General features: G+C 37.8%; 1 long non-coding RNA gene across 1 annotated transcript; it reads right to left on the reverse strand.

The window, feature by feature from the left end:
- Nucleotides 1–7,415: 7,415 nt before the first annotated feature.
- Nucleotides 7,416–29,831, reverse strand: LOC122804104. Its single transcript, XR_006365180.1, has 2 exons — nt 29,762–29,831; nt 7,416–7,836 (listed from the first exon to the last, which is right to left on the reverse strand). It is a non-coding gene; the product is annotated as an uncharacterized LOC122804104 (long non-coding RNA).
- Nucleotides 29,832–72,089: the final 42,258 nt, after the last annotated feature.

Consider the following 72,089-nt stretch of genomic DNA (forward strand, 5'->3'; position numbering starts at 1 on the left):
GTACTTCCTCATTCCACCACCATGTCTCTTTGTCGTCCTTCCTCTGTCCAGATGTTATACCAAGCACCTTTCTAGCCATCTCCCTTACTAGTTCTGCTGTAGTTACCCAGCTATTTGGTAACTCTTCACTGCCACCCAGTGCCTGCCTTAACTCATCCCTGAACTCCACCTCACAATTACCCTTTTTCAATTTCCACCATTTGATCCCTGGTGCTGCCCTGACACTCCTCCTCCTCTTCTTGATCACCAACGTCATCCTACAAACTACCATCCTATGCTGCCTAACTACACTTTCCCCGGTAACCACTTTACAGTCTCCAATTTCCTTCAGATTGGCCCTTCTACATAAGATATAATCCACCTATGTGCATCTTCCTACACTCTTGTATGTCACCCTATGCTCCTCCCTCTTATTAAAATACGTATTCACCACAGCCATGTCCATCCTTTTCGCAAAATCCACTACCATCTGACCTTCTGCAGTCCTTTGTTTAACACCATACCTACCCATCACTTCCTCATCCCCTCTGTTCCTTTCATCAACATGCCCATTGAAATCTGCTCCAATCACCACTCTCTCACCCTTGGGTACAGTCATCACCACTTCATCCAACTCACTCCAAAATTTTTCGTTCTCATCCATCACACACCCAACTTGTGGAGCATATGCACTAACAACATTCATGATTACACCATCAACTTCCAGCTTCATAAACATCACTCTATCCGACACTCTTTTCACCTCCAAAACACCCTTAGCATGCTGTTCCTTCAGGAAAACTCCTATGCTATTTCTCCACCCATCCACACCATGATAAAACAATTTGAACCCACCTCTGATACACCTAGCCTTACTCCCCTTCCATCTGGTCTCTTGCACACACAATATACCAACCTTCCTTCTGTCCATCATATCGGCTAGCTCTCTCCCTATACCAGTCATACTGCAAACATTCAAAGTTCTGACCCTCACTACCACAGTCCTAGCCTTTCTCCTCTCTTCCTGCCTTCGGCCATGCCTTCCACCTCTTCTCCTCCTTCGGCCAACAGTAGCCCAATTTCCGCCAGCACCCTGTTGGCTAGCAGTACTGGTGGTGGTCGTTGTTAACCCAGGCTTAGACCGATCCAGTATGTAAATATTTACTGGTGTCCGTATGAATTATTTGGCGAAGGCACCCTGAAACACACATTTTAAAAATGCAATTCACTACCCATTTTCCAGAAAGTTTGTGTGTGTGTGTGTGTGTGTGTGTGTGTGTGTGTGTGTGTGTGTGTGTATATATATATATATATATATATATATATATATATATACACACACACACACATGCACACATGCACATATATTATATATATGAAATAATTATAAATTTGTATAGCTATCTATCTATTCTAGACATACATACATACACACACACACACACACACACACACACACACACACACACACACACACACACACACACACACACACACACACACACACACAAACATCTGTATCTATATATTTTCACCTGCAAGCGCACACTCACACAGGCACATAGAGACAAACACACACACAAATATGTATATTAAACTATCATTCATATAACAAGAGGCACAGGCAGAGTGGGTGCACAGTATTTGTAATATGCACTGTAAATTAGTAAATGTTGTCTGAGCCTATAGCTGCTATGTAATGACTCCATTCATTTATTAGCATTGCTGTTAATGAAAATGAAACTGTTCCACCACTATAAAATACATATCAATAAAGAGTGTCGATATCATATCTCACATGTTAACAGATTTATGTGTCTACTAGTCTTATGGTGCCTGATAGGTTTTAGCATGGACAGCAGTGTCAAAGGCGGGGCAAATGACTGAGCAGTGACAAGTTCCAGAACAGCATTCAGATGGGCATCACTAAGTTAAGATGACTCCATCCATTCACAAACCTTTTTTCCCATTTTTATACATGGGATTAGGGTGTCACTTCAACAGTGATGATCAACTAGAGCCAAGGTTCACACTGCCGGGTGGCTATTTTGACTTATTTATATTCATAACAGAAAACTGCTCTTCACAGATTTAAGTAGTTCCAAACATGCACATAATTCATGCAGCAAAAAAATGCCAACCTGGGATAGCTTGAATCTCTGAAAATATTCAAACGTCAACATCACTAAATTTATCCTTCAATAGAGAATCACACTGCAAATCAAGAATTTCCATCTGGAGCTCCTCTGGTTCCTCATGTTACTTTGTAGAAAATGGGTTTTTAAATATTGCAAAGTGTTTCTCTTCAAGTCAACAAATCTATTAAATTCATGTCAGATTGTGGCAATTTTAATGCTGTACTATTCTATGCATCTACATTACTTAGATGAAACTGCAAGAATCAAAGCAAAAAAACCAGGTTGTTTTCTGCTAGCAGCCTTCTCTATCCTTCAAGCTTAATCTTAAAAGAACAAATACAGTTGTAAAGCTCAGGCACCAGTCTGCTTCATTTGTGTATCTTTCTGTTAAATTCCTTCAGGTGTCCCATAACATCGACCTTAAAAGGGAAATCTTTGAGGAATTCACAGTCCTATCCTGTAACTGTGATACAGGGTTTCCCTTCTTATCTATAAAAGCCTGTATCTAAGTACAAAAATGCATAAAAGTATTTCAATATACTCATAGGTTCATGGATGTGTACTAGGCTAACAATCACAGGGGCCTTTTTAAGCCTAGCTATGCATCCCAAATCTGATAAATTCTGGTACCCTTGATAAGTGTAAGCAGGGCCTTGGGAGATGAAACATTTACAAGCAGGGGCCTAGTCAACCCTCTTTCAATCACATTTCCCAGGAGTCTGGTTTCTGTCATACTTTCTGGAAATATTAACTGTCAGTTCTGCTGTCTTAAAGGGTCCAACACAACTTGTGCTTTGGCTAAGTATGACTTCAGTATGCTAAATAAATTTCGACTTCATTAAGATACACAGTCATGCACCTAGCTTGAGGTTTCAGAACTTTATCTTTGAGCCTTTGAAAGGTGTTAGGTGCTCCATGAAGTCCAAAGGGTACGACAATATAATGAAATGATCCTCAGAGATAGAGTAAGAGACAGCCAAAACCCCTTGGTTAAATCTAGGGTGATCAAAACCCTTACTTTCTCGAGTATCTCTGAGGTTTCCGCTGTGGGCATTGGATAAGTGCCAATTTGGAAAGCTCACTCACTTTATGAAAATCATTACAAAGTGTTATGGAGCTGTCCAGCTCAGCAATCGACACAGCTGGACCGTTTCATTCATTTTGTAACTCCTTAATAACTCTTCGTTTATCCATTGTCTTTATTTCTTCATTTTCTGCCTTTCTGTGGGGCTCTAGTATCCCATACAGTTTTAAGTTTACCTTCTCCCTGTCAGTTTCAGGATAATATATCAAATCTGTTCTTCCAGATAGCTTATTTCTCTATAAAAAAGTCTTCTTACTTCTTGCTTCTGATGTTAAACAAAGTTTAGTCTATTTAAACAGCAGGCATTGAATTCCATGGTATTGTGCTACTAATATTTATGTCACTCACGGTTTTGACACTTTTATTTCTCTTTTTAGATTGCCTTATATTATAGTTCACTTCTTCACTTTTTTCTTCTTCCACAAAGGGTCCTTACCATCCTGCTAGGATTGCATTTTTAACAGAGGGAACTAATACTAACATTTTGTCTCCTATTGTAATCACACATTTTAATATTACACCTTCTGTTTCATTTTTTATGCCCTGTGCTCATTATTGACATAACCATTTTAAACCTATCCTGCAGTTTTGTAAAGTATACTGCCACACATTTAATAGATTTTTCCCTCCTCCAAATCCTGTTGAGGCTTGGAACACTCTTCCTACAACATAAAGGAGATAGAGACATTACTGATCCTAGTTCTTATCATCAAGATTTTTTTCAAAGTGCTTTACTAACACGTCAGTTTTTGACTGGTAAACTGGAGATCTTAACTGTTTCATTTTAAAACACTGGCAACACTTCTGCATTACTCTAGACGTAACTGGGGTTCCTTGTTCCATAAGTATTACATTCGAAATCCTTACCCCTCAATGTATTTTATTACACTAGGACAATAAAATCTACCTAAAATTCTAGCTTTTGTTTTGTTTGTCCTTGGGTACCCTCAAAAAATATGTCTCTGTGTCAGTTTCATGTAATGTCTTCTAAAGGTTTTGGAATGAACAGTTGATTTAAACAGAGGAGGCACAGTGGTGCAGTGGATTGCATTGTTGCCTCACAGCAAGAGGTTCCCTGGTTTTATTCTGAGTTGGGGTGCCTTCTGTATAGAGTCTACATGTCCTCCTTGTGTTTGCATGATTTTCCTCCAAGTTCTCTGGATTCTTCCTATATTCCAAAGACATGCAGTAAATGGACACTCTAAATTGGCCATAGGTGCAAGTGTGTCGTGTGGATGAACTAATGTGGCAGGGCTAACCACCCAGTGGTGTAAACTTTGGCTCTAGATAATTGTCACTGTTGAAGTGGTACCCGGTCCCCATGTACAAAAATGGGAAAAAGAGATTGTGGATGGATGGAGTTGATGCAATATTTAATCTTTAATTTTGTTCATCCTGTACACCATCATTCTTGAGCTAAAAATATGGTTCTACTCTGATATATTCTCACTGTCCCTGTTTAAATTATTATATTTACATTGCGCTTTCTTAAAATTTTCATTGCTTATCTAGAACTCACCAAGTCAGGAATACTTGCATCAGTACATTGATATGAAACAGAGTATATAATTTCTACACCAATGAATACAGATGTAGGTTCTTCTTCTTCTCTACTTCTGCTATCTATAAAAGGTAACTCATGTCATGCCTTTCTTTGGCTTTTGGTTTTGGCAATTCCCTTACCTTTACCACAGTAACTTCAGATATTTATGTACCTGCTTTTGATAGTCTTGTTTCAGACTATTTTAACATTAAATGGAAAAATCTAGGAGTCTGATGTTTGGTCCTTTTCTTGCCTTAATGGGTTTATCATTATGGATCTCATCCTTCCTGACACCCTTCATTATTTTAAAGGCTGGAATCTTCTGGCAAAGCTCCATATAACGTGTTATGGGTTTTGCCTTTTCAGTCTCTGCACTGACATTTTCACAAACTTTACAACTGGGGTTTTCAGATAATACTCAGTAACACATTTCTGATAACACACAGTGCTTCTATCTCATCCAGCCAAAATCCGACTTTAGTTTCTTTTGAAGTTTCCATCTTGATCTTTTTCTGTTTCTCTCCTTCCTCTCCTTATTGTTTTACTCATTTTGGTTATCCCAGTGTCCCCATCCACTGTCAGGGTAACCAGCTCCTTCTTACAACCTGGACTTTTTTGAACAAGCTGGAGCCAGTATGGCTCTTAAGGGAATCCTTGGGGATCATGCCATCAACTGTGTCTGCCAAGGGATGTTGTTTTCTTGACCTGCGCTGATATCCCTGCTCCTTTCCTGTTCTTGTGTACATGCATCTGAGGGCTACTCCCCTCTTTGGACGGCACCTCCCCTCAGGAAGTGCCTTAGACAAGACAAGCACCCCCCCCAGGATGGACATACCCATCCCTCCCTGCTAGCACAATAGAAGACCAAGCTGCTAACCTAACCTGGGTCATCTGGGCTATAGTTAGGGATTTATCCCTCTATGCACTGTGCCTGGCTATCTGTCATTTTATCTTAATCAGGGCTGTTTATTTTTAGCAGTGTGTCAGGCTGCTGTTACCACCTTCATTTTCATTTGGGGTGTAATCATAATGGGATACCTTTAAAAGTGTGTTAGGCTGGTGCCCCTCACTAATTTTACTAGGGTTATATTCTAACTGCAGCATATCTCACTGTATCCCCATCTATAACTTCCACAGTACCTTAAACAGAGTCACATCTTGAACAATTCTGACATTGTATCTTAAATTAGGTACCAAAGCAGCAGGATACAGTGTAACATCGAACTTGTATATGTTACAGAATGCTGTTTCTTGTTTCTGTGAGCACATATTAGTTCTGCCTTCCTCTTGTTATATCTACAGACATGTTTCCTTAATAAATGTGGTCATGTTTCCAGACTCTAGTAGCCCCTTCAGTTTCTTCCCAACCAACAAAACTGCATATTTGCCTTAGTAGTGACACAGTGACAATATGTTGATTCAACTATTCTAGTAGTTGCTTCACTGGTGTATTTCATTGCCATAATGTTGATTAGAAATATCATGTTTATTAGGTACAGCAGCCCTATTAATCATTAAGCAGTTGTAGTGATTTAATCATTAAGCAGTTGTAGTGATTTAATCATTAAGCAGTTGTAGTGATGCTTCTCCTGTTCTCTCATTTGTATCAGACTACTTCAGTTGCTGACAATTTTTTTTGCTCACACACATCTGCATACTTTTAGTTACAGGGTCTGGTTTCACAGTTTTAAACAGTGCTTCATTAATTAAAGCACCTCTGCACCTTTTGGATGTAGCTGCTGCTAAAATGTCTACTCAGCCTGTTCACTTCTGGTTCTAACCTTTAGTTTAAAACACACTTTAAATCAGACATTTTTGCACTTATGATTTACTTGAAATAAATCTTCTATTGCGATATTTCATTACTTGTGTTTCAGGAGACACACCTGCCTTAGCTAACAGTCCCACCCCCCAGTTTTTACAGTCTGTATAATAACTACCTTCCATGTCCATATATGCTTTGAGTGCTTTACCTGTAAGTTGGGAAGACCACATTTTAGGCCAGTCTGATTGAAACCAAGTTTCCTGGGGGGTCATATCTTACAAAGGCAATGAGGTAGCCTTTGGTGTCATTTTTTTAGTCCCCTCAGAATTCAACCTACCAGCTTGGACCCTAGTGTTCCACATCCATGCCAGGTCTAACAGTCATCCACCTACCGCCTCAGACTACTCCAGCATTGCTTGGGCTGGTCATAGATCCTAAGGGCATCCTGGGGGTTTCAAAATCTGTGCTTCTGTCTGGGAGGTTTTCCTTTATATACCTATCCCACTTCCCTTTTCGAAAGACAACTCCCCTCTTTGGATCATGCCTCCCATTAGGCATTATCATCAACAAGTGCCCTCCCTCCCTGATGCTCTATTACTCACCTGAGCTACTCCTTGAATCTGTGTCAGCTGGTCTATACTCTTTTCCTGAAGAGCCAATATATGCTGACCTATATTTGTATCAGTGTGTACCTGAAACAATTTGAGCTTCTCTAGCTTTTAAAAAAAATACAGTATTTCACTCACTAACAATTCTCTCTTTCCAGGTGGGGTAATTAATGCAGAAAGGTGTTAAACTTGCAGACTACAGTGCAGGAAAAGAAAAAAACAATGTAGTTTGGTATGAATGGACTAAACTGTGAGTGCTGAAGCCACTACTGTAGCAAATGACACTTGCTAAAGAGAGTTTCTGTCAGATAGCTGCAGTTTATTTACAGTGAAAAATCCAGGCCAAACTTCAGTTTTAACTTAAAACAGAAACAAGTGCATTTTTGTATTAATATAATTTGGGTTACTACCACTTCCATTCCAGTTTTTAAAGTCTGTCCATGAAATAATTCCAGCCTTGGTCAAACTGCCTTAAATGCATTTGCAGTTTGGCCCTACTCTTTAAATAAATCCACAGATAGGCTGCAGGTACTCCTTGAATAAACTCACAGCTTGGTTCCTGGTACTGCTTAAATAAAGCCATAGTTTTGGCTGCTGGTCCTTTTTAAATAAATCCACTGCACTCCTGAGTGTGTCATCCTTTAGATGAGATGTTAAACCAAGGCCTCATCTGCTTGAATTGGTAATAGCTCTGGTCGATGTGAAATATTTCATGTCACCTATAAAAAGAGTAGGGGGTTCTTTATTAATTAACACAACTTATACACATTATTTACATTCACTACATTATTTACATATTGTGCATTATTGACAATTATTTACATTTTTCATCTACCATGCAATTTTATTTATTTTAATGATTTCCCCCACTCTTTTTTCCACAACCAAAAACACATCTTTTTCAAAATTTCAGGCGATACCCATTTGCTATTAAACATAGTTTTATTCACTCTTTCATTCTATATTGTCCATGAAACATAAAGCAGTTTTTTATCAGTCTTCTTGCTTGCCTCTTTTACTGTTTTGTTGCCATAGCACCCATGTTTTAGCATTTTCATATTTATTTTATTTTTATTTAACATTTGTTTACCAGGAAAGTCCAACTTGAAACAAAGCCAATTTTCAGCGGAGGCCCAGGGACAAATGCTCCAGACGCATGTCTTAGTTGTGTGGGAAGAAACCAGAGTAACCGGAGAAAACCCACACCAATTCCGGAAAGACATGCAGACTCCACACAGAAGGCACTCCAGTTGAGAACTGAACTGGAGACCCTCTTGCTGTGAGGCGACAATGCTACCTCTGCACCACTGAGCCATTTAGATCTTCAACACTTTTAAAAGTCTTTCAATATTTTACTCTCATATTTTTTGTCCATAATTCTTTACTCTTGAACAATTCAGAAAACCGTGCTCCATTGTTTCAATCTCCCACAGTAATTACACACTCTCTGTTTTATTTTTTATAAAGTATGTTGGCTTTAACTGGCAGTTTACCTATTGTCAGTCTCCACATAAAATCATTACATGCATGAATTTACCTGTACCATGCATGTCTTGCCTTAATTGCGTTCTTTCTTCATTTTCTAAATACTTCCATGGGTATATATAAGAGTGTTCATTCGTTATATGACAATACCATTCTTTTCTATATTTCCTAAATTTTTAATATTCAATTTCCATAAAAAAGATATTCTGGTATTCTTTCATGTCTTCATTTACAAAAAATGTCCATCTTTTCCCAGAACTTAATTTTTCCAAATTCTTATACTTGTCTCTCATAATAACATTTATTAAATTCTTATGCTTTTCTTCCATTCCTGCCAAAACTTTATATTCAATGATGTTGCATGTACAATTGGATTAATCAATTCCAGTCCTCCCTCCTCTTTAACATACAAAATCCTTCTTCTGACTGGATTTAGTCTCTATCCCCATGTAAATGAGCATACATTAAACCTTAAAATGCATTCACTCGAGGCACTCCTTAAAATGGAGAACATCGACATCTGTGCAGTGACAGAGACCTGGTTCAAGGCTCCAGAGAGCACCCCTGCATTACCAGGCTATAATTCACGCCACACCTTTTGGCCACCTAACCTGGACCGAAACAGTAAAGGTGGAGGTGTGTCCATATTCATTAAGGATATACACACCTCCAGGCTAGTTGCTCAGCATAATGCATCCGAGATTATCCAAGTGCAACTAACTGTGGGCAAGACCGCAATCCAAATTGTAGCTTGCTACAGATCCCCCACCATGCTCCAGGATTCCCACTCCTCATTTCTTGATACACTGGAAAATATTAGGGTACAACCCTACACCCTAATAATGGGCAATTTCAACTACCCTACAATTAACTGGCAAAACTACTCATGTACCAACTCTTTTGCTCAACGTTTTCTGAAATTCATAAATTCCAATGGCTTGGATCAACTTATCCACACCCCCACCAGGGGCAAATTTATCCTAGACCTGGTCATTACCAACATGGGCGACCGGTGATCCACACCAGAGGTCAATACTTGTTGGTCAGATCTGACCACAAGCTCATCACCCTAGACATACACATCCCGCCCCCACCCCCCATTAGGGAAACCACCGTAAAAAATTTCTCCAAAGCCAACTTCATACTTCTTAAGACAGAAGTGGCAAACTTCATGACACCCATGCAGACAGACAATAGAGGTACGACTGCTGAATCCTACACAAATGCACTTTATAAGCACTTACACGAGTGCATAGATCATGCTATCCCTAATAGAACCAAGATGCTATCCTCAAAAAAAAAGGAAAACAATGTGGTGGTCCCCTGCCATATACAAATTCTACAACAGAAGAAAGAAACTGTTGCAAAAAGAGTAAAATCCCATGATTGGAGGAACTCCCTGGTCAGCCTCAGTAAGAAGCTGAGATCCCTCATAAAATCCTCCAAAGCTAGTTATGAAAACAAAATCACCACTGATTCTAAAGACAAACACAAAGCATTCTATTGCTATGTCAAGAATCTCAATGGCAACATTCAGATCTGCTCTGAGTTACAGCACAATGTCACTAAATATACAGATCCAACTGATATTGCCAACATCCTGGCAGATAGGTTCAGTGCTAACTTTACCCCCCTCTCACCCCCTAAAGGGCCCATCTCTATACCGGAAGAATGCAAAGTTCCTGTAATCATGGCTGCACAGGTAAAAAACACACTCTACAAAGCCAACAACAGAGCATCCATGGGACCTGACAACATGCCAGACTGCATTCTACTTGAACTACAGAATGAACTGGCACCCCACCTAAGTACCATGTTCAATCATAGCCTCACCTCAAGCTTTGTATCCACTGAATGGCGCACAGCGATGATTATCCCACTCCACAAAGAGGAAGCCACCATGGACCTCGGGAACTATGGCCCCATTAGCCTGATGAGCCTGGTCTGCAAGGCCATGGAATGTATCATAATGGAACTTATAAACAAAGACATTGGTAATCTCCAAACTCTGGACCCCACCCCCACGCAACACCATGGAACGTATCATCATGGAACTTATAAACAAAGACATTGGTAATCTCCAAACTCTGGACTAGACCCAGTTTGGGTTTGTAAAAGGCAGATCATGTTTCCTAAATCTGATAGACTTCTTTGAAGCAGTCAACAAAGCCGTAGATGAGGGTAAGGTGGTTCACACAGCCTATCTAGATCTCGCCAAGGCTTTCAACACCATCCTCCACTCTGGAATTATTGATAAACTCACTAAACTAGGTATAAATCCCTATGTCACAAGATGGGTTGCCGATTGGCTCACTGACAGAGCCCACAATGTGAAAGTAGCAGACTCCAAATCTGACTTCAGACCAGTGACAAGTGGAGTATCACAGGATTTAGTCCTGGGTCCTCTCCTGTTTGGTATCTACTTGACTGAAGTACAAGATAACACAGAAGGTCTTTGGCTAATGAAGTTTGCAGATGACTGCAAACTAGGAGCCATAATTGAAACTCCTAATGATGTAGACATCCTACAAAAGGACCTCACTGAGACAGATGCCTGATGTCAAAGCCATGGCCTCAAGCTCAATGCCAAAATGTGCATTGTCATCCCCTTTGGTAAAAACTCTGTACCCATGAACTATCACATAGGCGGTAGTCTACTTAACACCAAAAGTGTGATAAGAGACCTTGGGACACAGGTGGACAGTAGTCTCTCCTTTGATAATCACATTGCCACAGTAGTCAGGCAATCCTTCTACATGGCACACCTCATCACAAAAGCTTTCTCATCCAGGAAGAAAGAGGTCATTATTCCCCCTCTACTCGTTACTCATTAGACCCATTATAGAGTACAACGGCCCTTTTGGTATGTACCTCACAAGACATCTACAACAGGAAAGGCCACAGAAAAACCTCATAAAGAGGATTACTGGCCTCAAACAGATGCCCTACGCAGACTGTCTCAAAAACTCCAGCTTTACTCTGTTGCATATCGCCTACTCAGTGGTGATCTCTGCCTAATATACAAAGCTATGTCAAACCCAGAGCTGTTGGACATGCTCCACTTAAAGAGATCCCAATCCCTCTGAGCTACATATTCTAGGGACCAAAACCTTGTCACCACAATAAACAGAACATGCTAGAGGGATATATTCCTGTCACAGAGACTTCCCATACTCTGGAACAAACTACCTATCTATATCAAACAAAGCTCCTCCTTAGCACTTTTCAAGAAAAATCTTGATGATTGGATGTGAAATAGGAAATTCACCCCGGGGATTACTTCTGTGGTTCTGCTCGACAGGGGCAAAAGCCAGGGTACCTTTTTGGCTAGGCTTATATATGCCCTAGGGACAATAGCCTAGTACCTATCTATGAACCCATGAACCTATTACATAATAATTATTTTTCAAATTTAGATGGAATCATATAAACATCTGCTAAATATGCATTTTTTACCTAAAAGTATCAAATTTATTAAATATACTATTTCCTTATAAGACAGTTTGTATGACTTCGAAAGCACACAAACTTTTCTTAATTTTTGTATTATTTGCTCCCATTGTTTTTTTTCTGTACATTTTTCACAAATTCTGTTCCTAATATATCTATAAACTCATCATTAAACTGAATCTCTTCTATACTATCTGTTGACCTAATACGCTACTTTTGTATTTATGTATACATAGGCTAGCATTTCTAAATACCAATTTAATATTTTCATACCTTCTTTCATCCATTCCTCATTCTTCATAATTATGAGTATATAATTTGCATAAGTAAGAATTATTGGAATTTGAATATCTCCTTTTATGTATTGGAATTTGAATATCTTCTGTTATGTTATATTTTGCCATTTTCAACACTGTCTTCATTTTACTAACAACTATTCTCATAACTAATGCAAATAAAATGCTACTTGCTGGATACCCCTGCCTTATTGCACATTCTATTTTTATTTTTTCACTTCACTACCCATTTAATATCACTCTCACATTATTATTTTCACATACTGACATAAATATTTAAATTATTTTATCATTTATACCATACTCTCTTAATATATCCCACAAGACATCATATTGTATTCTAGCAAATGTTTTATTTATGTCTCTTACCATAACTTTAATTTCCTCCCTTTATTTACAATGTCCTCTATCACCTGTCTCAATATTCATAATACATCTTGACTTTCTTTCCCTTTCTTACCAAAAACCATGTCAAGTAATTTAACTACACTATTCCCTAACACTGTCCCTATTATACTCATAAATATCTTATAATCTGTAATATTCAATATTATTGGTCTATAGTTTCTTATATCCTCTCTTTCTCCTTTTTTCCAAATAAATTTCATAACCCCTGTACATATTTCTTTTTCTGCTTTTCCCTTTTCTAAGCACTCATTTAGCACTTACACTTTTTGCAATTATTCCATATTATAATACATATAATATTCAATGCCATCCATTCCTTTAGCTTAAGGAATATTAAGTTCACAGACACTTACATTATTTTCCATATTCCTATCATCCTCTTTACTTAACTTTTTAACTTTCCATTTCTGCCTCTCTTCTATATCCCTTTTTAAATGTATTTTCTATATACTTTCTTATTTCTTCAAATGTTTGTTGTGTATTTGGTGTTTTGCCTTCCTTATTATTCAATTCCCTTATTATGCTCTCATTTTCTCTTACAATCTTATTTAAATATGGTGCAACTTCTTCTTCTTTTTTCCCTTGCAAAATATATTTGCTTATATCACATATTTAAATCTTCTCCTGAGTCATCTCATATGACTTTTACTCCTTTTCATAGATATGTATCTTCTTTTTTCTATTGCTTCTTTAAACACCCCCTGACTCATTTGCTTATATTTTAATTTCTCCTTCCTCTTTCTCATTATTTGATATTCCAGAAAACATTTCTTATATTTTTCTTTCATAAAAAATTCTCATATCCACATGATCTTTCCATATCTGGTTAATCTCCTTTCTTTCTTCCTCATCTAAGTCTATTTCATTAAGCCTCTGAATGCCTTTACCAAATCTTATATATCCCTCCCTTTCTTGCATTTCTATCCATATAGCTAAATGATCCAAAAATCCTGTTTCTGTTATCCCTGTACTATTTTTAGGCTATTAGATATTACAAATTAATCAATTTCTGTTTTTATCTAATTTCTTTTGTAAGTCCAATTTTTCTCATCCCATATATATAACTTGCCACATTTTATTATTTTATATACCATCCTAACATCAGTTTCTACTTTTCTTCTTTTTCTTAGGTCATAGTTGAAATCTACCACTAATATTATCTCTATATTCACTCTTACATAGTTTAAGATTTTTAAACATTATTTATCTTTCTTTCATCATAGCATACACATAAATTGCAATAATTCTATAGACAACTTTATTCCATCTTCCATCTATAACTATTATTCTACCTAATTCCACTATAGTATACTCTAAAACTCTTATTGTTTGATTACATAATATTGCAATACCTGAACATGCTTCTTTTCCCATGTTCCAAGTAATGTTTCCACCCCATAGTTATTCTGTTTGTGACCTTTCATCTTCTTCTGTTAATATTCTCCTATCTTCTAGCATAATTCTATCCATACTGAGTGGCACACACCATTCTAAAATACTTATTCTTCTTTTAATAATCTTTATACTCTTAACATTTATAGCTAAGATTTTCAGCGTCCTTTTAATACAGTTTGCTACTTCTTTTCACATTTACCTTTTACCTTTTTTATTTCGTTTCACAACAAAACTCTTAAACATTCTTTTTCTGTCTTTCACCCTTTTGCCAATCAAATTCTTTTTACTTCTCACCACTCTCCAATCCACATATTCATCTTCACTTGTTTCTTGTACATGTTCTTGCACGTCATTATTTTCATTTCTTTTTTCATCTATCTCTTTTTATCACTCTGCTCTCCATGTTATTTTTCTACACTCGTGTCTACATTTTCTTGTGTTTGCTCTTGTTCTTTAGCTTGTATATTTTCTACACAATCCATAAACACGTCTCATTTTCCCACATATTTTACATGTCATATCATCCTTTTTAGCTTCATGCCCTGGTTTTCCACAAATAAAACATTTTCTTTTACCAGAGTTACTAATCAAATGGTCATCTTTTCCACAGAAAAACATGCTTTTGGTTGTGCCATATATTAAATACAGCCTCTATCTCCTTCTATGTTTATCACACTTAAAATATGCATGATTTTTTTCATTTTCCATTTTTAAAATTACTCCACAATCCCAGCCCCCTGTCTATAATTCTCTATCATCATAACTTTTTGTAATGTCCATCACTTCTTTGCATACAATCTTTAAATAATCTTTTAACACTTTTCTCTCAAGCTTCAGTTCAAAATTGCACAATAATTCATTTTTTTGTCTTTCTATTAAATGTTTGTACTACATACGCATTTCAAGGACTGCAATATTTTTTATCTTCAAACTTTTTAAGAATTCTTCCATGTACTGTCCTGTGTCAAATAGAATTTCACAATGTGTCTGTTTATTAATATGTATAAAAGCTCTTACCTTTTTGGTGAAACACCAAGAGCTGCAATTACTGTGTCCCAAACCTCATACCTACTGAGTTCTTTTACCACTTTGCAGCTCAGGCTTACCACGCATTTTCTTCTTGCCATCTCTCTCTTTTCTTCCACTTGCTTCTCTCCTTCTTTTGCCTTTTTGAGCATATGATGTATTCTTTATTTCTATCTCTTTCACCTCCTCCTCTTGTAACTTGTCCATATATTCTCCCCATGAATCCACTATTTTGCTCTCCAGTTTACCCTGGCTTAACATAGCTCTTAAGTAGACATCATGCAACCCTCCCAACTGGAGGGTTGTAACAACACATTATTTCCATGGGTTCAATATCACCCTCAAACAGCCTTTCCTGAAATAATTTCTCCTGTGATGGTCTGATAACCTCCCAATCCTCCTTCTCTTTCATCTCTCCCTTCTCCACCAATATGAATGACTTCTCCACTCTTTCTGATATGCTTCCTCCATCAAACTGCCTCTCTCTTACCTGCTCCACTGCTTTCATTCTTACACTCACTTTATCTTTCTCTGCTCCATCTTGTAGCTCTCATTTGTTCACCATACTTCTCAAGATGCCTGTGTGCCCTGAATGGAACCAGGAAGTTAGATGCACTACCAACAATTGCATTCACGTACAATCATGAGTAGGGGTCCTTTATTGATATAAATACATTACATATTATTTACATATTTACACTGTTTACATTTATTTACAAATCTCCATACATTATCAACTTCAGTTTAAACATTCCTTCCCCACTCTTTTATCCCCAACCAAAACATTATTTTCTCCAAAATCTTTGTTAAAGTCCATTTTCCATTGTCTTTAATTTTATTTAGTCTCTTGTTCCATATAGTCCATGAAACATAAAATATTATTCTGTCCATTTTCTTCACTTCTTCCTGTTTTTGTGCACCATAATAACCAAATTCCATTATGTCCATATTTAATCGCTCAAATTTTAAAAAACGTTTCACCCTATTATGTTTACATATTTCTTTCCATAAACTATTAATGCTTTCACATTTCAAAAACACATGCTCAGTAGTCTAGAACTCTCCACATTTATTACAGATTCTATTTTGCTTTTTTGTATGGCATATTTGCCTTAACCAGCAATTTTCTAATAGGCAATCTCCATAAAAAATCAATACATTCTTTAATCTTTTTATAGTTATTATATCTCATCATTATGGCTTTTTTTCTTATCTATTCCTAAATATTTCCATGGATCAATGTAATAAAATGCTTTCATAATACTTAAATACCATTCCTTTCTATTTTCTCACATATATTCTTTTTTTATTTTCGATAACACAATCTTGTTTTGATACACTTTCATTTCTTCATTCACAGTGCTTTTACTTCTTTTTTAACTTCCATTCCTTCCCACAGTTCTTTGTATTTATAATATAGTATCATTTCTATCAAGTTTTTATTTTCCTTCAGAATTCCTTTTAATACCTTATACAAAATTACTGTTGGATGTATTACACCCAAGCCTACTTGCTATTCTTTCATATATAGAATCCTTCTCTTGACTGGATTCAGTCTAGAGTCCCATAGAAAAGAAAATATAATCATCATTAGTTCCTTTTCATACTTAACAGGAATCATATAGATGTGACCAATATAAGCCATTTTTCGTATTACCATGGAGTTCAAGTGTTTTTTTCTATATAAAAAATCTATATGATTTCAAAAAAATAATCATATCTCCTTTACTTCTTTGAATACATTATCCCATTGTTGTTGTCTGTATTCATTCCTTCCAAATATTATTGCCAATATATCTATATATTTTTCATTAAACTCAATACCTCCTTATCATACCTTCAAATCAAAATCCTTTACTTTTCTCTTTATTTATACTTAAACCATTTTTTTTAAAAATGTATACTTAATTTTTCATTTACTTTTCCATTCATACTTTATTTTTTAACAATTAATACAATATCATCCACATAATTATACATTATTGACAATTGTACTTCATTCATCATTTTGTATCCAATCCAATCCATTTGACATTTTATTAATTTCCTTCACTATTACATTCATAACTAAAGAGAAAATTACACTATTAGCTGGAAAGCCCTGCTTTATTCCACATTCAGTTTTAATTTTTCCCCAATCCAGCCATTTACATTTAGTTTCACATAGTTCCTTTCACAGATTTTATTACGTGTAATATATTTTTGCTTACATTATATGCCTGCAAAATTCCCATAATGATTTATACTAAATATTATCATGGGCTTTAATTATATCCCTTATCATAACCTTTGCTTCTACATTTTTATTTATGACTAGACAGGGGTCCAGGGAAGTAAATAGTGTGGGAAGAAATAGCCAGGGAATTGTTATGGCTAGGCTTGTATAGGCCCTAGGGCTGATAGCCTAGTACCAACCTATGAACCTTTGATATCAACTATTTCTCTTATTATACATAATAACTCTTGCCTTCATTTTCCTATTCTTCCGAATACATTTACATCATATATTCTATCCATTTTTTGCAACCTTTTTATTATTCACATAAAAAAATTATAATCCATATTATTCAATTTTATTGGTATCCATTTTTTTTTATCTCCTATTTATTTCCTTTTTTAAATATAACGTTTATCACTTCTATACATCTCTCTTTCTCTTTAATTCCAGCTTCTAACCATTCATTCATAACTTCTATTAACATTATTTCTTGCCACTCTTTCATTTTCTGTACATACCATATTCAATTCCATCCAGTCCTGTTGCATAATTCATGTTAATATCATTTAGAATTTCATTCAGTTCTTTCAATAGTTATTTTTTGTCCTAAATACTCATTATCTTCATTATTTAATTTTTCACCTTTATAAATCTGTTCTGTTTTCTTCTCTTTTAACAAATAATTCCAGTACATATTCTTTAATTATTGTGTATATTCCTTCTTGCTGTCTTATTTACTTACCTTCCTTATTTTTTAATTCTCTTATTATTTTTCCTTCTTTTATCATTTTACTTAAATATGGTGCTACCTCTTCTTTCTTTTCTTATAAACAATGTTTTTGTTTATATAACAAGTTGTTAATTTTAATTTGATTCATTATATATACTTTTTCTTTTTCATAAAAGGAAATTTTCTTCTCTACTAAGTCTCTAAATGTTTCTTGACTTAATATATCTCTCTTTTTCTTTATTATTTTCTACCTTAAACATTCTAAAAACACTTTTTTATATTTCTTTTTAAAATTAAGCTACCTAAGAGTCCAATTCTCATAAAACTCTCTCATATCCATATGATTTTTCTGGGTCCATATTATGTGATTGAAGAATCTCTTCTTCGAACACATAATAATCGACATGTATACAGCGAATGCTGTAAACCGCAAATGGCCACGTCCTCAACTTTTTCCTCAGGAAAAATTTCACATGGCCATAAAATAAAAAACAAACTTTAAAACACTAATTAAGTGGGGGGGGGACTTCGCTCCCCACATCCACCCTAACTAAATATACCAACCCTGAGATCACTCTACATTAAAGAAAAGGGCAATTCCCGATAACAGCCAACTGAATTTTTTCCCAAGGAAAAAATTCGAGGACGTGGCTGTTCGCCATTTACACCATTCACTGTATATGTGTCAATTATTGTGTTCAAAGGCGAGATTCTTCGATCACATAATATAGACCCGATTTTTCCATAATTCCATAAGTTATTTTTTCTCATCTAAATCTAATTCCTTTTCATTAATTCTCTTTATTCCTTTACCTATTCTTATATATTCTTCATTTTCCTGTACTTTAACCCATATAGCCACATGATCTGAAAATCCAGCATATGTAATTCCTTTGTTATAACTTTTAAACTATCAGATATTAAAAAATAATCAATATTGTCATAATTTCATTCTTTTTGTAAGTCCAGTGGTTATTCTCCCATACACTTAACTTTCCACTTCTCATAATTTCTTTAACCATTTTAACATTACAATTGCTCTTATTATTTCTTAAATTACAATTGAAATAATTGACCACCATAATATTCATATTTACACAAACATATTCAAGAATATTTTTAAACATCCTTTATCTCTCTCTCTTTTTGTTACATATGCATATAAAGCTATAATTCTATACACATATTTTTTCCATCTCAAGTCTATTACCTTTATTTGTCCTAGTTCAACTATGGTTACATCTAATATTTTAATGCTTTTTTGACATAATATACATATTCCTGAGCATGTTTCTTTCTCCATGTTCTAAACTACCACACCATTCCAAAGTTTTTCAGTTTGTGTTCTTTCTTCCTCTGTTAATAATCTATCCTCTAAAACAATAATATGTGCATCTACTGCAGCATACCATTTTAATATACCTATTCTCCTCTTCAGATTTTTCATATTGTTCACATTTAAAGCTAATATTTTCAGCTTTTAAGAACAGATAGCATAATAAAATGTTTACCCCTTTCCTTCTTATTTTCTCTAAGCTTTATATTTTTGAATTTTATTTTCCTTTTTTAACACTATTCCCTATCAATTTTTTTGTATTTCTTACTGTATGCCAATCAGCTTCTTCCTCACTTGTCTCCACTGTTTCTTTTTCCTTGCTACTTTCTTTAACTTCATGTATGAGCTCTTTATCATTCACTTTTTTGTACATTTTCTTGTATAACATGTTTTCTATCTCTTTCTCCGGTATAACTTCATTTCATTTTCTTGCACATTTATTTCACATTATAGCTATGAATGACCAGTATTGTCACATTTCTTGCACACTTTAAATCACATTTTTTTGCATTATGCCCTATTTTACCACATAAATAACATCTTTTTATCACATTCATTGATTAAATGATCATTTTTTCCACAAAAATAACAAGTCTGACCCCTGTATTTCACAAAACCCTTATTACCATGAACATTAATAATACTAGGCACATGCATAACATTACTATTACAGTATGATTACTCCACATTCCCATCCTACAGTCCACAGTCCTCTTTCATCATATATTTTTTATTGTCCATTACTTCTTTACACATAGTTAACAAATGTTCTTTCAGGTCTTTTGCTTCAAATTCAGTTCTAAACTGGATCATTATTTTTTTTTGTTTGTCTGTAAAAAGCTTGCACCACATATTTTGACCATGGATAGATATTCTTCTTTATATGCACCTCATAAATTGTTGATGGCCTGCCCAGTCTCAAATATCAAGTCATAAAAAGTCTCTTTATTAATTAAAATAATTTTACCTCTTTTGCTTTGCCACCCAGAAGTGCTATGACAGAGTCCCAAACCTCATACCTGTCCAAACTTTCTTCTTTTTTACTGCTCACACATACTGTATACTTTTTTGTTTCTTTTATTTCTTCTCTCTTCTTTGCTCCTTCTCCAGCAGTTTGTGCATACATTTTTGTCTCTGGAACTTTGTCTGGCATAGTCTCTTCTTCTCCTTTTTCTTCTATTTTTTTCCAAGATGTAGCTCCATGAAATTGCTGCTCCACTTTCTGGCTCACTTTATTTCATCATGTCTTCCAAATAATCATCCCGCAAACCCCCCCCCCCCGATTGGAGGGTTGAAATTATGCATTTTTCAGAGGTAACTGTCTCTCCTTCAAACAATCTCCTCTGAAAGTTTTCTTCTGAATCCATATCAGTTACAGCTACAATCTTCTTTTCCTCCAATGTCACTATTTTTCCTGCACCCACATCATCAGAAAAAAAATTATGGTATTGATTCTACCATTTCAACTACATTTTCAGCGATGTTCACTCCATTTTCAGCAAAAGCTGAAACAGCCATGTTTTCTCCCTGTTCCTCCTGGCTGTCTTCTCACCTGGACAGGAAACAGGAAGTCAGTATGTGTAACACACAAAACTTCCCCTGACTACCAAGAGTAGGGAAAGTTCCCTGATCCCCTGGCCAAATTTCCCCTAGAAGTGTAAATACATCAAATCTTCCTGAAAAGAGGTTATTAGCCTAGTGGGACTAACTAGGTCAACAATGGATAAATAATTAAACAAAATAAAAATTCACAACTTAAAGAAGAATCAGGGCCCAAAATGAAAATGTAAATTCTTATCTGAACCAATACCCAGCAATGTGTTTGTGCTAGTTCAGTAAATGAGATATGTAATTGTACAAAATTATTCCATAACTTGCAGTAAAACACCCAGGCCAAAATACAAATTTAAATTCTTATTTGAACCAATGTCTGGCAATATCTTCAGTAGTGTAGTCCAGTAAGTAAATTATATATTTGTAAAAAATTGCTCCACAACCTGCAGAAGAATACATGAGCTGAAATTAAATTCTTCTTTGAACCAATGTCTGGCATCATTTCTTTGATAATTTAATAAATTTGTAAAATATGTACTTGTACAAAATATGTTCTACAACTTACAGAAGAACACAGAAGCCAAAATGAAAACTCACATTTTTATCTTGAGACAATGACTGGAAGCTACATTGTGCTAATCTAGTAAATTTTGTATATAACTGTATGAATCTGTTAAAACATCTGCAGAACACACAAAATAACATGAGCATTCAAGTTCTTATCTGAATCAGCGTCCAGCAGCTTATCTATAATACTCTAGTATTAAATTATTCCACAGTTTGTGGAAGCTCACACAAGCCAAAATGAAATCCAAATTCTTACTTGTGTCAGAGCCAATCAACTTCTCTGTGCAAGTGAAATGCGTACTTCAAAATATTTATTTCACAGCTTGAAGAAGAATACATAAACTAAAACTAAAAGTTGATTTCTTACCTTTATGCTAGTTTAGTAAATGGGATATGAACTTGTACCAAGCTACTTAACAACTTGAAGAAAAACATGTAAACCAAAGTGAAAAGTCAAAGGGTGGTATTCATAGGGGTCCCCTTCAGTAGATCGAACATATAACAAGTTCGAACCTCATATGGCTGAGACCATATGTTCAAACTTGTAACTGTTCGATCGGACTGAATGGAGATCTCTGTACAGTGCAGAACGGGAAGATTTTCCACAATGTAGTGCGATCTCGGAGTTGGTATATTTAAGTAAGGGGGGTGTGGGGGGTGCAGGTGGGCGTAGCCCCCCTGCTACAGATGTTTAACTTTCTTTTTAGTTGTTTTTTCTTTTTTTACCTCAGTGTTCGAACTATTACAAGTTCGACCATATGGTCTTGGCCATATGTGGTTCGAACTTGTAATATGTTCGATCTACTGACGTAGATCCATTCATAGTCCTGGATTTCACACTTGCATAGTGGTTCTCCATAAAGAGAGACACTACACCTGTATGCAGATATACTAAGTGCAGGTTATTTGATCTGACTAAGGAAATGTGAAGGCAGTTTGATAAACACACCTACTTATGGCAAAAGTGTAAAATACCTGAAAATAAGCATCAAGTATATGCAAAGGATTAAAACCTTAGGCTTTATATGACCTCATATATACTCAGATATTGAGGATGAACGTTGCTATACACTGTTATGCTTAAAGACTTAAGGCAAGTGCTGGACTCTGCAGCTTTTATTACTAATATTTTAAAAAAGAAAAGGTTTTAATATGTTTTATATAGGAATATCCTTATGTGGACATCCTGTTGGTTTCAATAAAGAGTGGAAAGTGGAAGACTGGAAAGATTAATGAGGGAAGATGCAACAGAGGGAAACTCAGAAAAAACACTAAAAGAGGGTTTGCTGGAGGAGGTGGGAGAGGATGTGTGCTGTGTTTTTGTTGGGGGGATAGACCTCCCTATTTTTTTCAATATATTTCATATAAGAGGATAGTTTGGATGGAAAGTAGGTAAAAGGGTACAGGAGTGAGAATAAGAGAAGGAAGGGGATGAACAGGAGTGCAGCCCAACAACATTCCTAGTCCACAAGGCCTGAATTGTTCCTACTTCCAGATGGTGTTACAGTGGAGGACCCTGATGTGTAGGGGTCAGGGGTCTGTGGTGGCATGATGGTCAGTGCCAATTGGGACAGCAAGTCTTCCACTTGCTACAGAGAAGCCTCAATTGGCTGAAGACATCTATCTATGACCTGTTTCACAAGGAACTCAAACAAGTACCAAAGCCCATGTTCAGTGAGGCTTGCTAGGCCCCCATGTGCCATGTGCCAGGATGCTTACAGGACTGGTGCTACTGCCCTGATCCTATGAGGACATCCCCAGATGAGCAAAGTGTGAATATTCCCTAACCTGGGGGATACACAGCTGAGCTGCTTCTGAGGAATTTCAATTTAAAAAAAAATGAATAGAAATGGGAGAAATAAAATAAAGAAGGACAAAGGAATGCATAATTCAAATAAGAAAAATAAAGAAATGGGGGGAAGACAAAGGCGGACACAAAATAAATTTGCACGTAATGTTAGACATCATTCAGTTTATTCTTATCAAGTAATTGTATTCTTATAGGTTCATAGGTTCATAGGTTTATACTAGGCTATCTGCCCTAAGGCATTTATAAGCCTAGCCCAAAGTTTTGTGGCTTACGCCACCCCTTATATGAAAAAATACTGTACCCATTAGTTTGTTGTGCCTCTGTCCAGCAGTGACACAGAGATGATTCCTGGGGTAAACCTACGATCTCCCATCCACAGGTCAAGATTTCTCTTGAACAGAGCCAGTGAAGTGCTCTGCCTCACATGGACCGGGATTTTATTCCACAGCATAGGGAGTCTCTGAGTGATAAATCTATCCCTCCAGCACATCCTATTTATATCCGTGCTAAGGTTTAAGTCGCTTGCTCTAGTGGTTTTGGTGGATTTGGATTTTTTGAGGTGGAGCATGTCCATTAATTCCGGGTTGGACATGGCCTTGTATGTCAGGCACATGTCACCTCTGAGCAGATGGTATGCGACTGAATAGAGCTGGAGTTTCTTCAATCTGGCAGCATATGACAGATTTTGGAGTCCCTTTATCCTTTTGGTGAGGAACCTTTGGGGTCTCTCCAATTGCTGCAGATGTCGGGTGAGATACATCCCGAATGGGGCATTGTACTCGATCATTGGTCTGATAACTGAAGAGTACAGGGGAACAATGACCTCACTAGATCTGTATGTGAATCCCTTCATGATCAGGTGGGCAATGTAGAAGGTCTTTCTAACCACTTTAGCAACGTGAGTGTCAAAAGAAAGGCCACTGTCAACCTGGGTCCCCAGGTCCCTGATAACCTCTTCTGTGCTTAGTGGATTGCCACCTATATGGTAGCTTGGGGTTACCTTGTTTTTCCCGAAGGGTATGACTATACATTTTTTGGCGTTTAACTTCAGGCCATGGCTCTGGCACCAGCTATCTGTTTCCGTGAGTCCCTTCTGAAGGATATCCGTGTCCGATGCACTTTCCACTATGGCGCCCAGTTTGCAGTCGTCTGCAAACTTTGTCAGCCAAAGTCCTCCCATGTTGGCCTGTACTTCTGAGAAGTAGATGCCGAACAATAGGGGGCCAAGGACCGAGCCCTGTGGGACACCACTTGTGACCGGCTTGGAGTCTGACATAGTGCCAGCAACTCTAACCCTGTGGGTTCTGTCCTTAAGCCAGTTTGCAACCCATCTTGTGACATATGGGTTTACATTTAAGCTGGTAAGTTTTTCTACAATACCCGAGTGGAGTATTGTGTCGAAAGCCTTTGCAAGGTCAAGGTAGGCTGTATGGACTGCCTTTCCCTCATCAATGGCCTTGGTGACTGTTTCGAAGAAGTCGACCAAGTTCAAAAGGCATGATCTGCCCTTGACGAAGCCAAACTGGGTCAGGTCCAATGTCTGCAAGTCCCCTATATCTTTGTTTATGAGCTCCATTAGGATCTTCTCCATAGCTTTGCAGACTAGACTTGTTAAGCTTATGGGGCGGTAATTACCAGGGTCCGTAGAGGCACCGCCTTTGTGGAGTGGGACCACAGTTGCCTTACGCCACTCCTTGGGCATGTATCCTGTGGTAAGGCTGAGATTAAACAGCTGCCTTATGTGCGGGTTTAATTCCTCATTTAGCTCGTGTAGCACACAGCCGGGGACACCATCCGGTCCCATTGATGCTGTGTTATTAAATCTTTATTGAGCTAAAACAAAATGTACTGGGTGTGTTTATGCATACATGGGTAGAATGACTGTACTTCTATCAAGTCTTGGTGGCGTTTACATTTGCAGTCTGCTAATAGTAACATAAGAAATGATAATACATTTCATATGTGTGCCCTATATGGATTTGGTTGCAATACTGTACTGAAAGCAGTTTAGTCCTTATATTACCATTCTTTATAAATACTTTTGCAATATATAGTAATGAAATCAGTTAAGGGTAGAATGATGCATTTCTAACTTGACATAGCTTTTAAATTTAGTTGCAATACCGTACTAAAAGCAGATTGGGCCTTCAGTTACCATCCTTTATACATACTCTTGCAGAGGCAGTGGAAGCTGTTGAAGGCTGGGGGGGGGGGTGGAGGGTGAGTGGAGCACTTAGTGATCTAAAAAAGGGCAATTTTTAAAACTATTTACTACCACACCATAGTTCATTTGGAGAACATTTTAAGCTTAGCCAATTTCCCTTTTGGTCTTTGAATTAACATTTCCTGATTGTTTTTACCTATCCCATGGCTGATAATTGTATATTAGCCCTACTGAGAATAACTATGATCATACCACAGATAATTTGAGGGGACCCATGCAAGGGATGCAGGATTTAGGAACTGCCTTTATCCATTAGTGGCACGAGGGGCAATCCTGGAGTGCATTTTCTTTTACCCATCCTTAGATTGAAGTTGCATTTGAATATAGACAGGGATGAGCTTTGTTTTACTTGAATCGATGGCCTATTCTGGAACAGTGGTAGCTTCTGTGATGTATATCCATCTCTCCACAACATTCAGTTTAGATACCTGGACTGAGTATTTCTGATGCCATTTGACTTGCTGATATTCAGTAGGTCCATCTGTATTAGGTTGGAGGATGCCTTGTATGCCAGACATATCACTACGTACTCTGTAGTATACTGAGTATAGTAATAGATCATTGAGGTGGTCCATGCAAGACCTGTTGTTTAGGATTTGTATCCTTTTAGTAAGGTATCTCTGTGGGTGTTCCAATTGTTGCATGGGTTTGGACAGATATATGCCAAAGTGGGCGTTATACGAAATGACTGACCTAATGAGAGCTTTGTAAAGGGGGACAATAACATCTCTAGATCTAGTTACAATAATTTTTTTATAAGCTGTGCAATATAGAAAGACTCTATGACTCTGAGCACATGTTGGTCAAAAGTTAGGTCACTGTACACACAAGTTCCCAAATGCCAAACAACTGGGTCACTTCTCAGGGGGCATTGTCAATTTGGCAGTTCCATGGAGAAGATGATTTCCCACTGGATACGATAATGTATTTTTTGGATTTTAGTTTTAATTCATGATTCTGGCACCAGTTATTGTTTGGGACAAACCTTCCTGCATGATGGTTAAGTCATGTGGGGATTCAATAATTGCTCCTAGCATGCAGTCATCTCAAACTTAGTCGGCCAAAGCCCTTTGGTATTTCCTTTTACTTTTGAGATGCATATGCCAAATAGAAAATGTCTCAGCACCAAACTCTGGGGGACTCCATTGGTGACTAAGTCTCTTCCCCTATTTTGATCTCCTGCATCCTGTGAGCAAGTTGGCAATCCAGGTAGTGATGTAAGTGTTTGCTCCTACATTATTCATCTTTTGTACTACACCTGAGTAGGGGATTGTATCAAAAGGCTTGGCCAGATCAGGGTAATGTGGTGTGAACTGTTTTACCTTCATCCATTGCTTTGGTGACAAGAGTAAAGCTTAAAATTTGCCCATGATTTTGAACCTTTCACACTTTCTCCCGATTCTTGCCCTAAGAGGTTGAGAGATCTGGTTTATATTAGAAGACCGAAAGATTACTTCAGTGAACGTTCACAAGAGTGAAAATGCTGGTAATCAAACTGATTGTGGGGGGCTGTGCCCCCCACTAACTATATATTCCAACTCCGAGATCACACTACAGTGAGGAAAGGGCAAAAATCCCACTCCTCACTGTACCGCGACCCTACAAACACCCTTTCATTTACCAGTGTTTTCGCTCATGTGAGCGTTCGCTGAATTAAACTTTTGGGTTTATAATATAGACTTGAGAGATCAGAGCATATGTTTGACTGTACCTGTTTTTGTGTCATATTTTTGGCCTGTTCCTCATATGTGTGATTTTATGGCAAATATATGAGGATTGCAAAACTTAAATAATGATAGACATTTGAGTTTCAGACAAATAATGAGGCATTTGCTAAACAAACAATACTGCCTCGCAATGAAAACAGACTTAGCATGAGGAGAAAACTTCTCTGCCCTTGAAACTCACATTCATTGAAACAGCATGAATACCCACATTCATTTTGCATCTGGCCAGTGAATGACTAAGCTTACCTCTGGACTGTTTTCAAACCATAGGCTCCTTACACGTTTTTAGGGTCATGCATACATGTATGCATTCTTTGATTCACATTCCTGAGTGTATTAAATTATATTCCTTGTATAATACAGCACCATTTCTTAGAATTTGTTTTAAATTTGTAGTTTTGAACAATCTTCTAGTAAGCAACTAAACAAAATGTATGAACCAGTAATGACAATACTACCCATTTCAGAAAATTTCAACCATAAAAGGCCACTCAAACTTATGTCATTACAATCCACCAGTATCAGTAAATATGCAAATTTTCCGCAGAAGTAAAAGTCATGTAAATAATTCCACATTAAAGGGATCTGTAACTAATGAAGAGGTTACTCCTAGCAAACAACTTAATATTTCATTGTTTTATCTACAAATAAACTGTCTGTTGCCTTTGAAGAATAAATTGCCTATGTTACATTAAAAAAAATGATAAGCTAGTAATATTGCAATAGGGGATTGATGGCAAACTGATAAAAGGTTCATAGTTACTAGGTAACTCCTCCAAAGGAGGTAAAGCACAGGACTGCAGCATCTACTCCCTTTAAAGTACAACACAGTACAGTATCAGTGATCCATCTGCATACTGTGGGAGTAGAACCCACAGCCATCTGCATCTAAAGCAAGTATACTACCTGTTGTTCTTATCAATGCAAACAACTTAGCATAAGCAGCACTAAACTTCTCTTCTCCTGAAGCTCTCATCTCCTTGTAAAATCCACTTGATGCTCAAGTAAATCTATCAACTTTGCAGCACAAGAAATCTGGAAAAAGCCAAAATGTATTTGGGGGGGGCAAAGGCCCAAAACCAGGGACACACTTTAAATATTGCTTATATAATCTTAGAAAGATGCTAAAATAAAGTGTTTTGTGTTACCATGTGTTTCCTGAAAGACAGGAAGACTTAAACTTAAAGGGCTATCATTATTTAGTGAATTCAGTTCTCACTGATTTGCCAGAAAACCACATATTTTAAGAGGGACAGATGAAAAGTATGAGACAAATATGCTGTGGAAATCTGGACAGTTGAGATCTATGGACTCAACCCCTTGAATTGCAAGCAGTGGTATGGGTAGAGAGTTCAGGCTCTTGTTCCTTGTACCTGAGGTATAGGGTTTTGAGCCTGAGTAATACTAACCACCAGGTAGACCTAACTGGGGCATTTTATACACACACACACACACACACACACACACACACACACACACACACACACACACACACACACACACACACACTCCTCCCTCGGGGGCAAACCAGCAGCAGAAAACTCTCCTCTCAGGCAATAAGAGAATCATGAATAAGCAAAAGCAAAGCAAACCTCTCTTTACCGTAAGAAAGCGTAGCATGACTCTGGCAGCAATGATCAACACTTGGGGGGGGGGGGGCAGCATGACTGTTGGGCACAAATGTTGACTCTGGTAGCAATGAATCAGGCAGTCATACACACTTTGGAACATAGTTGAACTTCTGCGTGCTTTTGTGTTCCACATTAGTGTGTGATACAAGCATGGGTCCTCCTTAAAGAAAAACTCCACCATGGAATTTTTGCCTATGTCGCTACATATGTTGCACTTGTAAAAGTGTGGGGGGTAGTGCTCCCTCTCCTTCGCTCTATGGTTCCGGCACCCTTGTACTCTTGCAATATACAGTAATGAAATAAGTTAAATACAGAATAGTGCATTTCTAACTTGACATATTTATTTATTTATTTAAATATTTTAGATTTAGTTGCAGTAGTGTACTGAAAACACTTTAGCCCTTCAATTACCATCATTCATAATCACTCTTAAAGTTTTGATATATATATATATATATATATATATATATGTAAAATGACAAAACTGTAAAAAATAGAAAAATGCTACTTACATTAAAGACAACAAATTGCAATTAAGAACAAACAAGAAAGAAAGCTCAATAACAGCTCAGTGTCTGTGCATTTTTCTTTCAGCTTTAGAAGTGTTTTTGATATATATATAAATATATGTGTGTGTGTGTGTGTGTGTGTGTGTGTGTGTGTGTGTGTGTGTGTGTGTGTGTGTGTGTGTGTATATATATATATATATATATATATATATATATATATATATATATATATATCTATATATATATATATATATATATCTTACTTTAGTCATACTTACCAGCACCTTCAGCTAATCTTTTTACTCTCCAGCTTTGTTGAGTGCAGTTATAAGTTATCTTCACTTCAGCTAGATAAAGAAGACAATAAGACCAGGATTTACCCGTCTCTCACCTTTTTTCATAAAAATCTAGCAACTGAAAGTTTATGCTTCCTTTCAAGTCAATCTTATTTGTTCATTAAACACAATAATACTGTTACAGATGAATGCAGTACATATACTTCAGAACTATAATGTGAGCTTTGATAATTTTCTGGTTAACTGTAAAAGTATAAGGGGATTTTGAAAGTGTATGCAACGGTAATACAACTGGTCATTTCTCAATAAACTATGTTCTGCTCATTCTCTTGACACTGAGACTTCCAATTCCCTCCCTCACCCTCCACTCTAACTAGGGCGTGGTGCCTAACTGAGTTTAGCCATCCTGTACATGCAGTTAAAATTGTGGAAGAAATGATTATCTTTTATAATTATATATTAGTAAATATTTTATTGCCTAGACAAACAAAATTCATTCTTTACAAAAACTGTCTGCATGTACTTCAACTAATAACTAAGGTATGCATAATGTAAATTAAATTATGGGGAATGCAATTTTTTTTTGTGCTTGATTGCATACATTTATATTCATGAAAAAATAGTTGTAAGTGTATACATGCAGAAATGTATCTGTAATTTACAGACATATGTATGCATACTTACATATATTTCCTCATGCCTATACATTTGTATTTACACAGACAATTGTGTTATCACATAAACATTCCATATATTTCTATGCAGATGCAGTTCTGTGTACAGATATGTTTATGCTTTCTTATGCATTATTATAATAACATTATAGATACATATTTGCAGTTACATATACTTCTAATTCAAAACTGATTATAGCTTAGTTTTAAACCTATGTCTAATATAACCCAAAAAATAAAAAAATAAAACTTTCTGTCGAACTCTGGTCATCTTACTGCTACCTGATCAACCCACTCAGACAGCTGATCAGGCCTATGCTTCTGCTGGTCATCGTACTTGTGTCTGCACGGGAGCATTGTATCCCAGCAGAGTGAAGCTGTGGTGAGACCATCACTAGTAGTAGCCAGGCAGTAGCTATTCACTCGACTCCCCCATTTTCATAATTTATGACAAGCTAATTCTTTGTTTTCAGTAAGTACTACTTGATTTGTTTCTAACTTCAGAATATCTAAATACTTCATCTTCAAATTTTCAGCGTCCACTTATTAAAACCTCAAGTGTTTGGCGATGCTCTGTATAGACACAGACAGCTTAAGTGACATTTTTCCTGTAAAAGCACAATTGAAATGTCACCAATACCTAGTTGCGCAGAGGAAAACTAGTTTGCAGTGATAAGCACTGTCCCCAGAGTTGCAAACTGGATACTCCTGACATTGCTTTATATTCTCACTCCAACTGTCTAATCAAAAAAGGGTCTGTTGCCATGGATATGAGGTTTCCAACTATCTCCATTATCAGCTTGGTGGTTATGGGCATCCTGAGGCAATGTAGAAATCACTAATGTTTACTGACATCCAGTTAATTCTCAAACAAACTGATATGCTACATGAGAGATGTATTTACACAAATTGAGGCAAAGCTCTCACATGAAAGTACTCCAAATGTATATAAGGTTGTCAATAGTACACATGCTGCACCCATCACACACAATTCAAAGCAGATATATAGACCCACATAAATGTAACCTTCCTAAACCCCAAAGACCCTGTAGATGAAGTACACATAATAAATACCCTCAGCAGCCCTGAATGCACTCTTTCAAAACATCACCCACATCAACACATACAGTCACATCTCATGGAGCTTCGTCTTCAAAGCCCATAAGGCAAGCCACAACACAATCCAACATTCTGGTCATTGGAGACTCTATTGTGAGACACACCGATGTCCCTCTCACCAGGCTGAATAAGGAGAAAGTCACAGTCAGTTGCTTATCAGGGGCTAGGATCCACCACATTATGCATGCACTCAGGTCATTGGACCACAAGTACCATTATAACTCAAGTCATGGTCCATATGGGTGTAAATGACCTGAGACATACCTCCCTAGACTATATGAAGAGAAACATCATGAAGCTCTCAGAATTTGTGTCCCAGGCTGGCATGAGCCTAGCATTGAGCAGCATTTTACCTTCTCCAATGATGATGCCACAATATGAATAAAAGATAAATAACTTTAATAATTGGCTTAGATTCTGGTGCCCTAAGGGGATGAAATATTTGTCAGCATGGATAGAGATGGTCAACGAACCACGCTGCTTTGCCAGGGATGGTCTCCCCTCTAGGCTTTTGAATATTAGCTAGAACATTGTCTTCCCCCATAGTGCCTTTTTTTAGGTAATGTCAAACTGAAAGTACTTCTGACAGAGCAAATCAAAATCAAGAAATCTGAAGGTATTACTCCTCAATGCTAGGACTCTAAACAAAAAACGCCATTCCTTAGAAACTCTCTTCACCCTACAAAATGCTCACATCTGTGCAGTCACTGAGACATAGTATAAAGCCGCAGAGAGCACACCGACAGTGCAAGATTTTAATGTCTACAACACATTTAGACCAGCTACTACGCAGACAGGGACTAAAGGTGGAAGTGTCTCTATTTATATCAAATATACCTCAATGCTGGTCAAACAGGATAATGCACTTGAGCTACTCCATGTTCCAATTACCATAGGCAAAATTCAATACCACTTCCTTGCAAGCTATAGGTTCCCATCTATGACCCAGGAAACCCATACCATGTATTTAAACTTATTGGAAACACTCACTATCCAACCCAATACCATATTCATGTTTGATTTTAATCACTCTACTCTTAAATGGGTATCCTATATGACACCAAATGTACAGATTCCTCCCTAACCCAACTCAAGTGTAACTTGGACAATTGGATGCGGAACAGGAAATTCATCCCGTTCTCTAATGGACACAGACAACCTGTAAATGGCTCATCTCCCAGGCCCCTGCTTGTAAATGTTGAATCTCATAAGCCCCTGCTTACAGCTGTCAAAGGTACCAGAACTTGTCAGAGATTTGGGATGCATGGCTAGACTTAAAAATGTCTTTGTAGTTGTTAGCCTAGTAAGCACCTATGAAACTGTGGAAACCAGAGTGGATAGTCCATGTCAGGGATGACACTTGGGGTCAGCCAACTCCCACTAGATGTCATTATTTTTCCCAGTCAGACCCTTTAATGCATGCCTGGATCTATGCATATATTAATCACTTAGACGGTACAGCATTGTCTTTTTTTTTTTCTCTCTGACCAGCTTGGTGAAAGGCCTCATGCCATCATAGGTGCTGCCATCATTTGAAGTGATAGTGTCAGAATGAAGTATGAGCACACTGTGGTTCACAGGCTTAGATCCATTTCCTCTGGGGTGTGACAGCACCCTAATCAAACTGGGTTAACCAAGAGGGACATTTCATACCTCTCAACTGTACAGATTTTCGCAGAATGTCCAAATTTTTGCCTCATATTTTTGGTCTGTTTCTCAAAAAATTATGTTTTTCTGGAAAATCATTGGTAAATCATTGAGAGTTGAAGACAGAAAATAATGACAAACTTTTAAGTTTCAGACTTCATCCCCCTCAGAAAATTCATGTTAATGCAAACTCTATTATTCTATCAACTTTCTAAGCTTGTAAGAGCTATATTTAAAAAGAGTCCTTATTTTTAGTCCTTTGTCCCCATTATTTATGGCTTTGTCCAGACTTCTTGCTCTAAGAGGTTGTTGGTATTGTTATTATTGACAAGTTTAATTTGACCAAAAATGCTTTGTCACCTATGTTTTTTTTTTTAAGGAATGCATTCGCATTTCATTTATATGGTAGATGAAAAACATTAATAAAGTCATCATTTTTTAGTGTACTTACAATTGTTACTGTTGTTGTGTATTGTTTTTGCTGCCTTTTTAGAGTATTACATCTGTATGTCACTAATATGTTCCTCATGCAATATAGCAGCAGTATTTTTTTTTTTGCAGGAAAGAATATTCCTCTGTGTGTGTATACCACCCTTTAGTAAATGTTGATTGTTTTGAGGAGATAAGGTGTGCCAGAAGATGTTAGATGGGCAATTACACAAATATATAACTCCAATTTGCGTTTTCTAAACATGGCCAGTGTAAAGAATGAGTGAAATTATTCGCACATTCCTGTGGCATTCTGAGGACTGCTGAGGAGTGCTGAGGACTCCACAGCTATCCCTAGCATGTTCACATGAACCCAAGGCCACATTCACGAGTAGCTGAAACCCAGTTACATGGATAAATTGCCTTACACGTTCATGTATTACTGTGATTCACAGAGATAAGAATGAAATGGCCTAATTTAAATACAAAACCTGTAAGTGACCCTGAATTTATGCAGATTAATTTAACAGCTCCATATTCATTTGCAATTACTCAAGTTAGGAATAAACTGATTAAAGAAATTGCAGACTTTTTAAAGTAAGCAAAAATAGCAGAAATATTGCAAATTAATATTAAATAGTTCAAAATGATATCAGACTATTGAGTTCAGTTCAAGAAATGATTACTCATATAATGGGCATATTAGAATTATACCCCTCAACTGTCCTGATTTTTGCTTCATATTTTTGGTCTAGTCCTCAAAAAATTGTAGTGTTCTGACAAATAACTGGGATGATCTGAGGACTGAAGTTACTAAATAATGACATACATTTGAGTTTCAGACTTCAAATCCATCAAAAAATGTATTTTAACACAAACCCTGTTACTCTAGCAACTTTCTAAGTTTCTAAGAGCAATACTTAAAATCTGTCACTATTTTTGGGCCTTTGTCCCCCCATTTTGTAAGGCCTTGACCAGATTTCTTGTACTAGGAGCTTGAGAGGTGTGATGGCAATGGCTTTAGTGAATAGTATAAAACTGTTTTTTTGTAAATGGAAAATCATTACAGCAGTTGTGGAAATGATTATTGATAACTGAGAAAATAATTTACTTTGGTGTCATTTAGTGATTTAGTTGTGAAGTACTGAACTTGCAAGGCTGTTATACTGGCTCAACATACATTTGTCTTTAATGGGAAATTTCTGAGTGTCACTACTGAATGAAAAATGATAGTATTGTGAATACAAGAAGGTGTTGTGATAGTGCAAACATTGCTTCAGCACAACTATACTTGGCTAGACTGAGACTTTGCATGCGTATATAATTGGGAGGGGTACCTAACTTTTTTTCCCCTTAGGATTGCAGGCATGCTTTCATTTTCATATTGTTTTATTGATAATTACATCAAATGTTCTTTGTGTACAACTGTGGTATATTTCTGTAGGTGCAGTAATGATGCAAAATCAAGGACCAAGACAGAGAAAATTCATCTTCAACCATGAGGACAACCACATGCTTATAACAGCCCTTAGGACCTATAGCAAATGTATTTTGGGGAAAGAGGGGCCCAAACAATCTGAGAGGCAAAGGAGTACAATCAAATTGTTATGGACATTAAGATGGAACTACATATTAACACAGTGGAAAAATGGCAACTGATATGGTAGGATGTGGTAGAGCCAAGGTGAGGCAGAATGCAATTGCATGTACCAGTACTTGGGGCGGATGCTCCATCACTTATCCCTTTAACACCAGATGAGTAATACCTCCTCTCTATTTGTGAAACAAAGTACAGAGGATTAGTCCACATAAAATCACTTTAGCTAACAGAGCTAGGAGACTCTCTCTGATACCCTCACTGTGAAAGAAATAAACACTCTGTTGAAGTTTCAAGTAGTTTATTTAGTTAAGTAGGTTGATGGATGAGTGTTGTTGAACAGGGCATCTTTATTCCTTCCACAAGAAGGGTATCAGAGAGTGAAAGTCTCTTAGCTCTGCTAGCTAAAGTTATTTTTATCTGGGCTAATCCTTTATACTTTGTTTCTTGTTAGTCCTGTCATCCTGTGGGTCACAGGGGGGATACCAGACTTCACTCGAGCTCTCTGGATTACGTCTGTTTCCTCTCTATTTGTGGAGAGAGGATGGAGAGAGGATGAAGCACTGTCCAGACACATAGGGACAGATCCTATGAGACTAAGACTACAAGTGCTTCTCAAGAAAGTATTGTAATTAGTAGGGGGAAGCAAGCACAACAGGATTCATGCAGGCTACATCAGAGTTCATCTACATCAAGTAGAACCTCTCATTCGAGTTCCCAGTCACCGTGCTGCATTGTCAGATCAATGTCTGCAGGATCACCTGCATCAAAAGTTCATGGCTTCATAGTTATATACTAGACTAATGACCACTAGGGGCTTTATAAGATTAACTATGCGGTCTAACCCAATTGTGTCCCTATGTAACATGGCTGTTTACTGGGAGGGGGTGGTCTCCGGAAGTTTCAAGAGGTTATGTTGAAGGAGTATGTTAGTTTGGGCATTACTGTCTGCCTCTGTCTATCAGAGACATAGGGGCCAAACCCAGAGTGAATTTTTGATTGCCCATCCATTGGTCAAGGTTACAGTTAAATAGGTTTAGGGATGGACTGTATTTCACATTGATGGGAGTCTGTTCCAGAGCATGGAGATCCCCTGAGAGACATATCTGTCTTGTCAACTTGTCTTATTTATGTCACAAGAAAAATTTTAATCCTTGGATAAAGTGGTTCTGATGCTGTTCATTTTGTGGATGTGCAAAAGGTCCACAAGAGATGTATCCGAGGGTGCCTTATAAACCAGGCATAGATTGCCTTTCAGTAACCTGTGGGAGACAGACTACAGAGTTACAGCTTTAAGGTGATCCGTATAGGGCAATGTGTTTTTACCTGGATTCTCCTGGTAAGGAACTTTTGTGGTCAGTGTACATGCCAAAAGGGCATTATACACAATGATGGGTCTGATAAGGGCTGAATAAAGTGACACTATGACTTTCTGGGTGCCTAGAGAGGAGTTGTGGTATTGTATGAAGAAGATGGGAGTGGCAGAGAAGTATGTAAGAGTGGTACAGGATATCTGCTAGGGAAGTGTGACAGTGATGATGTCTGCGGTGGGAGTGATGGATGCATTCAAGGTGGAGGTGGGATTACATTAAGGATCAGCTCTGAGCCCTTTCTTATGTGCAATGGTGATGGGCAGGTTGACAGACAAGATTAGACCGGAGTCCCTGTGGACTATGATGTTTGCAAATGACATTGTGATTTGTAGTGAGAGTAAGGAACAGGTTGAGGAAACCCTGGAGAGGTGAAGATATGGTCTAGAGATGAGAGGAATGAAGGTCAGCGGGACTAAGATGGAACAGATGTGTGTGAATGAGGGTGAGTTCAGATGAATGATGAGGGTGGAGGGAGTAGAGTTAGTGAAGATGGATGAGTTTAAATACCATGGAAGAGAGGTGAAGAAGAGAGTGTAGTCAGGGTGGAGTGGGTGGAGAAGAGTGTCAGGAGTGATTTATGGCAGACGGGTACCAGTAAGAGTGAAAGGGAAGGTCTACAAGATGGTAGTGAGACCAGCTACATAATATGGTTGGAGACAGTGGCACTGAAGAAAAGACAGGAGTCAGAGCTAGAGGTGGCAGAGTTAAAGATGTTAAGATTTGCATTGGGTGGGACGAGGATGGACACAATTAGAAATGAGTATATTAGAGGGCCAGCTCAGGTTGGACAGTTTGGAGACAAAGCCAGATAGGTGAGATTCCATTGGTTTGGACATGTGGTGAGGAGGCATGCTGGGTATATTAGGAGAAGGATGCAATAGATGGATCTGCCAGGTAAGAGGAAAAGAGGAAGTCCTAAGATAAGGTTTATGGATGTGATGGGAGAGGACATGCAGGTGTTTGGTGTGACAGAGCAAGATGCAGAGCACAGGAAGAAATGGAAACAGATGATCCGCTGTGGTGACACCTAATGGGAGCAGCTGAAAGAAATAGAAGATGATTTTCTTGGACCTAGATGCCATGCCCTTACTTATATGTTCGGCAACATAGAATGATTTTCTTACTACCTTGGTTACATGTTAGTCAAAGGCCAGATTACTATCTATATATGTTCCCAGATCCATGATGACTGGGTCAACTCTTAGGGGTGTCTTATTATTGGCGTAATTAGCCTGGGTGGTAGTTTTCCCAAAAGGCACTATAATGTATTTTCCGGCATTGAATTTTAGTCCATGACTTTGGCACCAGTGATTTGTCTGTGTTAAACCCTTTGTAAAATGTTTGTGTCATGGGGGAATCTATGATAACTCCCAGTTTGCAGTCATCATTGAACTTGGTCAGCCAAAGGCCCTTGACATTAACCTTTACCTCCAAGAAGTACACTCCAAATAGGAGTGATCGCAGCATAGAGCCATGTGATATACTACTTGTGACCAGTATGTTAGTTGATGTGATATCACCAATCCTTACTTCCTGGGTCCTGTCTGTGAGCCAGATGGGAATTCAGTAAGTTATGTAAGTGTTTATGCCCAGTTCAGTGAGTTTGTCAGCCACACCTGAGTGTGGTCTTGTCTTAGCCAGGTCCAGGTAGGAGGTATGCACAGTTTTCCACTCATCTTTTGCCTTAGTGACCTTCTCAAAGAAAGTCCACCAGGTTTAGTAGGCATGATCTTCCCTTTACAAAGTGAAACTGAGTTGGGTCCGGTGTTTTAAGGTTGCCTTTGTCTTTGTTGATCCTTTCCCTGATAATTAATTCCATGGCTTTGCATATTAGATTAGTCAGACTAATAGGTCTGTAGTTTCCAGAGTTGGTTGATAGTCCACCCTTGTGTAATGGAATAATCATTGCAGTCCTTCATTCTCATAGTACAAAGCCTACTTTGACGCTATAGTTGAAAAGTGACTCAAGTAGTCATGATAGGTCATATTTCTAGCTATTTAGGAGGCATCCCAGGACTGGGTTGGAGCCCATTGAAGGTGTGTTTTTGGGCTTAGTGAGCGCCACCAGAACCTGCTCACTGTTAATTGGGGAGGGGGTTATGCTAGTAGGTATTTCATAGAGGGAGGTGAGAGGAAGTGTGGGATAACATATGAGCTGAATTTGTGAGCCAGCACATTTGCTGTGTTGCCCTGCTCAGCAATGGTGACACCATTGACCACCAGTTTGGCCCACTGATGTGCACTGCCTTTGAAGTTTTGGACATAGCTGTATAAGGCCTTGTGGCTGTCTTCAACCTGTGAGGCTATTTTAATATCATAATTGGCCTTGTTGTTCTTAATTAGTCCTCTTAATTTCTTGTTTAGTTTAATTGAAGAACTCCTATCATTACTGGAGTTGCTCTTCTTGATTTGTTATATACCCTTTTAAGGTCATGATATCACCAGTGTGGTTTATTTTTAGAGTTTATTTTGAGCTTACTTCTAGTAGGAACTGCAGCTATACAGCCACTTACATGGTTGTACAGCGTCTCTTTGAAAAATTCTGCATAGGTTGTTATAAACTCGAGTTTGGGAGGGGCACTGAATTTTGATATTACTTAATAGGCTGTAGTTTGCTTTGGAATAGTTCCAAACTGTTGCAGGTTTGCTGGGGTTACCAAGTTGATTTTATGTTGACGGAAACAGGTTTGTGGTCTGACCTCACCAATGAGGACATGACATGAGGGGAGTGCAGTGCTCTCCCATATTGGTGAGTACCAGGTCCAGTCAGTGATGTAGCTAGAATTTGTGCTGCCCGGGGCTGTCTTTGAGTTTGCCACCCTCTCCCCCTCACAAAATCACGGCCCTCCCCCCTGCAGCCATTCCAGTGTCCCATTACATGGCTATTTTTCTCAATTTACCATAAACACTGTAACATACATGCAGTTTTATGCTTTAATTCTTCAGTGATTATTTGGATTTAATTTAACATTTTTATTTAAAATTTTATACCACAAACACTGATAAACATCTGCTAAACAAAGCAATACAGTTTCACAATGAGAACAGATTTAGCATTAACACTTCTCTGCCCTTGAAACTCACATTAATTGAAACAGCATTGAAACCTATATTCAAAGAAAATGCATTTGGCCAGTGGCAGATAAAGTTTACCTTTGGGCTGTTTTCAAATCATAGGCCCCTTGCACACATATTTAGGACCATGCAAACATGCATGTGTTCTTTGATTCACCTTCCTGATTGTATAAAATTATATTCCTTGTATAATACAGACTTGTTAGAGTATGTTTTAAATTTATTGTTTTGAACATTTTTCCAGTAAGCAATGAAACAAAATTTATGAATCAATAATGACGAAACTGCCAAATTCACAATATTTCCATTAGAAAAGTCTACTCAAACTTCTGTCATTACAATCCACCAATATCAGTAAATATGCACAATCTCTGCAGATTTAAAAGTTATTTAAATAATTCTACATTAAAGAGATCTGTAACTAATGAATTTTATATTTCATTGTTTCATCTACAAATAAAGTGTCTGTAACCCTTGAAGAATAAATTGCCTATGTTACATTAAAAAATGCTAAGCTGGTAATATTGCAATAGGGAGTGGATGGCAAACTGATAACAGGTTCATAGTCACTAGGTATGATTCTCAGGACTGCAGCATCCACCTCCTTTAAAGTACAACAGTACAGTATCATCAATCCATCGAAATACTGTGTGAGTAGAACCCGCAGCCTTCTGCATCAAAAGTAAGTGTATTACCTGGTGTGCTACTAACAATGCTTTTAAATACTTAGCACAATATTATATAATTTGCTAAACAGTTGCATGTTGCAAATAGACTTGGCATAAGCAGCACTAAAACTCTTCCTCTGAAGCTCTTAGCGCCTTGTAAAATGCACTTGACGTCAACTATATCTCTCAGGTTTGCAGTTCAAGAAATATGGAAAAAGAAAAAAATTATGGGGGGGGGGGCAAAGGCCCAAAACCAGGGACACATTTTAAACATTGCTTGTATAATCTTAAAAAATTGCTAGAATAAAATGTTTTGTGTTACTAGGCATTTCTTGAATGATAGGAAGACTGAAACTTAAATGGCTGTCATTATTTAGTGAATTTATTCCTCACTAATTTGCCAGAAAACCACACATTTTAAGAGGAACAGACCAAAGGTATGAGCCAAAAATTCCAGACAGTCTGTGAAAATGTGAACAGTTCAGAGCTATGGACTGAACTTCTTGAAAGCAAAGTGCTGGTAGGGGTAGAGAATTCAGGCTCTTGTACCTAAGGTATAGGGTTTGAGCCTGAGTAACACTAACCGCCTGGTATCCCTAACTGGGGCATTTTACACACACACACACACACACACACACACACACACACACACACACACACACACACACACACACACACACACACACACACACACACACAGTCCCATGAATGTTAACAATAGTCAGCACAGTTCCTTGAATGTTAACAATACTCAGCACAGTTCCTTGAATGTTAACAATATTCAGCACAGTCCTGTGAACATTAACAATATTTTGTACAGTTCCATGAATGTTAACAATATTCAGCATTGTTCCATGAATGTTAATGGAAGGGGATAACACACTTACTATATTCAGCACAGTTGCGTGAGACTAACACACACACAATATTCAGCACAGTTCCGTGGGAATAACACACACAATATTCAGCACGGTTCCATGAACGTTAAAGGAAGAACAGGCTGTCTGAGACATGACGAGAGTTCTTAAAGAAGAATGCCAGTAAATGTGACAGGCAGTCCCTTGGCAAGTGAAGTAAAAAAAGTGCCACCCGGCGGGGGACCGCCCCTCTTGCCCCCCCAGCTATGCCACTGGGTCCATTATGTTTGAACCTCTGGTGGGTGGGTGCATTATCTAGTCAAGGTTATTTGTGTTAATAAAGTCCAGGAATCATTCTGCCTGCGGGAATGAGAGAGTGTATGTTTCTCAGTTTATGGAGGGGTAGTCAAAGTCTCCCATGAATAAGGTATTTGATTTAATGGTGAGTGTCTCCAGTAGGTCTAGGTATGAGCTATGGCATTCTAGGAACATAGAGGGTGACCTATAGATTGCTAGGCTATGGTATGGGGCTTTGTCTATGGTGATTCGCATGTGGATAAATTCCAGGTTATTCATGACATCGGAACAACTCATCATCCAGCTTTCGTGACAGACCCTTTTTAAAATCACTCACACCATCACCTAGCCTATCTTTAGGAGATGTATATGATGCATTTGACCTTAACCTACCGAGATTCAAGTGCAACATTTCTATTACGTACAATTTGACCTTCACACACGCATGTCAGTGTTTAACTTGAAGGAGAATAAGTTATTAAATATAATAGAAAAAAGAAGAGAGAGGACTTAGGATGCTTTTTAACTATATGCGTTTTATTCCGGAAAGGTACTGCTTAAAACTTTGCAGAACTGAAGAAAGAAATCTGTATATCACAACATAATATTGCAGTGATTAACACCATTAATTCTCTATGCATTATTATTGTTACAGCTGGCAGTTACCCAGAGCTTAAAAGTAGTAATACACAAGTATTCAGGGAGAAACTAATAAAAAAAATTTAAAAATGAGTATTGTGTCATGTAAACAAACTCTGCTGCCACTTCACCCTCACCACTGCACAAATGATGATGTTTTTTTCTCTGAGACCACAAATTATTGTATATGACAAAATTAATAATTTGATGTGCAATACTTTAGACAAGATTGTTCAAAATGAGGAAACATTGCATAATATAAAAAATATATCATACATTTTCATTCAATTGCAAGGTATAAACTCATATTAAAGGAAAACTACCTTAGAACTAAAATAATCTATTTTTCTCTTTATGTTTTCTTAGCTATTCTGACACATCAAAATCCCTCTGACTGCTTCTTATAGAATTTGAATATGTATTATTCAAAATGGATGCTAATGGAGCTTTACATATCAACATGATCATGTTTTCCTTCAAGCCTATCTCTTTCCCATAATGTATTTCAAGTCTGCTTTATATGAGTTATGGTAGACATCAGTGGTGGCTGGTGACTTCAAATTAAAGGGGGGTTGCAGGAGATAGCTGAATGGGTGGGGTCATTGGGAAGGGGTGTGGCCAGTTAGAAAGGGGGTGGAGCTATGCTCAAAAACACAACAACTGGAACTTTAATTAAATACGCTGCCCTGGGTGCCAAACCATCATTACGAGAGTCCAATCAAGACAAAATCAAGTGTAGAAGAAAAAATATTTCAATGCATTGGCTACATGACAGCTTACTTAATATCTAGATGGAAGCAAAAAGGTTGTGAGGCATGAAAAAATAAATTACTTTTTAAATACATTACTGGAATACTAGCCAAAATCAAGTATAAAAAAAACAAGCTTCTCCTTGCACTTGTGGAAGGAAGAAAGATGCCCTGTTCAACAACACTCATCCATCAACCTACTTAACGAAATAAACTACTTGAACCTTCAACAGAGTGTTTATTTCTTTCACAGTGAGGGTATCAGAGAGAGTCTCCTAGCTCTGTTAGCTAAAGTGATTTTATGTGGACTAATCCTTTGTACTTTGTTTCACGAATAGAGAGGCGGTATTACTCATCTGGTGTTAAAGGGATAAGTGATGGAGCATCCGCCCCAAGTACTGGTACATGCAATTGCATTCTGCCTCACCTTGGCTCTACCACATCATACCATAGAACAGAGTGTTTATTTCTTTCACAGTGAGGGTATCAGAGAGAGTCTCCTAGCTAATTATAACTTATATTCAGCTTTATAAAAGTACCAAGTAACATGCTGAAAGTAGAAATCTCTGTGATACCCCCACTTGTAAAAATGTTTCTTATCCAAAAAAGACCTGCTGCTTGACAACAACTATCTACTTGTTTCATGGGGAAAACATGATCAACGTAAAAAATGAACAGCAAACAAGAAACAAGCTCAAGATAAATTGCTTAAAGGATTACTGCACAGGTTATGGACCACACATGATAGATTGGCATTTTGTTTACTTTACGGGTAAAGCCTGCAAAGATGACTGCAAATCTCCAACAAATGTAATGAGCTTCTGAAAATACTGTAATCCTGTCCTTTATTACAAATACTGTCATATGCATTTCAATACCTAAGGCTTGTACATTATCTAGTTATGTAAATATTCTCTGCATGGCAACAACAAAAAGGCTTTCAGTGTTGGTAATTATTTAATAGTATGCTTATTAAAGGTTACTTGCATCTTACAATCTCAGATAAGCTTACCTGATGGTCATTAAAGCATTGCTACGTAAACACAAAGCAACAGGGCACTGCGACAGCATGCATTTTCTGTATAATAAGAAGCATAAATCAACAGTATAAAAATGTGACAGAAAACCAGAACATTCTGCAAAATCAAGGACAGATGAAAAGCCACTGTCGTACTTGTGTCTACCTTGGATGGGGGGATACTCTGCACACTTACACTGCATAACTGCTCCTTGCCTTGCTTGGACACATCCAGAGTCACTACATGGGGGAGTGGGGTGCAACAAGTATGTCACAATTTGAAATGTCTCTGGCTGATGGTGATGGCTGTGACACTCATACCTCTCAACATCAGAGCAAGAAATCTGGACAAAGCCATACATAGAAGTGGGACACAGGCCCCAAAAAAAGGGCATTTTTTAAATATTGCTCTTATGAACTTAGAAAGATAATGGAATAGTAGTAGGTCTTGCATTAGTATGAATTTTCTGAAGGGTATGAAATCTGAAACTCAAATGTCTGCCATTATTTTCTAACTTCAATCTTTAATGATTTGCCTCTAATTTGGCAGAAAACCACAATTTTATGAAAACAGACCAAAAATGTGATGCAAAAATATAAAATTGCCACACAATACATCTGGGAACCTGTCAAAGAAGGGACACCTTTTTAATATTAGTACTGTTAACATGAGCAGCTGACAAAATAAGAGCATCTACATGCATTTCTGAAATAAAAGTAATCTATAACTCTGATCATTACAGTTATTTATAATTGTAAACCCTCCATGTTTTCTTCCAAAATTGCCATTTTGCGGAGGGGTTATTGGGGGAGAACAACATTTTGAGCCAAAATTGGGGACAGTTGAGAGGTTTGGATATTCCTAATTCTATAAAGTGATTTATTTGCACGTACCTCTCAACCTCTTAATGCAGGAAATCTGGACAAGGCCAAATAAATATATTGGGGGAACATATAAACAGTACTAAAAATTCTCTTATATAAACTTAAGACAGTTGATAGAATAACAGGTCTTGCTTTAGCATGCATTTTTCTGAAGGTTATAACGTCTGAAACTCAATGTTTCATTATTTAGTGACTTCATTCCTAAATGATTTGCCAGAAAACCACAAATTTTATGAGGAGCAAATCAAAAATAAGAAGCAAAAATCTATTCATTCTGCAAAAATCTGGACAGTTGAGCGGTATAGTTCAGCCAGGGCTGTCTGAGTTTGCTGCCCTTCCCCCCTCACAAAATCATGGTCGAATGGAGCCTCCTCCCTGCAGCCATTCCAATGTCCCATTCCTTGGTTATTTCACCCCATTTACCATAAACACTGTAATGTGCATACTGCTTTACTTCTGCGATGATTTGGATTTCATTTGAAAGTTTTATTTTGCATTTTACAGCACAAACCTAATAGATATCTGCTAAATAAAGCAATGCAGTCTCACAATGAAAATAGACTTAGCATTAAAATAAATAAGGACAAATTTCAAATATCCATGTTATAAACTTAGAAAATTGCTAGAATAAAAGGTCATGTACTTTCTGAAGAATATGAAGTCTGAAATTCAAATGCCTGTTATTTTTATTGGTTTACTATTGAAAATGCGAACGGCACTTGGGCGACAGTCGGATAGTCGAACGTATAAGGTCGTAAACACGGATGTCAAAGACATAATAATCAATCTAGGAATGGTTTTAACATGGGTCGAGGTAGGGAAGATGTTTGTAGTAGGGAATAATACTGAACACCTACCTCAACCCATGTTAAAACCGTTCCTAGATTGATTATTTTGTCTTCGACATCCTTGTTTATGACCTTATACGTTTGACTATCCGACTGTCGCCCAAGTGCAGTTCGCATTTTCAATAGTAAACCATTTTTATTTAACATTTGTTAACCAGGAAAGTCTGACTTGGAACAAAATCCAATTTTCAGCAGAGCAGGGAGAAACACTCCAGACACAAGTCTTTTTTAAGGTGGGAAGACATGCAGACTCCACACAGAAAGCACCCCAGCTAAGAATCAAACCAGAGAACCTATAGTTGTCAGGCAACAATGCTACCAGTGCACCACAGCATTGCTGACTTTTCAGGAACAACAAACATAGAGAAACCACAGATTTTATGAGGAACAGAACAAATATGATGCGAAAATCTGCAGATTTTTTACAAATGGTGGTGGGTAGGGAATCAGGCCCTTACTACCTGCACCCAAGGTACAGGGTTCAAGCCTGAGTATTCTCTACCTACCACCATGTGTTCTCTATAGCCACCAGTATGTAGCAACTAGGACATTTCACACACACACACACACACACACACACACACACACACACACTGTTCATCCTCCGTAGCAGCCAGATCAGTCCTGAATCACACATCCTACCTCCATAGCAGCAGATCAAACTCCGTTTGTCCTCTGCAGCAGCCTGAATCTGTCCTCTGCAGCAGCCCACTCTATACAGATCAACCGTCCGTCCTCCGTGGCAACCTGCGCAAGCTGTACTGGTTTTCCTGCAAAACGAGAGTAGACTGGAGCCTCCAGCCTGCGTGCAATGCAGTCTGGTGTCCTTCTGGGCTGGCAGGGCGGAGATCCCTTTCTTCCCTATCCAGACTGCCTAACACAGCAGTTCTGAGTACCAGGAACTCCAAGCATGCATGTGTCGAGTTCCGGGACTCATGATTTTTTTTTTAATACTTTTCTTTTTTCTTTCCACAGGTGGGGGGACTCGCGATTTTTTTTGTATTCTTTTATTTTTTCTTTCTAAAAGTGGGGGGGGGCTGCAGTCCTATAGCAAGAGCTGCCTCTGGTAGACATAAGGAAGTTGTGGTATATTCTCATACCATTGACATACAATGGGATTAGTGTCAGTCACTATCATATTGTATACCTTCTGTAACAGGACTGCTTCTTTTATTTCTTGAATGTTACTTATCTGTGTGTGTCATAAAGCTTACTTTACAGTATATTAAGGAGTTATACAACTGCAACCAAAACAGTTGCTAAATTACATGCCTTTGTTCAAAGTATTTTTTTGTAATCTAAGATGAATTGACAGTCCCCTCCCCACACTTTTCTCTCAGGATTCATAATTGTCATTGCTCTAAGGGACCTTTGTAGTTTCATGCATAAATGACAGATGCTACTGGAAAGGAAAGGATTTGAAAGTAATTCTGTTCCTTATGGCCAGCAGTAGAAAGAGTTTTATTTTCATTCATTCATATATTTATGTAGCTAGATAGTTGACGTACTTCAGATTTCCCTTTCCTAATGTTTTAATGAAAGTGTACATAGCACGTGTAAGCTAAAGTAAATTTAACTGTATATCACGGTTGCTATCAATTGTTACATATCCTTTGTTGACTAGAAAGTGCTCACGCTCCACACTTATGTAAGGACTGACTCAAAGTCAGTGAAAAATTTCTCTTCCCAAGGATCTGTGTATGGGATATGCATCATCCTCTTGAAGGATGCCACAAGGAAACATAAAAGACCCTCTTATAAACAGTGTCAGTGCACCTAGTTGATACCACCTGTCTCATTTTCTGCAGAGAAGTCCTGATTTGGGCAATTTGTCCTGTTGTGGTGAGAGGGCATGAAAATGGTAAATGTGTTGAAACTTTAAAAGAATTACAAGAAAAAATATTTTCTGACTTTTCAGTATGTTACAGCAATCTTTGATACTACATTTAAGTCATATTAAAACATAAAGTAATCTTCTTCTTCTTCTTCTTTTTCTTTTGGCTGTTCCCATTAGGGGGGTCACCACAGTGGATCATCTGTTTCCATTTCTTCCTGTATCTTGCTCTGTCACACCAACCACCTGCATGTCCTCTCTCACCACATCCATAAACCTTATCTTAGGCCTCCCTCTTTTCCTGTTACCTGGCAGCTTCATCCTTAGCATCTTTTTCCCAATATACTCTGCATCCCTCCTCAGCACATGTCCAAACCAACGTAATCTTGCCTCTCTGGCTTTGTCACCAAACCTTCCAACGTGAGCTGACCCTCTAATATACTTATCCCTAATCCTGTCCATCCTCATCACACCCAGTGCAAATCTTAACATCTTCAACTCTGCCACGTCAAGCTCAAACTCCTTCCTTTTTGTCAATGCCACTATCTCCAACCCATATAACATAGCTGGTCTCACTACCCTCTTGTAGACCTTCCCTTTCACTCTTACTGGTACTCGTCTGTCACAAATCACTCATGACACTCTTCTCCACTCTGCCTGTACTCTCTTCTTCACCTCTCTTCCACACTCGTCATTACTCTGAACTGTTGATCCCAAGTATTTAAACTCATCCACCTTCGCCAACTCTACTCCCTGCATCCTCACCATTCCTCTATCCTCCCTCTCATTCACACACATATATTCTGTCTTAGTCCTGATGACCTTCATTCCTCTCCTCTCTAGAGCATATCTCCACCTCTCCAGGGTCTCCTCAACCTGCTCCCTACTCTCACTACAGATCACAATGTCACCTGCAAACATCATAGTCCACGGGGACTCCTGTCTGATCTCATCTGTCAACCTGTCCATCACCATTGCAAATAAGAAAGGGCCCAGAGCTGATCCTTGATGTAATCCCACCTCCACCTTAAATGCATCAGTCACTCCCACCGCAGACCTCACTGCTGTCACACTACCCTCATACATATCCTGAACCACTCTTACATACTTCTCTGCCACTCCCGACTTCCTCATACAATACCACAACTCCTTTCTGGGCACCCTGTCATATGCTCCACAAAGACACAATGCAACTCCTTCTGACCTTCTCTGTACTTCTCCATCAACACTCTCAGAGCTAACATCACATCTGTAGTGCTCCTGGCATGAAACCCTACTGCTGATCACTAATCATCACCTCTCTTCTTAACCTAGCTTCCACTACTCTTTCCCATAACTTCATGCTGTGACTGATCAGTTTTACCCCTCTGTAGTTAATACAGCTCTGCACATCACCCTTATTCTTAAAAATTGGTACCAAAACACTTTTTCTCCACTCCTCAGGCATCCTCTCACTTTCCAGAATTTCATTAAACAGTCTGGTTAAAAACTCCACTGCTATTTCTCCTAAACTCCTCCATGCTTCCACAGGTATGTCATCTGGACCAACAGCCTTTCCATTCTTCATCCTCTTCATAGCTATCCTTACTTCCACTTTGCTAATCCATTGCACTTCCTGATTCACTATCCCACATCATCCAGCCTTCTCTGTCTCTCTCTCATTCTCTTCATTCATCAGTCCTTCAAAATACTCTTTCCATCTGTTCAACACATTCTCCTTGCTAGTGAGTACATTTCCCTCATTATCCTTTATCACCTTTACCTGCTGAACATCTTTCCTAGCTCGGTCCCTCTGTCTAGCCAATTGGTACAGGTCCTTTTCTCCCTCCTTAGTGTCCAACCTTTCATATAACACTTCATACACCTTATCCTTAGCCTTTGCCACCTCTCTCTTTGCCATGCACCTCATCTCCTTATATTCCTGTCTGCTTTCTTCATCTCTCTGACAATCCCACTTCTTCTTCACCAATCTCTTTCTCTGTATACTCTCCTGTACTTCCTCATTCAACCACCAAGTCTCCTTGTCCTCCTTCCTCTGTCCAGATGTCACACCAAGCTCCTTACAAACATTGAATGCTTAAAGCTTAGACTTCAATATTGCAGTGCTGCTTATGTAAAATTGTCAAAAGAGGTAACAACTGCCTTTGAACCACTGACAAATCTAATTGCTCTGTTTTGCTATGAAAGGCATGACTACACTGGAAGCAGCTATGAATCAATGTAAATCCTCTTTCTCTCTGCATTAAAGACAGTGGAAAACAGTTTCACACCACTCTGTCTTTTTCACATTAGCTGCTGAGCTCCTGACATCAGCAGGGCTAATTACGTATATAACATTATCAGTAGTACCTGACTATAGATTTCACTGTATCTGTGGTATGTCATATAGGAGTAGACAAATTCCTTTGTAAATTGCATGAGATGGTAAGCTTTAAAAAAGTGGGTGGTGTTTTCCTTCCTTTGATTCCAATGCGAGGAAATGAAATTTTTATTAAGTGCAAGCAGTTTTCTGGTACCTATATACAATAATAATGGTACCATATTGTAGGGAGAAAAGCAGCCTAAGAGTTGAGTTAAAGTGTAGGAGAAGGTGTGCTTTTTAAATACTTAAGTAACACTTTTTACTAATTGTAACACTTCAAGGCACTTAGTACATGCATCCTTAGTAACAATACTGTGTTAGAATCTATTGCACAAAACAGTTGAAATGTGATTATTCCTTGAGCACTCACACATGACTTTTACAAACAATAATATGTTCTGAAATAAAATAAATTAATTATTTAAAGATGAGAAAGAATGTCTCATGAATAGTGACAGTAGACCATGCACCACACAACATTACCCACATATATCATTGCATGCATCAATTATACTCTATTGCTTTTTTAAAGGAAAGGGAACACTAGCTTAAATGTCATGGGCCATAGTTCTGGAAAACACACCACCTGTTTAACTGGCAGCTGTATGCCATGCACGAGCCTGCTGCTGGCTAGTCACTATTAGTCATAGTAGTCCTGGAACTGGGAGCTGCAGTGACATCATGGGTCACTTCACCACCAGACTGACACATGATCATGTTGTGCAAAATGCAACATGCAGTAAATATCCTGCATGCAGTAGCAGGGTCATACTGAATAGCATCCCTAGACTAATCCAGTTATTTAAAATGACTTTTCAAGAGGACAAAGACCTACTCAGTGACAATATGAGTCTGGGACAGGGCTGTGTTGTACTGCTTTTCTGCAGCACCACTTGGATTTCTCACTGATGTTATGAGCTACACTAATTTGTGGATAGCATGGATAGCCTTTAAGTGTTTGTGTGATGGCAATGAATACCACTCAAATTCGTATCTCAGTCAGTGTCCAGCAACTTATCTGTACTAATCTAGTAAATGAGATATATACTTGTACATAATTACTCCGCAACTTGTAGAGGAGCACAAGTAAAAACAAAAAGTCAAATTCTTATCTGAAGTAATGCCCAACAATTTTTCTGCACTAGTGCATTGAGTAAGAGAAGTATTTGTAGAAAATTATTAACATCATGCAGTAGAACACAAAAGCTAAAATGAACTAGTGCCCAGCAACTAGCTTGCTTTTAAGGGTGAAGTTGAGACTTGTAAAGATTGGTGATGCATAGAGTATGGATGGATGTAGATTTGATTTTTTGGAGTGATCAGTAAGAAAATGTTTTGCTCAATAGATGAATCCAAGGTTCCACTTTGTTTTTTTTTTTGTTTTTTTTTAATGGCTTGGAGCAGGTGGTAGTCATAAGGTTCCTATTATGTGATCAAAAGTATAAAACTTTGAACACCACAAGATTGAACTTGTATGTTCGAAGTTTTATAATTTAAAACACAAAGTGGGGGGTAAGGTGGATGCAGCCCCCCATGTGGGGGGGGGGTGCAGGGGGGCTTACAACAGATATTGAGCTAATTTTTTATTATTTTTTTAATTCGAATTGCTGAAACTTTGAACACTTGTGTTCGATGTTTTCGGGTTTGGAGTTTCAGCAATTCAATAATGTAATAGGAACCGTTAGTCATATCTGAGATTATCATTCAAGTAATCCCAGAGAAACAAGTTCATTAAGGAGGTTTTGGTGTACTGAATTGTTTAACTGCATGGTAAAACTGAGGAGGACAGTTGTAGTGCTATGATTAGGATGGAAACCATGTTGAGTGGGAGAGAGTAGGTTGTGGTCAGTGAGGTATTTGATTATCTGGGAGTATATGCATTTTTTAGGATCTTTGATAGGGATGGACGAACGGCAACTGGCTGATAATTGGTTAGATCTGTTGAGTTGTCACATTTGTTGAGGGGTATGATGTATGACAAATTCCAGGTGATGGGAGCATGCTTTTTTATTATGCATCTGTTGATTAGAATGGAAATCAGGAATGCTATGGCCTCTGCTGCTATTTTCAGATACTCAACCAGTAACTTATCTGCAGCCAGTGTGGTTGGCTTTGGGTTTTTTAAGTATTTCTTTTAATTGCTGAGGTGGGGATGATTTCAAGTATGAACTGTGACTTGTTAGGTGGGATTTCTGAGATAGTGAGAGGACAGGAGGAAGTTTGTTTGGAGATTGATAGGACTGAGTTTAAATAGTGGGAGTTGAAGTGAGTTGCTGCATTATCTGGGCAGTTGGTAGAGGGAGGGGGGGTAGAGGTTTGCCTGGGTTGAGTAGTTGTTTTATGGAATGCCATTAAAGTATGGGATTGTTTTGATGTGTGTGTTTTGTAAGGTTATGATTTTTTTCTTTTTATTATTAAGTGTATGTTTTTTTAATGAGATTCCTTAGGTATCTATAGGCTTTTAGGGATGAATGGGTTTTATCTTTTGTCCATGTTTTCCAGGCATGATCTCTTTTTATTAGTAGTTGCTTCATAGGTTTTGATAGCTAAGGTGCAGAGATTGATCTAACTCTTTTAGTTCATAGTGGGGTCTAATTGTTAAGAGTGTTTAGGACAAGTTGGTTGAAATGTGTGACTGGGTCTTCTAGTGGCAAAGTTTTTAGGCAGTTCTAATTGTATACCTTTAGGGGAGAGGTAAAAAGTTCAGAGATGAAATTTCATAGGTTATGGACTTGATTGTAGGTCACTTGTCATTGAAAACCTAGCCAATTAATGATTGTGTAGATGGATAAACGGTCACTAATATTGTCGAGTAGTGTTAAACTAGCATTGATATTTTTGGGTTTATTTGTGATAATCCAGTCTAGTGTAGCTTTCTTGTACGAGTTTCTTGCACCCTGATAGTAATGGCTATTAGTTGTGAGAAACCAAACAAGCTTAGGTCAGGTGACGTTAAACTGTTTTGTTTCCAGTCAATGTTTACATTACCTAATATTATAGTTTCTTTGTTTATGTTGCCATGTAGCCTGCATAGAATTTCTTCAGTTGTGGATAGATTGTTTCCTGGGGGATGTAAAGCCCTAATAAGTAGATGGATTTGCTACTGTTGAGTTTGAGATGTGTGGCTAGGATTTCTGCATTATGAAATCATGGGAGGTTATGAGAATATAGGGTCAGTTATAGAGTATTTTTAAAAATGACTGCTATTTTACCTCCAAGTCTTGTTAATCTGACTGATATGATCATATTGAATCCTGTTGCGGGTATTGCATTATCAGTTATCAGAAATCCACATTACGGATTACTGCAATAATAAGTTCAGAAAGTAAGGAAAGACACTGCAAAGCCTTACAGCAAAAATCCTGGGTTGAGTTTTTAATTAGATTACATTTGGGCTGTTAACAATGATAGAGAGGTTTTCTTCAAATTCATAAGTCTGCTTTTGTGTTTGTCATGTGCAAGCATTTTTTGGTCTAAAGCAAAATATCTATTTAGGTGAGATGTTTATTATAAAGAAGTAAAAAGAAATCTTTGGTGGGTAGGAATTACTATTGTAGGGGTTGACGTTCTACTAGTAGTGTGTACGCTACAAATAATATCTGAATAAAAACACAGGGCAAAACAGATTTATAGGCTATTTCATTCATAGAATTTCACTATGCATACTTTTTGGCAGTCCTTTTGCACGGATTCTTGATTATTATTAGTTAGATTATACCTGTCAATGTTTTTCTGGTTACATCAGGATATATGGGTGGTCCAGTGGGACTTTGAAGCTTATTTTTATAATGGACTTAAAATCTGATGAAAAAATGAGGTAGATAGTTGGCTTTCAGCAGTTGAGATAGTACTACAGTTCAGTTAGTGGCCCAACCTCTGAAAGAACTAGCTAGGGCGGTTTGAGACTGAGTGGTGAATGCTGGTTTACCCATCCCCATGGAAAAGGGTCAGTATACATCTTACTGCAAGAGCAACTGTTCTGTGTTAGACAGCAGGCATTTGTGTGTGAGAAGGTGTGGGGTGTGAGCCTCATGAGGACAGCATTGTTTTTTAGCTTGCTATAAGGGGTGTAAAGGTAGGGGTAAGTAGAAAGAACTGAAGCAGAACCAAATGCTAGCCTAAAATTCAATGAGGCCACAGCAGTGCCTCAGACTGAAACTGAACTGCAGAAAAGAGAAGGAGTTGGATTGCAGTCTAAAGTTCCTTAAATGGCATATACTTAATAGTGTCAAATCAATTCTGTTAGTAATCAGTCACCGGAGGAACTAGGTTAAGACTGAGTGGTTGAGGCTGGTCCTCCCATACCAAGGGGAAAAGGATTCGTAGATATATTTTATAGCAGGAGCAACATCTCTGGGTTGGGCAACAGATACACATTTTGTATGAAGGCATGACATGTAAGCCTGTCAAAGTAAGCATGTGTGTCTGCTACAAAAGGTGTTTCACGTCTCATTTATTTAGTTGCGTCTATAGAATTCCTAGTAAGCAAGACTTAAAGCTTTGGAATATTACTAGCCAGGATGCACAAATTCATTCTCACAGCCTTCCAATTTCATTTTCCATTTCTTTTGTAATGCTTAGAGCACCTGAAATTTTAACTGAGAATTTGATAACTCCTGTGATTTCCTACCCTAAACCTTCCCTGCTAAACAGCCACAGGAAGGTTTTAGGTAGATGAAGACTTTGACCTTCTCCTCACTTTGCCTGTCTATTAATCTGAAACACCTAAACATACTAAAGCCACTGACAATCTGATAAACTGGAGACACGTTATCAATGTAGCTATTCTAACGCTTTCATGTATAAAAGCATCAGACTTCATTAGGAGTAAACAATCAGATTTAAAAACACTGATTTAAATAATCATGCAGTCAGTGATAAGTGATATACATTCTTCAAGTGCATGTAGGTCCCCTCTAGTAATTTAAGTTTGAGTCTGTTGTAGACTTATTCTTTTAACAGGGACAATAGTAGCCTTATTTCCTTCATTTATGTATTTATGAATGCATTTATATATTATTGAATATATGGACAGAACCACTATTGAGATATATTTGAATATCATTATGATATCATTGTGTGCTGTACTAGCATGCTGTTCTGCATTATGTATATATATATATATATATATATATATATATATATATATATATATATTCTGAATGCTTCAATGTACATATTATCCTTTGTTTAATGTTGTAACTCATTATTGTATATGTTGGGTAAACATTAAATTGACTGTTATAACCTGAATTATATTATTTGCAGTGCCTTTTTCTTTGTTATTTGCAATGACCTGGTTACTAAATTAAAATGGATGAATAAATAAATAAATAAAGGAGCCATCAAATCATATAAACGTAAAACAGTTGCATAATTTAAGGTGGGCTTCACTTTATTTTTTATTTGTCTCTGATGACTGGGAAAGTCTGATTGGGCAAAACTCATTTTCATTGGAAGCCTGGGGAGAAAAGTTCCAGCAGATACAAAGATAAAACAAGTATTTATTCTGTAGTGGCTTTATACATGCTATTAAATTCCAAGTATAAAACATTTAATATGCAAACAGTTCATATGCAGTACATGTGACAAGCCAACATTACATATGACTTATAAGTTTTATGACTTATTGGTCTTTTCTTTTGACCAATAGATTACACTGTATATGCCAGTTACTTAGTCTTCCTGACCAAAAGAAAAACTGCTTTGCTTTGTACCTCTGTTAATTGGTTTGTACTGGCTATAAACTGATTTCTGTCTGTTATAATCTGACCAGGGTGAGAGGGTCACTGTATTACAATGTATTGCAAGATATCCCCTCACTATTCTCTCCTCTTTCACTCAGTCACCGAATGTCTTCACAGTGCAGCAGATATGTGTCATATGTTATTACATTTCTGTTTGTTATAAGACAGTTTATAACAATGAATACTCCTTGGTAATGCCTTGTATCATGTGGATATAAACACTCTTTTAATATACTGGTTAATCCCATGAATGTTTGCTAAGAGGTGGGTTTATATTGTGCTTATCAGTGTAGTGCTATGTAATTATAACTTTCTCTATGCAGGTCTATATATACCGCATTACTGTAGTTTTCTATCAGTACACCTCCTGATAACCTACTATTTACCATTTGTCTGTTCTTATACTTTCCTCATATTCTCTTGCTCTCACTCACTATGGTCCTTTCTTCATCTCTTTTTTTAATAAGTATTAACTTTATTGTCTCAATATAATATGACAGTTTAGTAGACTTTTTCTCTTTTCTTTCCTTTTTCAGCTCGTGGTCACTATATCCGACCCCAATACTGCAGGAGCTCTGACACAAGGCCAAACTCCCAAATATTTTCACTGAGAATTTTGTTTGTACAATATAAGCAAATTTAACTTGAAGAACCTTTCTGTGTATTGACTTCAACTAGTCAAATATGTGTCTGCTTGTACTGGAAATTAGTTTTAACTACCCCCCAAAGCGTATTCCTTGCATTCTAAGGACCACTTACTATGTTGGCCACTGTCAATTCTATTGACCAGTAGATCGCACTGTATATGCCAATTGCTTAGTTTTCCTGACTGACAGGTTTCTGCAGTCAGGAAATGACACAAAACCTGTTTTACATAGTACCTCTCTGTTAATTGCTTTGTATTGAATATAAACTGATTACCCTCTGTTGTAGTTTGACCTGAGAGTCATGTTCCTCTTAGATGATGTTATACATGAATTCAATACAACGTTCCTGACTATCCTAAATAGCCTTCACATCCTAGAAGGAAGCAACTAAAAACAAATATTGCTATTTGGCTAACCAAAAAGAGTTGAATGGTAATGCAGGATAGAGAAAAAGAATGGCAAACATATAACACACCACAATACCTTGGAAACTTCAGAATGCTTCGCAGTTGTACTAAAAAGCAAATTAATGAAAACAAAAACCTATACTATAATAACTTTAAGAATAATAGTAAATACAACCCTAAAAAATTCTGGAGAGCCATTACAGAAATCTTGTATAGAGGACATAAAGTCAACCCTAACCTTTCTCCCAATAACTTATCAATCAAAACTGCAATACAATTAAACTCTTATTTGATAGATAGTATACCATCTCTAACCAAGGGTACCCAACATGTACTAATCCTGTCCAGCAGCCACATATCACCACATCCACTTTCACCTTCAAACATGCACCCACATCCTATATAAAACTACTCTCAAACAAACTCAAACTATGCTCTACTTAAGCTGATGACATTCCAATTGAGTGCTTTAAAACAGCAGCCAGTAGTGCTGCCTACCCTGTCTCAATCTTTATAAGTAGGTCATTCCAGGAATCCTGCATTCCCTGAATCTGGAAGAAATTGAGCATTATCCCTCTGTACAAAGGAAGAAATTCAACAAACATTGCTAACTTTAGACCTATAGCAATCTTCTACCCCCTCTCCAAAATACTTGAAAAATGTATTCAAAAACAATTGCTAAATTATCTCCTGTAAGAACTCCTATCCCCCACACAACATGGCTTCCATCCTTCCCATTGTACTAACACTACACTGCTAACCTATATAGATACATCAATAAAGCTAGAGATAATGGCAAACTAGTATCCTCCTTATTTCTAAACCTGTCTAAAGCCTTTGACATAGTTTTCCACAGCAAACTTCTACTCCAAATGTCCTTATTCTGTCTCTCTCAGTCCACCCTTCTATGGTTCAAAAGCTACCTGTCCTATATGTATCAGCTGGTAAAATGGCACTCCACGCTCTCTCCATACCTCCCAGTCACCAGTGGTGTAGCATAAGGCTCTATCATTGGTCCCCTCCTCTTTAACATTCCCACCAACACATTCCACACATCTACACACATCTAGACAACAGACATCCCTAATACCCTACATAGATGACTTCACACTCATCTGCACATCTGACAACATGGCACACCTCCAAAGAATTTCTCAGGAAGCTTTAAGAACAACTGAAACATGGCTTTGTAAGTCACAACTCATGCTCAACCCTAAAAAAAAAAACTACTACTTTTTCCCCAAATCCTACCCCATGAAAAAACTAAATCTAAAGTTCTTTCTCTTGATGATACAACCATTGAAGTCACTTCTCATATCAGATTATTAGGGATGATAGTGGATGATAATATTAAATTCAACCTGCATATACAAACTTGCATAAGAAAAACTCATCAAAAACTAGGGATCCTTTATAGAGCAGAAAACCTTCTCACCAAAGCAACCAAAGCAACACCTGCCACTACTTATCTCCTACCCACAATTCTTTATGGTGCTCTGTCAGAAGAAAAATTCAAACGAGTCACATCTGCCTCAGGTGATGAAAAACTTCTTTATTAGCAGCTAACCAGATTACACAACATGTTAGCCAAGATGATCTCCTCCTCTGGTCAACTTGTTTACTGACATCAACTTTTATACTGCAAGCAAAACAACTTTTTGTTACATTTCTGACCGTTGACAGTTGGCTATGGAAAACACCTGTGGTAAACATATTTATCACAAATCACCTCAAACCAACAGTTAGTACAGAATGTTCAAGAAGTACAAAATGTTCAGTTCAACAATGGTAGCTCAAATTTTACAGGACACACAGCCTGCTTCAGTAAATTAACTCTTACTCGGCCATGCGTCCTTATCCCAGGCTTCACTAAGCTATAACCAAATCTCTTTATTCTGAAAAGCAGAAAACAAATATTATTCAGGTTCATAAGCAATGCTGCATTTTGTTCACAGATGAGGCCCATCTTTGATAGGCATATCCCAACAAATAACATGTTCACTTTGCAAGAAGAGGAAAAAGACAAACAACAGTATGTTTTAAAACTTTTTCTCTTAACATTTCCCCCCTGAAAACACTTTTTATTTGTCTTTTATTTCAGCAATATATGGTAAAAACTAAGTTTTTCTTTGCATACAATACTTCATTGGCAAGACAAACTTTTAAACTTCAAAAACATTTGCAAAAAGTCACATTTCAATGTATTCACTTTCACCAGTCTGTTGCAATTGCTGGTACATCGTCTTCATAACAGCAGTATCAGCCAGTCTTTGTAGAAGACCTCTGATACAGGGTATACAACAACAACCACATACCACCACGATAGCCACAGCGACTCCAACGGACACCAGGAAACTGCTGATGAGATGACTCCATTTTCCAAACCACACTTGTAGAAAGTCTGTAAAGGTATTACTTACCCCAGAGTTCTCTGCCAATTCTTCGGATAACATCTCCAAACCTTTCAAAGCTCGAGTGATACTTCCATCAGGCGCAGTGTTGTTTGGAATATACGTACAACAGAAAGTCCCAAACATCCTGCAAACTCCTCCTTCTTTGGCCAGGAGCATATCCAACGCAATTCGATTCTGCCATGCCACCTGTGAAGTGGCCTCCAGTTGTTCAGCAATTCCTTTCAATGCATCTTTGGTATAGTTCACAAAACGCTGCTGGTTATAGTAAATGTAGTTGATCCAGTCCACATTCTTATTAGGTTGAATCCAGACAAAGATGGATGTGAAACCAGCTGCTATTTGGTTTATTGCTTTGTATTCATCAGGTACGCCTCTTGGTACGCCAATGCTATCGATGTTGACACCGTTATCGAAGGATTGCTTTCTCTTTTTCTCCTACTCAACCACTTCGGCTTTATTTCAGGTTCTCTTATGAAATTGCTTGCTGGAACTGGGAAAATGTAGAATGGCAGGATTAACTTTACAAGTGCACAGGTTCCCTTCCAGGGAATCGTAAGCCTTGATCTGAATTTGTTGTCTCCACAAAACCACCATACGTCTGCTAAACTATGAGTTTGGTTCTCCAGAAATGGATTTTCATTGCCATTCACAGTAACATTGCAATAGTTCTGTCCCATATTGCCATAATTCTTTCCTGTGCCATCTCTGGAAATGCACATATACGAACCTAGATAGGAAATCGCTGCAGGCGGTTTCTCAACTTTGCTTATGACTGGAAAACGCTGAGTTTCATTTTTGCATTTATCTTCAGTTTTGTTGAAGAATAATTTTAACAGACATGTTAGGTTACCTTCATCTCGCATCAATGGGACTGTCGCTAGTTGCTGTTTACCTTCAGCACAAGAAACACAGTTCTCACTATGTGCCTCTCGGGTACTATATCTAACCCAAGATAACCATTCATTATGGTGTACGAATCCCGTCTCGAGTAACAATTGTTCTTCTTCTGTGAAGGCAAAATTTGCTTTACTTGTCACATTCTTAAGGGATTGTACTTTAAGTTGGAGGGTCCCCAAAGGATCAGTTTCAATTGGAAAAGACACTCCGATTCCATAAACTCCTGAATCACTTTCTTGTGGTGACACAATGGTTATAGTAATTACTTTGGTACCTTGGAAATGCGCAATTTTTATTCTTTGTTGCCTGCTTTTATCTTTCTCTGGTATCACTGCACCACTTGTTTCCCATCCATTCACATCTGTTGACCACCAAACATTTGACCAGGATGTACAGTCTCTGTTGCACAAGTATTTTGCACGAGTCAAGAAATTATCATTGTTCCATTTAGAACAGTTCAAAATTCCTTCACAAAGTTTCACCTTAAACACAGTAGTAACACCTGTTTGCGCTTGCAGCACCACCATTCCTTTTTCTCTTGCAACTGTTCCTTCTCGTATGGATATATTTACTTTCGCCACCAAAATCATCATCATGTAACAGTTCAAGTACCAGTTGAACATGGCCATCCTCCCTAAGGACTACCTCGCACCATTGGTTTCTTCACTGGGTTTGAGACAAACTAACCCCTATTGGGCTAATTCCCCCTTTGTAGCCAGACTTTGCGCTCAGAGGTCCGGTAGAGTTTGACCAATATCAATGGCAGAAGGAAAAGTCTTGAGTTTTTTACAGTGGGTAATATGAATCCACAAAGTCCTCTCAGCGATCTTTACAGCCGTAGGTGTCGAGATAAGCACTTGGTATGGGCCTTCCCACCTGGGGGATGACCAATTCTTTCTCTTCACAATTCGGATCCACACCCAGTCCCCGGGTGCCACGCTTAACAAGGTTTCATTTCTGGAATCTGCAGAGGAGTCATTGGTTACAAGAGATTTGACATTTAGCAGCTTCTTCATATAATCCGCTAGATCCTCACCCCCCTCACGTTCCGCTGGCAACAATCCTTGCCACCGCGGGACGTAATATGTTCTCCCAAACAAAAGTTCAAATGGTGTAAGTCCTTTGTAGGAAGGTGAGATTCGCATATACAGGAGTGCCAAAGGAAGGCATGCAGTCCATGATCTATGTGTTTCTGCCATCAGTTTGCGGAGCTTACTCTTCAAGACACCGTTGTGTCTTTCCACCAGTCCAGCTGACTGGGGATGGTAAGCACAATGATACTTGAGATCAATTTGAAACACTTGACCCAACTTCTGAACAATCTGGTTAACAAAATGAGACCCATTATCACTGTAAATGCGTCTTGGTAAACCAAATCGGGGAATTATTTCTGTAGTCAAAAGCTTTGCTATTGTTTGTGCATTTGGATGCTTCACTGGAAAAGCTTCTACCCATTTAGAAAAAGCATCAATAATGACTAAACAGAACCTTTTACCCTCTGAGGGTGTCAATTCACTAAGGTCCATACAGAGTGTGTGGAATGGATATGGAGGGGTAGGGAATGCCTGCTGAGACTTTTTAACTCCCCCCTGAGCATGATACTTTGCACATAATAAACAAGATAAACAGAATTGCTTTGCATAAGTTGAAAACCCCTTACACCAAAACACCTTAGACACTATTTGAATCATCATCTGTACTCCTACATGGGCAGGTCCATGGCTAACCAATGCCGCATACCTAAAAAGGTTTGAGGGTAATACCATTTTGCCATCTGATGCCCTATACAACCCATCCTGTTGAGTGATACCATATTTTACCCAACAACATTTTTCCTTCTGTGTTGTCAATATTTGCATTACTTTTAGTGTCTCTAAGTCTAAGAGGTGTCCGGGCTCTAAATCATTGTCATGTAAAAGTAAATCATTTTCTTGAGCTGTCTTTTTTGCAGCCATATCAGCAAGGGCATTTCCCTTGGAGACAGGATCTTTTCTATTGGTATGTGCAGAACATTTACATATCGCTACCTGAAGTGGTAGTTGCACTGCATCTAACAACTGTAAAATTAAATCTCTGTGATTTATTGGTTTGCCTGTCGCAGTAACCATTCCCCTATTTTTCCATTGTTGAGCGAAAACATGTACAGTGGAGAAAGCATATTGACTATCTGTATAAATTGTCACTTTTTTACCCTCCCCTAAGGTACAAGCTCGAGTCAAAGCCACCAACTCAGTTTCTTGTACAGAATAAATGTTTGACAATCTTTTCGCCTCCAAAACTTCAGTTTCTGTGGTGACAGCATACCCTACTAGTGTTTTTCCTACAGTGTCCTTCTTTGCTGATCTGTCTACAAACAAAACAAGATCAGAATCTACCAACGGAATATCCGTTAAATCTGGTCGGGGAAGCACTTTGTCATGAATGCTCTCTAAACAAACGTGTGGAGTACCTTCTTCTGGAGTCGGCAAAAATGTTGCCGGATTAAGAGTAGTACATCTTTCTATGGTCATATGAGTCTGTGTTAGCAGCACTGTCATACATGACAAATGTCAACTAGGAGATAAAAAGGTTATCTTATCTTGCAAAAGAACAGTAGCTACTGAATGTGGAACCCGCAATTGTAATGGGTGAAACAAAACTAATGATGCTGAGGCTTGTACTGCCATGGTGGCTGCCACTACAGCTTGAACACAATGCGGCAATGCCCTTGCAACAGGATCTAATCTGGAGGAGTAGAAAGCTATCAGTCTCTGTTTATCCCCATGTACTTGTACCAGAACCAAAGTCATATATCCTCCCTTACAATCAACCATTTTTACAAACGGCTTAGAATAGTTCGGAAAACCCAAAACAGAGGATCTTGCTATCAATTGCTTAATTCTAATAAATGCTTGTATTGCCTTATTTGTCCACTGTACATTATTCTTAGCCGCCATGGGAGTATCATAGATCAGTGCGGTCAATGGCCCTACTTCCTCAGCATAGTTAGGGATCCAACTTCTACAAAAATTAGTCACACCTAAAAAGGACATCATCTCCTGCTTAGTCGTAGGCATAGGTAACTCAAGAATTGCTTGTTTTCTTTTGTTCTCCAATTGTCTACCTGCCTGCAAAATTAAATAACCCAAGTACTTTACTTGTGCTTTCCACAATTGTAACTTTTCTTTATTTACCTTATGTCCTTGCTCAGCTAAAAAACTAAGAAGGGCAAGGGTATCCTTTCTACAACTTTCCTGCGTGGGTGAGGCCAACAAAATATCATCTACATACAACAGAACCTGGCTTCCCTCTGGGGGAACAAACTGAGCTAAATTCGCAGCCATTTCTTGTGTGAATATTGTCGGACTCTCACAATAACCCTGTGGCAATCTGGTGTAGGTGTATCTTTTACCTTGATAAGTGAATGCAAACCAAAATCTACTCTCCTTATGTAGTGGTTTGGAGAAAAAAGCATTGCTTATATCTATGACAGAAAAATATCTGTTCTGAGGTAGTAAATCATTAAGTAGTGTATAGGGGTCAGGGACCACCGGTGCTCTTGGGATCACAGCCGAATTAACTGCTTGTAAATCCTGAACCAACCTCCATTACCCATCCGGTTTCTTTACAGGAAACAATGGAGTATTGCAGGGTGAATCTAGGCATTCAACAAGAATTCCTACCTGTTTTAGCTGCTCAATAATTGGCTTAATTCCTTCCTCTGCTTGTTTACTTAGTGGGTATTGGTGCTTACGAGGTCTAAAACCTGACTTTGGAGTTATACAAACTTCACCTGCTGTTTTCATCAGTCCTACATCCCCTTTACCTTTTGACCATAAATCTACAGGTAAGGCACTTAACGCACTATCTTCCTCTTGAGTTAGAAAGATTTGTCATGCCATTTCTGATTTGTCATCCCTGAGGTGCACACTTGGTTGTGCAAGTCACCCAATTTAATCTTTGTACCTGGATCTGTTGATCCTTCAACTGACTTTCGGACATTGTGTCCCAATTCGTTACCTTTTTTGCCAAATCTACCCAATGTGTCCCCACCGTTTTAGTAATTGAAATATGTGGGCTATAACCTGAGCGATATAAAGAACTCATTTCCTTGGTCAAAGTACAGGTCACTACTGTATTACCTTGCGTATCCCAAAACATATCATTCGAAATTATCCTTGCAAATTTGTGCTTAAAGAATTCTTTTTCAAATTCTTTATCCAGACCAGGGGCCTTTCTGTAGAACATTGTGCAATCTAAGTGCACCGCAACCTGCGGTGACCCGCTCCTAGATTTACTTAAAGCTAGGTTGATCAAATCTGTATCAACCCTCCCCGACCCGTTTGAAATCAAGTCCTGGCTATACCAGTAAAACAAGTCTTGTACTCCCTGTACCACCAAGCCATCCGCTAACCTTTTCGCCTCAATGCCTTTAGGTGTGGGAATTGCCGCTATTCCAAACGAATGCATCAAATCTCTTCCAGCAAATTAACTGGACAAACTTTCGATATAATTACCCTACACCTAACAGTTTGGTTTGTTTGCGGATCTGTGAACAATAGAGGAAGGGACAGTGGTTCCTTATAGATTTTCCCATTTGCCACTTTCACAAGGACAAACTCATCTGTTTCGCAGTTCGGAGGCAGAACTGCTGGACCCAAAAGTGTACGCGATGCACCTGAATCACATAAAAACTCCACTTTCTGTCCCTCAACCAAAAACTCTATCATGGGTTTTTGATCTAGATGCATAGCAATACCCAAATTTGCCAGGTTTATGACTTCACAGTCACAATCCCGCCCTTCCTTCTGAGTGTTCTGACATTCATCACAGAGAGTGTCTGCCTCATCATCATCACAATCATTCTCACTTTCTTCTTCTCTACAATAATCACAGTAATGAATTTGGTGCCTTCCTTTACTATCATATAGTCATGCAGAGCCCTTGCTCGTAAGCTATGGGGGGTGTTGCCACTCTTCACAGTCGGCAGTGAAGTGCCCACATCTACCGCACTTAAAACATTCTCCACATTTTAAACTCCCCTCATATTCCTCTGAATGTTCACCCGGTTTATTTAATGTGTCCCATTTCGGGCCCCCACATTTTTTATGCCACCACGGCGCCCTTGCCCCCTTTTGTCCTGTACCAAGAATATACCACCATCATCCCCTACTGCTAACACTTGTACTTTCTTTTTCTTTTTTAAATTGAAATGTCGCTCAGCATGCCATGCATATTCAAACAAAGGTTGCAGTCTACATGTTCTATGATCTACCATATGCTTAGTTATAAAAATACTTATCGGAGCCCTACAACCCTTAAGAAAGGCATTTTTCAATTGCTGCTCATACGGACTATCATTGGTCTGATCCTGCGGAATCATCATTCCACAATGGTTATTGAACACTTCTGTCAATCTTACAATATAGTGATCTACAGATTCATCATCATTTTGGATGCGCTGATTTATTACTGTCCAATCTGCTCTTGGACGCCACTTATCAGAAATTCTCTTTAACAGATCAGTGACTCGCATGTCTAACACCCCAGAATTATGCTTTAATGTAGTGCCGTCATCTGCCTTACATATCCAAGTACCACAAACTAAGTGCCAATCTGGACCCAGGATTTGTCGCACTACTTGTTCTACTTCTAAACCATTTAGATGATAACTTAAACGAATACCAACTATGTCCTCAGAAAACATTTGAAAATTAACCTTGGGATGAGGAATACCATCTGTAGCTCATTTTATATCCTCTCTAGCCCAGGGACGATAAACTAAAATAGTTGGCTCTTGTCCAACATCCCCTGCTTGTGGGTTTGCAACTTGTATTAAGGGAAGAGCTTCTGAGTAGTCAGAAAGTTTAATGGCCCAACGTCCTTGCCCTGCTGGTCCTGACCTTAACTGCATAGGTTGGTCTACCTGTTGCAAAGCAACCTTGGGTACTACAGGAATTTGCGGGTAAATTGGAGGGGTCACAACGCTTCCTTGAGCAGCCGATAACCCACCCTGCTGTACAGATCCCACATCTTCAGACTGATATTGAGGAGGTTCCGCCGGTACGGCAGCAGCAATTTCCCCATACGGTGGGACAGCTGCCTGCCTTTGTACCGCACAAACTGTATGCTCATCCTCCTTATCTAAAAATAAAGCTACTTTTCCACTTGGCACCAGTGATCCCTTTTGATTTATTTTTTCTTTTTCCAGGCACTGTTTTTCTTTTATAGCTCGTTTATTTGCTTCTTCTAACCATTTTTGTGCTTGGGGAAATCCCAATTGTTTTTGTTTCTTAGTTCTAGTTCCTGCATCTCTTTTCAAATCTCTAACCAATTTTGCACAGGCATTCTTATTCAGGGTACCATCAAAATCATATTTCAACTTCCACTTCTTCAAAAATTTAACATTATTTTTGTTTAAACCTTTCATATACTTAGCATCAGCATTTAAACAGACATCACTCTCACACTTGCAGCAACTCGAACCCATGTTTCCCCTAGATTTCTTATTTTAGGACTGCATCAAAGTTATTTTACAGGGCTTATTATAAAATGGGGATATCTTAACGGGTGATCCTAATAAAATAATCTTAACAAGTAATCCTACCCACCCTTAACTAAAAGTAAAACCCTTGTCGACAAGGTTAAATTAAATTAAAAGAAAATTTATTTTTCATCCTACCTGAACCAGATGAGACTCCGTTTCCCCTTTTGGTTCAGAAACCATCCCTCACATAGGGATCAGAGAGCGGCCGGCCTTTCAACAACAAATCAGTCGGAGGGCTTTCAGTCGAGGGAATCTTAAGATGAGAAACCCTCACCTGCACAGGTTTTTCGGTCTCTCTGTCGGTCTGATCCGTATCTTCGTAGAGGTTTCCGGTCTGAAGGACCAAAATGTCAGAAGAAAAATTCAAACGAGTCACATCTGCCTCAGGTGATGAAAAACTTCTTTATTAGCAGCTAACCAGATTACACAACATGTTGGCCAAGATGATCTCCTCCTCTGGTCAACTTGTTTACTGACATCAACTTTTATACTGCAAGCAAAACAACTTTTTATTACATTTCTGACCGTTGACAGTTGGCTATGGAAAACACCTGTGGTAAACATGTTTATCACAAATCACCTCAAACCAACAGTTAGTACAGAATGTTCAAGAAGTACAGAATGTTCAGTTCAACAATGGTAGCTCAAATTTTCCAGGACACAGCCTGCTTCAGTAAATTAACTCTTACTCGGCCGTGCGTCCTAATCCCAGGCTTCACTAAGCTATAACCAAATCTCTTTATTCTGAAAAGCAGAAAACAAATATTATTCAGGTTCATAAGCAATGCTGCATTTTGTTCACAGATGAGGCCCATCTTTGATAGGCATATCCCAACAAAATAACATGCTCACTTTGCAAGAAGAAGAAAAAGAGAAATAACAGTATGTTTTAAAACATTTTCTCTTAACATGCTCCCATCCTTACTAACCTTCAGGCTTCACAAAATTAAAACTTGAACAATGCTATAACAAAGTTACCAAATTTACAGCAAATACCTCTTTCAGAACCCACCAATGTATAGCTCTAAAAAGCCTAAGTTGGTTAGAACTACCCCATCAATTAAATATAAACAGCTTTATGCCACCTATAAAATTATCCAGAATCCATCTGCTGGTCTGGCACTAAATAACATTCTACACAACTATGTTCTAAGTCAGTCAGTACAATCCAGTGACCAAAAGCTCCTGTCTGTCTACAAACCTATCAGATCTGTTGGGCATTGTCTGTATTCGTACCATGTTACTAAGGCATGGGACTCCTTATCTCTAACCATCAGGTTAGTACCCTCCCTCCCATACTTCAAAACCATTCTGAAAGGCTTCCTAGCTAAAAGCTGTCTCCGTTCTTGCTAAACACCAGGATAATTATATCCCTAAATATGAACAAATACATATTTGTATCTTATTTCTCTTTACTCTCCCTTCATCATTCACTTCCTTGCTTCTATCAATTTCTCTCCTTTGACTTTCTCTCTAAATATACTGTAAGCCTGTTTTTTTTCCTCACTTCATGTTGCAATTCCTAATTGCATTCTGCTAACTTACCTTTAATTTGTCCATAAGCTGGCTAAAATTTCTCTAACTATTAAATCCTTATCATGTAATTTGTATATATTCTTAACCATTTTTTTCATGTTATATCTAATTTGTTATAATTTTTAAACTGTAGTTGTTTTTTGCATAATTTTTTTAAAGACTGTAAAATTATTGTTCTTAAAATGTTTTGTAATACTTAGAAGCTTTTCTCCCCGGGTCTCTGCTGAAATTGGGTTGCTACACAGTCTGACTTTCTTGGTAATCAAATGTCAATAAATAAATAAATATAAGACATGGGTACGGAGATTTCTATATAGATGCTAAAAATAAATAAAACTAAGGTAAGGAGTGTGAAACATCCACTTAGAAAGTACAAGGTTGGTATAATTGGAATATCCCCCCCCCCGAGATATGTTATACCTACATGCTTTAAAACAAGTTTAAGGCTTCCACACTAAAAGTCAGCTTCTGCATCCATAAATTCTGCATTATTAAAAATGCATTCTTTTACCCCAAAACATAACTAAATGGGTGGAGGACTGTGGTATATGGGCTCTGCATACAACATGTAACCATAAAATTATTTGCAATTATTTTGATATTTCTTAGTTTACTAACGCAATCTACAAAATGTAAAATTAATGATTTCATTTTTATTTACCTTTAAATTTTTGTTCCAAAAAGACAGCCAAAGAATCTATATTTGTACTGAAGGATGAAACTGTCTGCCTTAAATGAAGATTATCAGGGTCTTTTTGTACTTTCAGAATCCCAAACATATCCCACTTTTTGTTCAGCCTTTGTAAATATATGTTGTATATCAAAATGATAATTTTTTCAAGCTTCCCCTAGATACAGTTTTAGTGTTTTTAGTAAGATTGAATATATAACAGGCAAATATTTGTTCCCTTAGGTTACCACCAAACTTAAATGACAGCTGCCCTATATATAACATGTAACAATAAAGATGATGACCTATGAATTCCTTCATTTATTCATTTGTTTCCTTATCTCAATTTTCTCTTATTGACAATTGTGGGGAAGCGAGACTCAGTCATGGTAAGCAGCAGGAATAAAACAGAGAACTACTCTTGGACAGATTGTTAGTCATTACAGATTAACTATACATTACTGTACTAAAATGAACAATACATGCTGCTAGATATAACATATCTTTTGATGGCAATATGATTTGTTAATGCCAAATGTGTGGTCATTAGGAAGGATTTTTTTTTATTCAGAAAAATGCAAACTTTAAGAAATCTTTCACGTAATCCTCCTCAAATGTGTTACTGAGAAAACACTTTAACTAATTTAAGGTTACAGTGCTTCTCAGAACTGACTCATCTTTTACTGGTATGTGGGAGTTTGTTTTTTATTTTTACTAAATAGCTTACTCAGAGTGATTAAGCACTAGTTTAACAATTATTATTCATGTTATGCAGTTTGCAGGTTATTTAATGAAATTTCAGAATATATTTGAGGTATCATACTATGTGGAATAATAAGCAGTTAGGATTTGTGCGTGGTCAGCCAGATATTGGAGGTTACATTAATAAGGAAACAGACTGACAACAAATTACTGAAAACATTTCCTAGTGTGCATGTCTGTCCCTACTTAAGGTCACTACAGATTGTGCTCTGTCTTCAGCATTGTCAATACCATCAAACTCGGAATTTAGTCAGCTTTGTAAGCATGGTTCATTTTCACTAAAGTTGTGCCCCATCCTCCTGCTTATGTTCTTCTACTTATGTCTCAGTGATGGACTTGTCATAAATATTCATTATTCAAATTGCTTTGCATATGACTTTTAATATAAGAAATGCTGCTGCTGTCCCTCTGTCACATCTACCCTTCTCTGTAGGTCTGTCTTACCATACTCCAACCTTGGACTTTTTGTAAATATTCATCATTCAAATTGCTTTGCATATGACTTTTAATTTGAGAAATGCTGCTGCCTCTTTAGCATTTTCTACACTGTTCTATAAGTCTATTCATATTTACTCATACCTTTGTCAGAATGTGCATATTAAGTCTTATCAGCATTTCTTTTCTGGGCTTTCCTGTACTGTTTTAGCTGATTTCCTGTGAATGTCTTGCACTATCTTTTTTTTCCTGAGTCAGTCTTATAATTTGGCTACAGTAATAAAGGTAGGTTCTCACCAAAAATCTATATAGTGCCCCACTACTTTCCTTCCTTTTTCTACCAATTGTTGTCTTTCTTTTTACTATTTGGTGTTTGAATGTTTTTGTACTACCTCATTACATTAAGATTATGAGACTAAATTGTTTGAAATCTCTGTTCTGTTTAGTGATTTCAGTTATCTTGCTGGTGTTTGCCTTTGGATCTGTTTACCTTAGTTGTAAAGTTTTGAAAATGTTCAGTTTAAACTCTGCTGTCATTCCCTTGGATAAATATTTAAATATTATTATTAGATCTTAATCTTCTCTCCACATCATCCAAAAATGTCACCTATTCTGTGCAATTCGTTTCTTAGGGTGAAGAGAGTCCTCTATTGATCCCTTCGTGCTGACATTTCTAAACATTTTTTAAGAAATACTGGTCTGAATTACAGAAACAATGAAGCATGCTCTTGTTACTATATGTTTTTTCCAGTTAACTATATTTTCCAGTGTTTTCTACTGCCTAAATATTAATTAATTTCTTATATATGTCATAAGATAAGGATCAGCTCCCAAAATGGTTAGATTCTTCTGAGCCTATCCTATAAGATATTGGTGAATAATTTGCAGGAGTCACAACATAATAACTTCACAGAAGCACAGGTATGTTCCCCAGGTCCTCTAAAGTTATATATCATGATTGTTGGATGTCTCACTTCCCGTTCCCCTAGAAACTCAAGCTGCTTCAATTTCTATAACCCTGCCCCTGAGGATTATGTTTCCCTAGTCTGTACTTTGACTGCTACACTTAACATTTTTACAAGCTTGCTTTCTACCATTGACTGCATTTTGTTTAGCTCCAAAGCTTTGACATAATTCACAATTGCATATTCTTTCTGGACTGTCTTCTCTGTCACCGAATCTCCTCTTTTGATTTGTGCCAGAACCATAGAACCAAGGGGTAGGGGGAGCCTCCCCACTTTTACAGCTGCAAGACATGTTGGGAAAAATTAATGAAGTGGAGTTTTCATGCTAATGTGGATCTGCATGCAGAAGTTAAACTAAGTAAACCAGCTGTTATTGTTCTCTTATTGTTCTGGTTATGCTGCCGCTCTTCAGTTGGTGCTGCCAGAGCCAGAGTCATGCCGGTAAGGGAGTTTTGTTCTCTTATTTGCAGGAGTTATGCTGCTTGCGTGTGTGTGTGTGTGTGTGTGTGTGTGTGTGTGTGTGTGTGTGTGTGTGTGTGTGTGTGTGTGTGTGTGTGTGTGCACGTGTGTGTGTGTGTGTGTGTGTGTGTGTGTGCGTGTGTGTCTGTGTGTGTGTGTGTGTGTGTGTGTGTGTGTGTGTGTGTGTGTGTGTGTGTGTGTGTGTGTGTGTGTGTGTGTGTGTAAAATGCCCCAGTTGGGAATACCTGGTGGTTAGTGTTACTCATGCTCAAACAAGTGCCTGAATTCTCTGCTCATACCACCACTTGTGATTCAGGGAGTTGAGTCCATAGCTCTCCACTGTCCAGATTTTCACAGAATATTTGGCTCATACTTTTGGTCTGTTCCTCTTAAAATTTGTGTTTTTCTGAAAATCAGTGAAAACTGAATTCACTAAATAATGATAGCTCTTTAAGTTTCAGTCTTCCTATCTTTCACGAAACACATGGTAACACAAAACACTTTATTTTAGCAACTTTCCAAGATTATACAAGCAATATTTAAGATATGTCCCTGGTTTTAGGCCTTTGCCCCCCCCCCCTACATTTTGGCTTTTTCCAGATTTCTTCTGCTGTGAAGCTGAGAGATTTAGTTGATCATCAAGTGGATTTTACAAGGAGCTGAGAGCTTCAGGGGAAGAGAAGTTTAGTGCTCCTTATGCTACGTTGTTTGCATTGTTAGTAGCACAACAGGTAGTATACTTGCTTTTGATGCAGAAGCTGTGGGTACTACTCC

Source organism: Protopterus annectens, chromosome 6.part0 (assembly GCF_019279795.1).
Source record: "Protopterus annectens isolate FY-2018-M chromosome 6.part0, PAN1.0, whole genome shotgun sequence".
NCBI lineage: Eukaryota > Metazoa > Chordata > Ceratodontiformes > Protopteridae > Protopterus > Protopterus annectens.